The sequence below is a fragment of the Cyclospora cayetanensis genome, unplaced genomic scaffold (assembly GCF_002999335.1).
Source record: "Cyclospora cayetanensis isolate NF1_C8 unplaced genomic scaffold, CcayRef3 CcayRef3_contig_209, whole genome shotgun sequence".
NCBI lineage: Eukaryota > Apicomplexa > Conoidasida > Eucoccidiorida > Eimeriidae > Cyclospora > Cyclospora cayetanensis.
Genome location: NW_020312158.1, coordinates 1 through 60,966, shown reverse-complemented (window position 1 = coordinate 60,966; position 60,966 = coordinate 1). Strand labels below are relative to the sequence as shown.

Sequence of the window (60,966 nt, the reverse complement as noted above, 5' to 3'; positions counted from 1 at the left end):
GCAAGACAATCACATTGGACGTTGAGCCATCAGATACCATCGAAAATGTGAAGGCAAAGATCCAGGATAAGGAAGGCATTCCTCCTGATCAGCAGCGTCTCATTTTTGCCGGCAAGCAGCTGGAGGACGGCAGGACACTTTCTGATTACAACATTCAGAAGGAGTCAACCCTTCATTTGGTTCTGCGTTTGAGGGGTGGCATGCAGATATTTGTGAAGACTTTGACTGGCAAGACAATCACATTGGACGTTGAGCCATCAGATACCATCGAAAATGTGAAGGCAAAGATTCAGGATAAGGAAGGCATTCCTCCTGATCAGCAGCGTCTCATTTTTGCCGGCAAGCAGCTGGAGGATGGCAGGACACTTTCTGATTACAACATTCAGAAGGAGTCAACCCTTCATTTGGTTCTGCGTCTACGAGGCGGGCAATGATGGATTGTATATGTCCCCTTAGGGGTCCAATTTTGCCCATCGTTCACGCGTCGTGTTCGAGGTGTGAACGCGTTCAAGCAGAGTGAAATAAACTTGTGACAGAGTAGACGGTTTTTTAAGAACCTGTCGACAGATGGGACCATTGCGTCTTCTGTTGACCGCTAGCAGGTGTGAAATCTTTTGCGAGTCAACCTGTTTGTTAGGTTTATCGTTTGTAGGTCCGAGATTTTGCATCATCTACAGAATCATTCGACGTGTACATCTCTTAGAATACGTGTTCCTAGATAGTAGCGAAACGGAACCGTAAATCTTTTCGCCACGTCCACATGCTGCAGAACAATTCATGAGCCACCTTAACCCTTTCTAGTGCGAGTGGCTGTGGCCAGGAGCGCAGGTGTGGGAAACTGTAACCCTCGGAGTAACACCATCCTAGCGGTTGTTGGTGCGTTAGCCGTTTGTCCTTCAATGCCGTTGCAGCTGTTAATGTTAGAGTAAAGCGTTCCAACTACCCTCCCTCCTGCCGCCGTTCACTGTGAATGCAACGTGCTGTCAACCGTTAAGCTATTCAATAGAGGCTGGGTTCGATAGGCAAGTGAGGTATCCGAAGTAACAGAAGTCCATATACGGGGAGCTTGGCCGCTGAAACAAGGTTCAAAAGGTAGCCGCACCCGAGAAGCCCTAGTATCTACCTCGAAATTACTGCCTCCCGACGTTTTCGCGGCAGTTGGTTCTCCGTGCATTGTGCGGTTTCGGGGTGGCTCTATGTGCACTACGGGCTGTATCTGCGTGGAGGAGCAAGATACATGCAGTTCTGAAACGAATTTCATCAAGGAATAATACAGTAAAAGCATCACAGTCCATGCGAAAGCGAGCTGCAGATCTTGCTTTCTCGCGGTCTGTTGGCACCTCGCAACGGAGGAACAAATAGCGATTGCCCAAGCCTTGACTCTGATAGATTGCTGCGGGCTGGTCCCTTCCTGCCAGCACAGGAGAGGTGAGGCAGTGGCAGCCAGGGGCAGGCCAGCATTAGCGGGAGTAGCAAAGACAATGTGAGGCTCCTCCTTTGCAGCTACTTAACAGCTACACAGCCACAACCCCGGTACGGTGCCACAGTTTTTCGGCAGTTCCCGACGAACGTCACATGAAATGAATAACGTGAGCGTCTGGGTAGAGCCCATGCGGGAGAGGTGACTTCCCAAGTTCGCGCGACAGCTCACACCGCCTCTCTCGTTCTGGTCCGTCGCTAACACAGAACGCAGAAAGCCTCTGCTCGGAGAGGCATGAGGCGCACGGCCTCATGCCTCCTCCCTTTGCCCCCCTTCCCTGTTGTTTGCGAGACGTGCATGCCAGAAGTTATTGCAGTTGGTTACACCCGCTGCATCCAGGAGCAACTGATCCCACCGGATGCTCCGCCCCTCTGAGGGACCCCTAGCCAGTAAAGCGACCACAAAATAACTGTTCGAGACTTTTAAAACAAAGCAACCATTTGTCCAGAGTAGTGCTCAGGGGGCCCAACAATTTTTAAAAGCCCATGCACGCTTGTGGCGATCCTCAACAACGAGGATTCGATGAGGAGTGCGCAGAGCCGCTCCTCATTTGATTGCTGCTATATATATGTATATATACAGCTGCTGCTGATGAGGAAGGCATGCCCCCTGCTGCCTGCTACGCTAAGACAGCTATGCAGCTCGCTTCGGCAAGATCTCCGCTACTCACGGCTGCGTTTTTGTCCGATTTCGTAGCGGGGTTGCTCTCTGGGGTAGAGGATGACTGTCTGCTGTTGTTGCTGACCTCATCTGAGCTCTCAGGCACATCAGTCGCCGCATTTGCAGTGTCTGGGCTCTCAGTCTCCGTCTGACCAACCTCGGCGTGTTGTGGAGTCTTTTCCGTTCCCGATTGGTTAATCTCGGCTTCCTCGCTGCCTGCATCTGCCGAGGAAGATGCCGCAGCGGAACGCACGCGTGTATTCGCATTCCTTCTGGCCTTCCTTCTGCGCTTAGGCGCATGCTTAGCCCTCCACTCGAGGACCTTTTGCCGGTACTTGGTGAAGTCGGCGGCGGCTTCATCTTGGAAAGCTTTCCTCTTCTTCGGACAGAGGGCTTTCCACTCCTGAGAAATTCTCTGCGCGATTTCCTTGAAGCACTTGGGATGCCGCAACTCTGGCTCCGCCGCAATAAGCTCCCGTCTACGGCTTACGGAAAAACGCATGTACCCGGACAGTGGACGCTTCACGTTTGGCTTCCGAGGAGCTTTCTTTTCCTTTTGCTTTTCTAGCTTGTCTCGTTTCAGCTTCTCCAAAAGCGCCTAGAAGAACGACACGTTTTCACGCGCGCACGCGTTTCCGCAAACAGGAGAGGCGACGGACAAGCCGCGAGTCAGACCGCCGCCACAGCAGAACACAGACAACAGGCGATTTTTTCGCCAGCAGCCATAACACGCAGAGGACGCACAGCACAAGGCCGCTAGTGCAAGCTGCAAGCAAAGCTCACCTGTCTAGCCTTGAGATCTTCCATGGACGTGATGGTGTAGTCTTTGTACTTTCGCTGCAGCTGCTCGATTTTGCGCTTCCTAAACGCGTCGGGGCAGTTATCCTCCTAAAGCAGCCACACGTCAGAGCGATAGAGGCCGACAAGCCACAGTGCTACACTGAAAGGGGCTCAGAATGCCGCCGCTCTCTGCTCCTCACCAAAAGAAGCCAGAGCGCAGCGAGACACAGAAAGACGGCACCCCCAGGAGTCTACTGCGGTGGCTCAGACCCAAGCCAAACGGAACATACACGCGTTTCCCTGCATTATCCATGCATGCACAGAACGATGGACTGTAGATCGAAACAAAATCACGCGTTCAAGTCGAATTTGAGAGGTGCAGGCGGTGCCCAGTGCAAAACGCATGACTCCCATGGGCGTGCTGGGGAACCACGCTACGCCGTGGCTGCGCTAATTTTGTTTTTCTTCCAACCTGTTCCTCGAAGTTGTCCAACCAGTAGTTCTTGTCATAGGGAACAAAAATCTCTTCTCCCTGAGCAATGTCTCGCGTCGCGCGGAGAAAGACGCGAGTTCTCCCGAGCTCCTCATCGTACCTGCACAAGAACTCAGCGTGAACAGCGGCTTGAACTCCAGCATCGCGAAAAGCGAGGGGGGGAAAGTGCCTCGAAACGCCTAGCCCTCTAAGGCGTCACTTGACGGGCTGGCCACTCTGCACGCGTAAAACTCTCCCGTTCTTCTCCCCCCTGTAACCCCTTAACCGCCAAACTCCCCTTCAACCTCCCTAACCCCTCCAGCTCCCCTTTAACCCCCGCGGCTGAGCCCGTGAAGCGCCGACGCGCGTCTTATTGTTATTGCCGCAGCAACTGCAGCACTAAGAATAAGGCCTACCAGTGATAGAAATAGGAGTTGTTTCCTGGCCCTCCCAAGAACTCGCTGCCATCGTTCGCGAAGCTCGCCCCTCCGGTGCCATAATACGGATCCTTGACGCCATCAATGTACAAAAAGCCTTTCTGCACAGCACACGGGCATCGAAGGATCCCACAAAGGCCTCAGCCTGAACCCCATGCCACCACGAGAGCAGCTAGCCGCGATTTTCCCTGCAGCAAGCCAACGTCCCCTGCGTGTTGCAGCCGTGTCAGCGGCTGTAGGTGCCACGAAGAAAGGCAGCATCAGGAGCAGCAGACGCAGGAAACATCAGACGCAGCAAACATCAGAAGTCGCCAGAAAAATACCTGAACTGCCACTATGTGGGAAGCCCTGCGCCTCTTCCTGAGCTGCTCCGCTTGCTCGCGATCGACTAGCCAGCCAACAAATTCGGTGATGACAGTTCCCTTCGCGAAGCCTTTCGCGCGTTCGCAGAACAGACCCAAACCTGGACCCCACAGAACGCAGTACAGAAGAGGACAGGAAAAAATAGGATTGTTGTTGTTGCTGCAGCTGCTGCTGCAATAAAAGCGCTCCGCGCAGGAAGCGGAAGGCAGATAGTTCCGACGTCGCACTGCAAGCGACTGCACAAGTGGCCTTATGTCCACTCTACACACCACGCGTTCAACGGATACGAGAAGGCTGAAGAAGGGGCTGCACGTGGCAACGGCGGAGTCACGCGAAAGGTGGAGGAGAGTCCGTATCACAGACAACATGCGACGTGTTAGCCGCTTCCGATAAGGCATAGCGAAAAGCAGCAGCAGCAACAGCAGCAGGCCATGCATCGCGGCAGTGGATTGCAGTAACAACTGACCAGCCCTTCTCCCCAGAGTGCTCTTCTTGGTGATAACGCCCTCGAACAAATAACACAAAGAATTGAGAAACAACCTGTAGACAGCCCACACACACAAAAAGACACACAAGAACGCACAGACATAGGGGTACGCAACGCATGTATTTATAGGTGAAATTTATATATATATACATGTATATAAATTCACATAGATCTATACATAGACAACGACATTTCAACGCCGTCGTAATTTATTGCGTTTTAAAGAGAGGCGGCAAAAACGGCGCCTTCGCATCCTCCCTGCAAGCGCCCTAAGAAAACAGGGGCCATGGAAGTTTCGCCTTATACGAGCGACCGATGGAGAAAAAGAAACGGGCACGCATGCGTTGTAGAAAGCGTTTGAACGGCGATAAGACTGGCTATACAAGAAGATGCTCAGCGAGAGGCGATGCAGGAAGCAGAGACGAAGCGAATGCACACACACGCGCAAATACAAGGCGTTTCATGGTGCAGTTGCTGCTAGATGGCGACATACAGGCAGGCATCTACATATATATATATGTATATATACATATATATATTATCTGTATACATACCTGCTCTTTTTTGTTTCAGGCGCTTGTGGCTTGAAGTCAACGCTCTGCCAGTCTGTATCGAGGTACTGAACAGTGTGCGCAGAGAACCACACTCCGACACACAGATGCCAAATCGAACATGCATGCAGCTACACATTCCCAACTGTAATCGACAGACGCCAGCACGGCAGGGGCGCTGTGGGAAGCGCAGGGCAAGAAGTGACTGCTTGAGACAGAAGACTGAGATCCTCTGGAGCTACCGCTAGCAAACAGCCGCGCAGCCTCCGCTAGAGTCGCACAGCCGATGCGCTGATGCATCGGCGAGATGTCAGCGCCTTGAAAAGAAGCCCTTGCTGGCAGTCCCAGACAAGAAGGCATAGAGGAGCATGCAGTGTCTACAGAAGCAGGCGCCAGGCGCGAGGGGGATCGGAAGGAGGCGAAGGAGCGCATGACATGGCGAAAAAAAGAAGCGGATGAGGCAGGCGTCTCCCTACTGGGAATGCAGGGACGCTTAAGAGAGGGTAGATGCAGGATGACATAGAGGGAGTCGATTAGGAGGCATCGTGCTCAGCGATTCAAGAATTCACTCCACGGGAGGAAGACACGACGCAGGAGTGGCGAGAAAAAGGGCGAATAAGGGAGGTAAGTGAGCACCAAAGGCAGAGCCTTAGGAACTGTCATACTCTATTTTTCTTGATAGGAGGCCAAGACGGTGCCTTGTTTATGTCCAGCCACTGGTTGCGCACAAACTGCCGCTTTAGGCGAGCACGTTGCTTGGCTTCTGCCGAGGGGGCGAGTCGAGGCTCCCTGCTGCTGCTGCTCTCATGAGCGACTTCAGCTGGCAGAGGGCGAGGATTTTCTTCCTGTGTGTCGCTGCTGCTACCTTCGTCTGCTTTCGCCTGCGGGCAGGCGGAAGCAGAGCCAGTCGTGACGGCTGGTACTGCTGCTGACGGCGCTGTTGGCGCTTCTCCTGAAGCGAAATTCGCATCCACTGTCGCCGTGCCTCCTCCCTCAGCTTCTGGCAAGGGGGCTGCTCCCTGGGGGGCCCCTTGCTGGAGCGGCAGCGCGCTGTCTCCCCCTACCGGCGCCGCAAATTCCTCCATTGCCCTCTAAAACGCTAAAAAAGGACAGTAAACTCGGAGAAAAGCCAAGACAGAGGGCCCCTGAAGGGCCCGTCTGCCGCGTTAGACGCGCAGCGCTGGACGGTGTGCTGCAGCAGCCCACGAGGGGAGGCTGTAACTGGCGATTTGGAGGGGGCGAAGCGTGCGAACACGCTGTGTCGTGCAGAAAATGACCGCTTAAAGACTTTCGGAGAGGCGGAAGGCGCAGCTATATAGGCCGGCTGAACCCACAGTGGAGGGGTCGTGTTTTTGTGGTCAGCGTTGCAACCACCAACTACCACCCTCCCACCAAAAGCTGCCGATCTTCGGGGCCGGATGCTCTTACGTGGCAGTTCTCCCTGCTGAATGCTTTTGATTCGTATTTCGGGGCAATCTTTGGACCAGATGCGCTGAAAAGGAGCCAGAAATGAGCTACTGCAGCAGCTGGCTGCACACGCCTTGGGGAGGCGTTCGTGTCTCTGCTGCAGTCCAAGACACATGCCGCACCGGCTGCATGCACGCATATGCGGAACACGTAATCCCGAGGATGTTATTCTGGCACAACGCCCACGTAGATTGCAGTTAAAATCGGCGGGGAAGGGAGGGGAGTCAGCGGCAGCCCCCCACCCGTACCACGGTTTCCTGCGCCACGTGGAGCTCAAATACAGTGGCGCCTCCCCTCAAACTCTCCCTTAGCCACGCACTCCCATCGTGCACACAGAGCATATTCTAGCTTTTGCGTGTGAGCTGGACCCCAAAGGCCCTGGGCAGAGGGCACGCAGGGGGCGAAGTGTGACATCCAGGTGCAAGGAGAGGTGTATGCAGGAGACGACAGCGAACGCCACAGACACATATTTCCATGTATATATTTACATACACACAGGCGCAAAACTGCACATACAAAGCGGTGGTGGGTGGGCAGAGTGAAGAAGCAGCAATCCTAGCGGGGCGCAGATGTGCAAAACGCGAAGCACGAGAGAAGAGGTGGCTAGCCACAATATTACCTCGCATCTAAGGTTCCCGCTTAGAGAAACATAATCCCACGAAATAATAACTCAGTTGAACCTCTATTCTGTGCTTCTCAAAAGAATGCTACCGTCTTCCCTTGCCCAAGTCACTCCCTGTTTCCCACATGAAGGACAGCTCAAGCGCATATGCTGAACCGTCTGAGCAGTCCGGCCGTTCACGACCAGCTCTACGTGGCGTCTAGCAGCTTTTTGCGCCCTGTTGCATCGAGCTAGCAGTAGTCTACAATGAATAAGATACACGAAGACGTGTGCCGATTAGCCTGTCTTCCACTAACAGTTAGAAAACTGTACTGAAAGTCGTAGGAGATGAGCAGGTGTCGCCTTACCGGCTACGCACGCCAACCCCATACATCTTTCTCTAGCCATGCATGTACGAGCCGGCGCAAAGCTACTTGGGGGCAACCCCTCGACAGGATCCTAGCCAAAAATGCCTTTAAAAGGCTTGAGAGCCTCAGCAGCTAGTGCTGACGGTGCATAACGCGGCAAGCGCTTCAGCTACACTGGCAGCGTGAATCTCACAAGTCTTATGGCGTTATGACCACTGCTTTCTCTTCGAGACGAGAACGCTACCTTCAGTGCACAGCGGCGCATCCAGCGCCTATTGTCGCTGCGACACAAAGATGCTCTTCACAGGCAGCTGCGGCAGCTCCTCCCTGCTTGCCTGCTTGTCAGAAGACACGCGTGCCTGGAAAAGTTCGCAAGAGCAACGCCTGCGGCTTAGCTGTGCGATGTGGCGGCACGCTTCGCTCGGACGGCTGCCCGGTGTTTTGACAAGTAATCTTCCTTCAAAGCGCTTCGCTGTGACCGCAACAAGGAGGCAGCCTGCAGCAGTACCCCACCCACAGCGCATGAGCAGAATCGCACGCTCCAAAGCACCGACAGAGCTACAGCGGATGCGGAGAAAATACACCTGCCGTCGCAGCATCCTAGAAGAGGAAGCGCAGGATGCAGCAGAGTGTGTCCGCCACTCGAAGGAGGCGAACGACGGGGGAAAAGGGGGAAGAAGGCGGTACGGGAAGACCGACACACACAAACACACGCACACAGCTAGCTACAGCTAGCTATAACTACACAGTGCATAAGTACACGCACACACAAACACGCCCACAAATCTACGACAGTGAGCAGCCAGAGAGGGCAGCGTAGTGCAGCGCTCGCACCAACGGCGAGTGCGTTGCAGCATGGCGAGGCCAGTGCTGCCTCCCTCACCTGAGTGCAACTTTGTTGCGACACGAATCTAGGTATCTGTAGTCTTAGAGAAACAGCACACGACGGGATCGCTGAGCTATGGCCGCTGCCTTGCTGTTTGCTGCTCCCCTTCCTGGCGACGGTATGGGGTGTATAGACAGCGTCCTTGTCCGTCTTCGAGAGATCGGCGTTTCCCGACGTCGCAGATGCGCCTCGCCGATCGCCAGCAGCATGCGGCTCCTCAGTCTCTCCAAAGAGACTTCTTGCCCATGTCAAAGGGTCGATGGAGGCAGCACCTCCTAACCTTTGTTGCTGTCTGAGCTCTACCTCGTCGTGCACTTCCGCTGCAGCTGCTGCTGCCGGCTCTGCAGACTGCTCGCCCGTGTCATCTGCGCTGATGCGCCGCTTCCTCCTTGCCCTTCCGCCTCCTGAGGAAACGGCTTCGGGGTTGTACCTAGCATGCGGAGGCAGCAAACATGCACATACACATACACATACATACACATATACATACACATATACATATACATACACATACACACATACACATACACATACATACACATACACATACACATATACATATACATACACATACATACACATACACGTACACATACATACACATACACATACATACACACATACACTCAGACAGCACAGTGTTTGGCCTCCCCCGCAACAGCAGGGGAAGCAGCAGCAGCTACTGTCTTGCGCAACAGCAAACTCGGTGACAACAGCAAGCAGCAGACAGCAAAGTTGGCTGCCCTTTACCCAGTTCAGAATATTACAGCCTCACCTCGGAACAATGAGGTCTGCATATATCGAATCCTCCATGCTCGAGTGTCACAACGGCTTCTAATGCTGCAGCAGTAGGAGCTGACTCGGCCGCTGCTGGCCTCTTAAAAGATATACTTGCTTGCTACCACTGCTAATGCCGTTGGTACTGCAGTTGCAGTTGCTGCTCTTGCTTGCCGTTTGTGCTCCTAATGTTTGTGCTCCTGATGTTTGTGCTATTGCCGTTGGTGCGAAACTCTTGAGATACCCTGAAATGGTGGTAGCTGCTGAACACCCCGCGAAGGGCATACAAAGTTGATGTGCTGATTGCTGTTTTTTTGTCCAGCGCGCGTCTCAGAGAAGTAAGAACAGACACTAGGAGCACGTAAAAATAGCGTCAGAAGAGGCTGTTGCCTCCTCCCGCCCCCCCAAAGGTTTGTTGACGGAGCATCCGATGGGGCCAAGAAGAAAGTTCTTTCGTGCGTGCTGCTGCTGCTGAGGAGGAAGCAGCACGAGAAGGACGCACGGTGCAATAAACCTCTTAACAACCACGGTTTGTGGCGGCAATTAGCTTGGGAAACTAGAATTTAGCCAAGAAAGTGACCTCGCTTTCGCAGCGTCTTCGTTGACACAGGGGACACATCTTCACCTGTCGATGCTGCGGCTGCTGCTTGGCTGGGGCATGCCTGTGCTGCTGCTGCCGTCGCGCTGCCACTATAGCGCCTTCTCACCGGCAAATCGCTGAGCTTCATTGAAATTGTGAGTGTTTACTGCTTATTCGGCAAGATTTGCATTGGAAGAAGCCTCTAACGCGCAGCAACGCAGTACGCCTTCCCGTTGAGTGAGGCGACAGCGAGTCGAGGCATCCGTCGTGCTTGTCGACAGCAGCAGCAACAGCCACAGCAGTGTTATTACCGGACGCAGCGACAATGCCGCATATTCAGCTGCACCGAAGCAGCTGGGATGCGCCTGCCGATATTGAAAAGCAAGGGGCAGACAAGCGGCGCGCAAGAATAGCGCAAAGTCGAGGAGGTTTCCTCGCCGCAGAGCATCATGCTACCCAGGTGGATCGGCAGCGGCAAGTCAACGAAAGGCAGCAGCAGCAGCCACAGACGCAGTATGGGGGCTTAGAGGAGACTCTGGAGCAGCGAGCGGGCGAGCTAGAGGCCCTGCGCAGTCAATCCCGTTTGATGTGGTCGCACAGTCTGAACACCGCACGGCCGAAACAGCAGCAGCGGCTGCCTCAGCAGCAGCCGCAGTACCCCCCCGAGGTGTCTGGCAAGGAGACGCCCCTTTCCTACGACATCCTGAAGCAACAAGTGGGGTCAAGGGAACGCGCGCTAGACGCATCGCACCAGCGTCCTCTGGAGAAACGGGAAAGGCAGCAGATGCCGCTGCAGCCGCGGCACCAGGAGCAGAGAATGCGACAGCAGCAGCAGCAGCATGAGGAGGAGGAGGAGCAGTCACGCGGACACTATGAAGACGCCCTTGAGGCGCGGTCGTCGTCGTCGTCAGCGGAGCAACTCTCGTTGGGAAGGGAAGAAGATCCTCTGCTCTATCGCACACTCGAGCAGAGTCCCCTCTCGCTCAGCCTCATGAGACGCCGGTCACGCCTAATGTGGTCATGCAGCCTGGAAGATGCTTCTTCTCAGCAGCAACAACAACACCAACATCCGCAAAGACGCAGCACCATAGGTCACCTACGGCATGCAAGCTACTTTGGAGCTGCCCACTCGGCGAACGCTCTGCAGAAAGCGAGCAGCCTACAGCTGCAGCCGCAGCAGCAGTACTTCGATCGCGAGCAGCGACAGCAGCACAGGCTGCCCCCCCTTATCCAGCCGCAGCAGGTTCTGCAGAGGCACTACAGCGACCAGCAAGAAGCCGCAAGGGCAGCAGCTGCAGCGGCAGCAGCGGCAGACACAGCTGCTGTCAACGCTGCCCACGCCGCTGCGGATGCCGCAGCCGCAGCTGCAGCCGCAACACAAGCTCTAGCAGCAGCAACAGCAGCAGCAGCACCGCACCAAGAGACACCAGACTCATTTCAGGGGCCTCATACGCCCAGAGGCTTCGAGTGGTTGGCACCAGAATCGCAAGCTCCCCGGCTACGTGACGTAGGACCCCCCGTAGAGCTCCCTCAAAGAGCTCCTTCTCTAAAGGCTGGCGTCCGCTGGTTTCCTTCCATTAGGCCCCTTCATTGAAGACTTTTTGCCTTTAAACGGCCGGTGAGTTTGCCCTGCCGAGGCTCCAGGAAGCCGCCAGAAGCCTCATAAGCTCCCTGCGAGGTCTATGCCTTCGAGCCACGGATTCTAGGCGTTCTCTAGGACAGAGAAGTTGACTGCATGGGGTGCGAGGGAGAAGTTGACTGCATGCGGTGGTCGCACTTGCGACCACCACTCCTTGCAATCAGGGGGGCAGACTCAACTGCCCACACTTCGAGGCCTATGAACCGAAGAAGGCCTGAAGGGAGGGGAGCAGTTCAGGCAAGTCAAGAGGCAACTAGGAAGTAAACTTTTTTTCTAGGCCTTAAGGTTGTCACTGAGAGTCATTCCGGTAGTAGCCTCGATTTCCCTAATCAATCTTAGGAGCAGCGCCTCCGTATCCTCCTCGGCTGTTTCTAACAGTTCAGATAGTCCTTGCATGCAGTGAGGCACCGCGGCAACGAAGGCGACACCGTGAGAAGTCCATAGCCGCATAAGCAACAGCACCAAAGCCCTGCAGACACTTGGATGTGCTCCCTCAGCACAACGCACAAGAGCCTCGCAGAGCTCGCTCAACTGCGCAAAACACACAAACACAGATACACATGCATATACGCAGATACTGCACACAGTAGAATACACAACATGTATGCAGACACACACATATATATGCAGATACAGACACACAGATACACAATATGTATGCAGACGAACACATATATATGTGCAGATACAGACACACAGATACACAAACATGTATGCAGACACACACATATATATGCAGATACAGACACACAGATACACAATATGTATGCAGACACACACATACATATGTGCAGATACAGACACACACGTGCAGATACACATAGACATATGCACAGCGCCATCAAAATCATGTCGTAAAATCCTACAGCAGGAAGGACATGCTGCTGGCCCTAGCGGGGGGAGCAATGCGCAGACTCCCATTGAGCACAGACTAGCGCTGCCACCCTTAAAAGGTGCAGCAGCAGTTTGTACAAAAGCGCTTGGCAGCCACCAAGCACATCTTCAAGGCAGCAGAAGCAGCAGAAGCAGCAGCAGCAATAGCAGAAGTAGCAGCAGCAACAGCAGAAGCAGCAGCAGCAGAAGCAGAAGCAGCAGCAATAACTGCAGTTCCCCGGCAAGTTCCCTCGCGGATGTGAGCGTACACGTTGCGGATTGTCGAAAGACTGCTCAAAGAGGGGCACGGCAATGCGAACAAGAAGGTCAAACCATAGCAGCGGAGTCAGCATGCATCCTTTGCCGCTGCTACCGCCTGCTGCTGCTGCTCTAATTGTAGCACCCATGACTGCAGCGCTTTGCGCATCAGCAAGAGTATCTGGAAGGCAGCGCCAGCGTGCGAGGCAGCGCAGGCCGTCTGTCAGCGCAGCCGCTGCTGCCGTCACTACTTGCTCAGGCAGCTCTCCTGCAGAGCACACACAGCAACAGCAAGACACGTTGCCACCATATGCCTTGCAGCACCAAAACGACCCTGCGCGCAGAAAAGCTTCCCTTCCCCCTCTCCCCCTTCCACGCAGCAGCAGCGGCTGCAGCAGCAAGCACACACTGCAGCAGCTACACGCGCATACCACTCTCTTTCGTATTCCAGTGGCGAAGGCCTTCTCCTAGAGCAGCGAGAGCTGGGCAGCTTGCTTCAAAAACCCACCAGTGTAATGCTGCACTGCTGCTGGTACGACTGCTGCTGCTGCTGCCGCCAGCTGCAGCGCCTTCCTTCCGCTGCGCAACGACGCACATACATATATACACACGCAAATATACATATATATACATATATATACATATATATATACATATGTATATACTTACACATAAACACATATATAAACACAAACATAAACACACATGTGTAGATACATATATATATATACATGCATACGCACACATAAACACATAGATATACACTTTGGAACCCTCTAAAAGGCCCTTCTACGGGAAAGAACATCTGCTCTCCCTCCTCCAGCAGCAGTAGCTGCAGCAACAAGAAAGCAACCCTTCCCAGTCTTGTCACCAGCCCCTTGCTTGCTACCGCAGCAGCCAGCAGTGCCCAGCCATGGCGCTTACGGCATGCTTGGAACGGCGACTTTCTGCCGCTCCTGGCCTGCTTCGATGCTGCTGGCTTGCCTCTGCTGCAGCTTCTACAACGGCGGCAAGGTCTGCTGCGGCATCCTGAAGAAGCCCCTCAGCTGCGCCTGTCTCTCCAAAGGCCTTGAGGAGCTGCAGAACTAGCAGCCCATACATTCTCGCGGCAGCCGCTTCTTGCGCCTTGACTGCCACTGCCTGCTGCTGCTGACGCTGTGCATGCTGCAGCAGCAGCGGGCGCGTGCCCCGCAGAGACTGCAGAAGCTGCTGCAGCAGCTCTCGCACCTGCTGCATGTCGTGTTTGAGCGACCAGCTGCAAATGAGAGACGCGGCAGCTGCCTCCACTCTCCACACATATGACCGCTGCAAGGGCAGTTGCAGAGCTTCCGCCACTGCTGCTGCTGCTGCGTCCTCCTGCTTGCGCCTCCGCAGAGCTGCTGCAGTAGTCGCACCCCATACGGCAGCGACGTGTGTTTCGTAGATGCGGCCTCCATAAAACTCGATGGCGGTTCTTTCTGCCTGATGCCCCTGCGCCTGCTCTTGCTGCTCCTCCTCCTGCAGCTGCTGCTGGTCAAACTGCGCTGCTGCGGCTCCGGTGACGAGCCGAACAGACAAAAGGGCGAGTTGCTGCAACGCGTTGATCCGCTTCTGCGCTTCGGTGAGCGGAAGACAGCTGACAGCCATGGCCAGCAGCTCCAGCTGTCTCGACAGCTCAAACGAAGCGGCACCCACGCTGCCTCCAGAGTTGCTGTCGCTGCTGCTGCTGCTGAGGGCTGTAGCGAGCCGCGCACCCGTTGTACGCAGTTGCGGCAGAACTGCTCGCAGCAATGCCGCGGGTTTTGCTGTAGAGAGTAACGTCAGGGCAAGCGCATGCAGCTGATCTGCTGGCTGCTGCTGCGGCTCCCTGTGCTGCTCTGGCTGCTGCTGCAGCATTCCTAAGAATTGCAGTTGAAGCCGCTCTCTTGCCCGCCCGTCAAACGCAGTTGCTGCGTCGCAAGCATCCCCCAAACAGAGCCCCCTAAGGGCAGCCGGACGCTGCTGTTCAAACAGCAGACACAGTTGAGGCTGCATGAGTATGTGCTGGAGCAGCTGCTCCTGCAGCGACTCCTGCTGTTGCTGCTGCTGTCCAGACAGCAGAAGAGCTCCATACCTCCCGCAAAGGCACATGAGGGCTGCGACTGCCGCATGAAGAGCCTGCTGCATGCGCTCGAGGAGCAGGCTGTCTCCAGCAGCAGCAGCGGCTGCTGCAGTGGTGATGGACCTTGTTGCCGCAATCACGGCTGCACACAGCTCATTAAGGCGGCAAGTGAGGCCGCGCTTCACTCGCGAACCCACGGCTACCAGCAACCGACACCCTTCCATCACCCCTTCAAGCAGCATATGCTGCTGCTGATGAACCCCCGTCTCCTGCCGTTGCTCCTTTGGCAATGCGAGAGCAGCAGCTGCTGCAGAGAGAGACTGCAGCACCAGCGGCATCGCGTGCGACACAAAAGGTGTAGGCACATGACCAGCAGAGAGCACCGCTAAGGAAGACAACAACCGCCACGCCTGCTGACGCACCAAGGGGACTGCTGCATCCGACATGGTGCTACTACTACTGCTGCTGCTGCTGCTTCTACAGCAGGCCACCAGCAGACGGAGGAACCCGTCATACGCATTTGTGATTTCTTCGCGGCTAACAGCTGGATTCAGTAGTACATCCTGCAGCGCAGACGCGAACAGAAGCTCCACCAGCAGCAGCCTCGCACAGGCTTTACGACGCGGCGCATACACCGAGAAAAAAACCACCCACTGATCAACCAGCAACAGCAGTAGGAATAGCAGTAAAAACAGCAGCATCAACCAGCAACAGCAGTAGGAATAGCAGTAAAAACAGCAGCATCAACCAGCAACAGCAGTAGGAATAGCAGTAAAAACAGCAACAGCAGTAGGAATAGCAGTAAAAACAGCAACAGCAGTAGGAATAGCAGCATCAAACAGCAACAGCAGTAGTAACACTGGCAAGACTCACTCCCCAACCACGTCCCCCGACGGCAACGACACTACCCACAGCAGCGCGCTGCCGCTTAGTCTTCTGGTGCTGCCGCCGTCCTTCTAATGCAACAACTTCCGCTTCGACTGCCGTCTTCGCTGCATGCGCCACCTTAAGCTGCAGCAGCAGCAGCAGCCGCTGCAGCCCTGCAGCTTCTGCGCTCTGTAGAGACAGGAGAAGCGTATCTTCCGCTGGTGACTTCAGAGAAGGCGCTGCACGCCTTTCGTCTAGCTCCATCTCTTCGCAACTCCCCAAGTGAGGCTCCAACACATCCATCGCGAGACGTAAACATCCCAGTTCGGCAGAGCAGCGCCTAGAGCCACAGCACCAGCAGAAGCACACGAGGAGCATCCAGAGTCTGTGTATTCACTGCCACCACTGCCCCGCTAGCCGTGACTCTGCGCAGCAGTGGCTGCAACGAATGCGGCTAGACAAGCTCGAATGCACTAGCAGCGGCTGCTAATTCAATTTAAATGCACACCTCAATATGAGCTCCAGGCCTGCATCTGCACAGCCCACAAGTAACTGCTGCCTCCGCAGCAGCAAGCGCATTGCGGCATCCCTCAAAGACACTGCGGGCTTCTTTAATGCCAGAGCCTGCACCGACATACATATACATAAATACATAAATACGTATGCACACATACAGATACATACATATACATACATATACATTTACATACATACACATACATATACATATACATACATATACATACATATACATATACATACATATACATACATGTACATGCATATACATATACATACATATGCATATACATACATATACATATATATACATATACATACATATACATATACATACATATACATATACATACATTTACATATACATACATACATGAATACATGTACATACACATCCGGTGTCACTGCTACGTAGAAGCCTGAGCAGCAGCTGCTGCATGGAGAGATGATCTGTCTGCAGGTTCCCCGAGGGACGCTTTGCCCAGTGTACTAAGCGAGAGCTGGCGAGTGCGAATCTCGCCAGCGCAGTCAGCAGCACTAGCACGTGCAGCAAAGCTTCAGTCGCTCTTACCCGTACGGCGAGAAGCATGTGAACTGCAGCAGCGACTGCAGCACGCAACTCGGGACTAAGGGCGAAAGCTTCCTTTCTGCCGCTGCAGCACTGTCTCAACACCTCGACAGCAACTGCTACACAGCTGATGGCAGCTCTCGTTGCAGTGGCAGCGGCTGCCCCTGCAAGCGCAGCGGTTGTTTGCGGATGGGTCGGCGATGCATGCAGCTCAGACACCCACAGAGTGTAACATGGGGTGTAGGTACAGCGCAGCATCGGCGCGCTGTGCTGCGAAACGCGGCTCGCCGCAGCAACTGCAGCAGCAGCGCCTCTAAAGCGCTCTGCCTCTCCTAGCGCAGCTTCAATGCCTTGAGGCAGACCCTTGGCGGTTGCATCAGCAAGCGCTTTGGATTGGCATTGCAGCAGCAGCGCGAAGCCGCACAAATTCGCTGCTCGTCGCAGTTGCTGGTGCTGCTGCAGCTGCTCCCCCAAGTGCTGCAGCAGCAGCTCTTGCAGACGAGCAAATGCATGCGCCCGCGTTTCCCACACGGCAGTGTCACTCCCCTGCTTGCTGCAACTGTCAACATCTTCCGCCTCCTCCTCCGTCGCCTCCCTATCGGCTGTCTGCTGCAAGCGAGCTGCACGTGCATGCGCTGCGCGAGCACATTCCCACTGCAGCAGCAATGCGGAGATGCAGCCATCGACGGCAGCAGGACCTCCTGCTGCTGCGAGCGCGCGCGCAAGAGGCAGCAGCTGCTGCCGCGCAGCCGCAGCTCGGTGCTTCTGCTGCAGCGTCTGCTGTGCTGCAGTGGCAAAGGCAACTGCGGCAAGCGGCCCAATGCAGCACGCAGCTGCCTCGGCTGCAAACGCGGCATGCCCTCCAAAACTCTCCTCTGGTTGTGCCATCTGCTGCTGCTCCCCTCCCACACTACGCAGCACCGCGCAGACGGCGCTCAAAGCCGAGCGCTGCAGCAGCAGCAGGGGATCCTTGCTGCAGTAGCTGCAGAGCAGCTGCAGCACCAACCGCCGCAGCTGTACCAGCAAGCGCTGCTGCTGCTGATGCTGCTGATGCACAAGGAGCAGCGCTGCCGCTGCACTGCAGCATCGAAGAGCTGCAGCACAGGTTCCGGCATCCAGCAAGATCTCCGCTTGCTCTGCCAGTGCGATACATCTCGACTCGAGCTGCCCGAGGACTGGCTGCAGCTGCTTCTCCTGCAGCTGCTTCTCCTTCGCGCCGTCGTCGCTAGTCATCCGAAGCCAGATCCTGAGGGCAGCGAATTGGTGGCTGCAGCATGCGAAAAGCTGCGCACAGACGCGCCGTGCCCTTGCCTGTGCAGAAGCGACAGCGACGGCAGCAAGCGGCTCCGGAACTGCTGCTGCTGCTGCCTGCGTGCGTTCTACTGCCGCGAGGATGTGCTGCTGCAGCTGCAGCATGGCCGAAGGAGTTTGCTGCTGCAGCAGCAAGAGGACGCGCTGGTGCTGCTGCTGCTGCTGAAGCAGAAGGTCCTCCAGGATTTCCGCCAAGACGACGTCTCTTCCGCTGCAGCAGCTCCTGCTGTCTGCGGCTTCTTCGCCTGCCTCGATTCCAGCTAGCCGCTTGCTGCAGCGACGCAAAGGCGTTGCAGGGCCGGGAGCTGCTGCCTCAAATCCCCTGCCAGAGCGCACGATTTCATCTGCCAGCTCCCGAAGCTGCGGCGTGGGAAGCGGCGTGCTAAGCTCTGCTGCAGCTGCAACAGCACTGCTCCGCAAGACTGCCGCAAGCGCTGGACAGTGCGCTGCTGGCGTAGAAAGCCGCAGCAGCAGCAGCAGACGCTGCTTGGGAAGCACTTGAAAGGCTTCTTGCTGCACATGCAACAGCACTGCACTGATGGCATTCAGCACGGCGGAGGGAAGATGTGGCCTCACATGCTCCTCGTCTTCTTCTGCTCCCGCCAAGCGCTGCTGCTGCTGCTGCTGCTGCTGCTCTACAGCAGCGGCGACGCATGCGACGAGCGACTCAGCGAAGCTGCTGCTCAAAAACATCCCCACACGCTGCTGCGCAGCCCCTGCTTCGCTCACGGCTAACACCTGTAGCTGCTGCCACGTAAGCTGCAGCAGGCTCGAGTCCAGTGTGGCTGCTGCTCCAGCTGCTCCAGCCGCTGCTGCTCCAGCAGCTGCTGCTCTAGCTGGAGGCGCCTTTGCTTTCTGACGACCACGTCTTTCTGAGGCACGTCCATTATCGACACTAGGACTGCCGCTGACGAGGCGCAACAGCACACCGCGCGCGAGCGGCAGCAGGAATTTCAGAAGCGCCTCAGGACCCCACAGCTGATGCAGTGGTGCGACAGCCCGCTGCTGGTGCTCCGGCAGCAGCAGCAGCAGCAGCGCGAAGTAGGCTGCCGCTCTCTCAGAAGGCGACTCTCCCAACTGCTGTAGAGGCAGCTGCTGCAGCGGCCTCGTGGGCAGCACTGGTGAGAGGAGCACCTCTGTCGCAAAGGCGACAAAATCTTCGCGCGCGTCGCGCACGCGCTGCAGCGCCAGCACAGCACACAGCACATGCATGCATGCAGACACACAAAGAGAGCTTAACCCTCCCTCTTCACCAGCATCAGGCACGCATATACCCCCGCCCTTCGCCAGCGGCAGCAACCCCACCTGGGAACCTCGCTGGTGTCTGCTGCTTACCGCATTCACGGCTTCGCAGCTACTGTCTTGTGCCCAGTCTGCGGAAAGCAGTCCAAGCAGCTCCAGCAGCTCCAGCACCTCGGAGGATACTGCGACCCCCTCCTTCTCGCTGCCGCTTCTGCTGCTCCTTCCCCCACTGCTCTCGGAGGAAGCTGCAGCAGGAGCGGCGGGAGCAGGAGCGCCAGCCACCAGCAGCAGCGTCCTCAGCTGCTGCAGCAGCGCTGCAGCTGCAGCGCGCACTCCTGCATGCGGCGAAGTTAGGAGCACGATCCACTGCGCCGCAAGCAGAGGTCCTGCCTCTAGCACCGCAGCGGATGCGGAAGCTGCGAAATTCGCAAGCACCTCCAGCTGCAGCTGCAGAGCTGCAACGCAAACATCAGCCAGCACCTCCCGCTGCTGCAGAGGCACAGCCAGCCGCAGCAGCACGGGCAAAGAGCCCTTCGGCTGCTCCTGCTCACACTGCAGCTCGCCTGCTGGAAGCGGCTTGCGCTCACAGCCAGCCAACGACTGCTGCTGCTCTCGCCTGTTGCTTTTTCCCAAGGCGTCGTGAGCCACCACAGCTGCGGAGGCAAGGAGAGCGAGCAGCAACAGGGGTTGCTGCCCGAGACAAGAGGAAACGATCAGAGACAGCGGAGCGGAAAAGTCTTCAGCATCCGCCAGTCCTAAAAGCAACACTCCGTGCAGCGCCGCAAGCTGCTGCTGCTCCTGCGGCTGCTGTTGTTGAGTTCTCAGTTTTGCTGTCACTTCTGCTGCCTCACGTGGCAACAGAGCTGACGCCATAAGCTCGCAGAAAGAAGACACAGCCGCACGCGCAACAGCAGTGAGGAAAAGTGGCTGCCCTTGCCGCGCGCACTGCTGCTGCTGCTGCTGCTGCTGCTGCTGCTGCTGCTGAGTCTCCTGCTCTGCAACTAAGATGGCCTCGTAAACGCGTCCAGCCTCCTGCACAAGCAGCTGAGGGGGAATTCCTGGGGGCAGCAGCACGCTGTTTGCTGATGCTGCTGCTGCTGCATCCGCTGCAACCACCCCTGTATCCTTGCCTGCCTCTGCTGCTGCCGCAACAGCAGGCGAGACAGCGCGAAACGCGAGCACCTCAAGCAGGGCAGCTGACACAATCCAAGGACGCACAGAAGCATCTGTCGGTGCTGCTTCTGGTGCTGCTTCTGTTGCTGCTTCTGTTGCTGCTTCTGCTGCTGTCGCTGCCTGAGACGTTGCTAAGGCATCTGCGGTTGACGCTGCACGGAAAGCTCCGCGACTCCAAGGCGCGCAGAGGGCTTCCCACGCCAACCGCGTAAAAGGCGCGGTGCTGCAGAAAAGCCAAAGAAAGTCAAAACATCCAGGATGACTCACAATGGCAAAACGCGGAGAGAAGCACGAGTAGCGAGAGCAACAGGAGCAGCAAAGAGGCAGAAAGCAGGCAGGAGCAGCGACAAGAGCAGCGGGGGCAAGGAAGTGCGCTTACTTGGGGGGATCTTGATTGGATGCCACCCTTTCCTCCCCCAGCAAAAACGCCGCTGCTTCCCCCAGAAACATTTCCGCAGCAGCACCCACCTCTGCAATTGCAGCGGAGGTGTTGGCAGCAGTGCAGCCCGCTGATTCGACTTCTGATGCGTCGTCGTCGTGTTGCTGCTGAAGCTGGCAGCCAGCAGCTGCGTGGAGACAGACGGCCAGGGGAAGCGCCTCGCGAATGTACTGCTGCAAATGCCACACGTTATCCTTAGGCATGTAAAGCTGCTGCTGCTGCTGCTGCTGCTGCTGCATGTCTGCATCGCATTGCGACTCCGCAGGAGCGATTGACATTGCTAAGGCCTCACGCCCCTCTTTCAAGAGAGCAGCAAACCGCTGCAGCAGCAGGCTGCACAGCTGCTGCTGCTGCTGCTGCTGCTCGTGTAGCAGCAGAGCCACGTGCTGTACGAGGGTGCAAGGCTCTCCTCTTCGCGGAGCAGCTGAGACCAACTGCAGGTGCTGCAGCGGCTCTTGCAACTGTTTTAGCTTCGCTGCAAGAGCAGCAACTTGCTGCTCGAGAGGAACTGCCAGACGCAGCAGCGGCAGCGCCTTCACAGCCTGCGCACAGCACCGTCACCACCACCAACCCATGCAGGAAGCACAAGTGTCTTCTCCCCACCGCAGTCCTTGCCGTCGCGGCAATTATCGCATGCAACCACGCACGCATGCGCGCGAACACACCAGAGCAGCGCGAGAACGAGCAGAACAAAAAAGCCCAAGTTGCCATCTCCCTTCCCCTCCCTTTGCATGCATGCATGCATGTATCCAACGCGAATCACGACGCTGCATGTCGCTACAGCACCTCACCTCGAGAGCGACCTCTACATCGGCATCTGCTATCCGTTGCAACAGCAAGAATGCCAAAAGCCGTCTTCGCTTATCCACGGTTGCAAGGAGATTCTGCTGCTGCTGCTGCTGCTGCAGGGAAGACGCAGCAGCACGAACCGCCTGCGCACGCAGCGACGCTTCCTCCGAGGTCAGTGCAAACAAGAGAGTGACACTGCTACCGCTGTTGGCGCCAGTGGCAGTGTCACTCTCTTGTTTTGCCGCCAGCAGCTGTACAGGCATAGACGCGGAAGTAAGCCCCTCAAAGGCAGCAGACAGAAACAGAAGAAGATCCTCTTGACGCCGCTGCTGCTGCGCTGCCAATGTCATCGCTGCAGGAAGCGCTAAAGGGTTGCTGCAATCCAGATTGTGCAGCAGCTGCCGAAGCAATGATACGTACAAGGGTGGCAGCTTTGACACTTGGCTGCTGCTTTCTTCGCCGTTGGTGCTGCCGCTTTCTTCGCTGTTGGTGCTGCCAGCAAGTGCAGCATCACTCGTGTTCTTCCGGTGCCTTCCGCTGCAACTCGCAGCAACCGCAGCGTTGAAAGCGTCCATTATGGCTAGAGCAATGCAGACTGCATGCGAGGACGCTCGTGCCCCCTGCTGCTGCTGCTGTTGCTGCCGTTGCTGCTGAACTTCGCAGAGCGACAGCAGCAGCCGCAGCAATTCCGTGCCGAAGGAGCTCAGCTCCTGCTGCTGCTGCTGCTGTCGCGATTCCACCAGCAGCTGCTGCAGCGCCGAGCGAAACAACAGACTTAGGAAGGCGCTAAGGTCTGTATAGCCACTTGAGAGCACCTGCAGCAGGAGGAAATAGACACACAAACAGTCCCAGAGTTGTCGCGAAGCGGGTTTAGCATTCGAGTTGCATGCGCCATGCGTCGCAAGAGACGTTTCGCACCAAATGAACGCAGGAGAGCAGAGCAGCAGCAGCAGGAGAGCAGAGCATCATCAACAAAGCCACTCTCACCTGCTGCACAGCCTCCCGCAGCCTTTTGCATTTGCACAGAAGCAGCAGCTGCTCGCGCTGGAGGACGTCTAGCTGCTGACGTTGGTGAAGCGCGATGAGCTGAAGAGTCTCGACAGCCTGCATTGTCTGTTGCAGCTGAAGATGAGGCTGCCGCTGATGCAACACAGGCTGCAGAAGACAGCTGACAGTACGAAGCAGCGCTTGCTGCTGAAGAGGAGCCTTGACGACTAAGCGACAAAGCAGCAGCTGCATCTGCTGCTGCACCTCCGGATACACTGCGGCAGCGGAGCCGCTGCCTCGCGAAGCAGCGAAGACTGTCTGCAGAAGGGGAGGAGCAATGCGGCGCAGCTGCTGCAGTGTCGACGCAGCAGTCACTAAAGCTGAGCCTAAGAATGTGAAGAGCCTCAGCAGCGGTCCATGCAGGAGGCGTCCATCTAAAGCAGCGGAGGATGCAGCGAGATCTGCAGAAACTTCTACGCCGCAATGCAGAAGCTGCTGCTGCAGAGGCTGCAGGGATGCAGAGGTAGCTGCAGCCACGCTCTCCCACAGTCCCCTCTGTTGAAGCAGCAGCCGCTGCAGCTGCTGCCGAGTGACAACTCGGCCCCACTGCTGCTGCTGCTGCTGCTGCAGCGGCAGCCACGGCGAGTTTGGCTTCAACTGCAGCAGGAGCAGCAGACGGCTAAAGAGCAAAGTATCGTGAAAAGGCAGCGCCAGCAGCACGAGAGCCTCGGGATCCGATGCATGCAGCCGGTGCTGTCGGAGGAGGTGCTCGATGCATGCATGCGCCTCCTGTCGAAGAAAGAAGGGAGACAGCAGAGCGCAGCACAGACGCAGCTGCTGCTGCTGCTCCTTCCGACGCTCCAGCTGCAGCGCAGACTGCTGCTGCTGCTGCTGAGAAGGAGGGGCGAACAAGAAGCTGAAGAGTTGCAGCAGCGGCTGCTGCCGCTGAAGCGCCTCCAGAGCGACCTCTGCGTTCTGCTGCACTGCATGCGCGTCTACGAGGGCAGCATCCCTTGGATCGTACATAAAGGACACGCCTCTGCACTTGCTGCGGCTTGTGCTGGAGGGGATAGTCGTGGTGTTGCTGCAGCCGCGCTGCAGCTGCACCTGCCGTTCCAACTCGGATACCATTCTCGCCTGCTGTCACGACTTTTCTGCCCGTTCCGCTGCAGCGCTTCCTTCTGCTGCCTCTTGTTCCCAGTGGCGGCAACGCCACCCGAAGGTGCAGGCAGTCTGGAGGCTTCCTTCCCGCCGCAGTGCATGCATGAGGCAAAGGATCGCCTCTCAAGCCTCGCGCAGTGAGCCTCTGCTCGAGCCGCCGCGTATGTTCCAGAGGAGAGGCGCAGCAGCAACTCGCTAAAAGCAGCAAGAAGAGTAAGAAGCAGCAAGAAGAGCAAGAAGAGCAAGAAGAGCAAGAAGAGCAAGGAGCAGCAGCGGGCTGCTGGTGAGGGAGGGGCCCCTGCCGCCTTCTACTGAGGGAGCAGCGACAGCAGATTGGCTGCCGTGGTGGCTCCTTCGGCGCATTCGCTGCTCCGGCAAAATAAGAAATGGAAATTGCCAGAGTTTTCAATCAAAATACAATGCCTTTCCTTGAAGATGCCTTTGCTTTTTGCCCTGGCTACGGGGCTGCAGCAGGAGGCGTGGGGAAGGCGGGCGAACTGTGAGCCTCAAGCGCGATCTCCCTGCCTCTCTGCAACGTTCCCCCGACAGTCTCGCGACTTCTAACCCCAAAGCGTCTCAAAACAGAAGTACACATTCACCGGTATACTTTTTTCTTCTTTAGAGCGCCACTTAAAACTCCCTTCTTGGGGGTGCTGGTCCGCCTCCGCCACGTCTGCTCCGACTTCGCTGCTGCCTCGTCTTCTGCTTATGCAGCGTCACGCCGCTGCCGCACAAATCTCTTGCGGCAAAACCTGCCTTCTGCTTCAGGCAGACGACTTCCAGAGGTGCATGCATGCAGTGGCAGACAGAAATTTCCTGCTCTACTCGTCCCCAGAGGCCATTCGCGCCTCCACCAGGGCGGCGTGAAGACTGCAGTTCTCTCTGGTATTTCCGGAGGGAGAAGCAGACGGTACCACTGCAGCAGTGCCTGCTCGCTCCTTGCCTCTTCTTCTTGCATGCACAGCCCCCAAAGGCCAGCCCACCCTGCATGCGCATTCTTGCGCCTTGAGGCGCTACCGTTTCGCACTTCCTGGCGTCTTTCGTGACGGACAGGAAAGCGCAAAGAGCAAATGCCAACAGTATCAAGTAGGAATGGCATACCCTTCTGCTCCTCAATCCTTCTCTGGGTTGTGCGCCTCTTCGAGGCTGCGTCAAGACACTGAGTGGCCAAATAGCTTCCCCGCTGACTTCTTCTACCCACTTATGCCCAGCAGGAGCTGCAGATGCAACTCGTCACGACTGCTGCTGCTACAGACAGATGCAACTGCCTACCATAACCACCACTACTGCTGCTGCTACAGACAGATGCAACTGCCTACCATAACCACCATTACTGCTGCTGCTGCAGATGCAACTCCCTTCCAGAGCTGCTGACTATCTCCTTGGGGGAAGTGGTCAAGCCAGTTGCCGCCCCCTGTAAGAAGTGCTACTGCCGCTGCCTAAGGCAGTGCGGTGTCTTCCTCTCTCTGCAAACCCTGCAGCAGCGGAGGCAGCTGCGACAGCGGCCCCTTTACTGAGCATCTTATTTATGACAGTACTCAGATGCTGTTGTCACCACCACTACGCTGCGCTCACACTGACACTAAGCCCAACCATGCCTCTACCTCTGGTGCCTGGCTGCCTCAGTAGGGGGAGCAAACCCTGCGAAGTCTGCTCGTGCGCTTGCTTCTTTCAGTAGGAAGCTGCGCATGCACCACGCTGCGCTTGGCGCACGCAGTATGCGCAACCCTAAGCCCTGCGCATGCGTTCCAACAGCACTGCACCTGCACTGGCAGCAGCTGCTTCCCTCGTCACAATAAAAGAACCGCAAAGGCTCACGCTCCCTCTGTAGGGCTTCTGATAAACGTTCGGATAAAATGCCAAAAGGGTAAAAATCGCAAGAAATGAATTCTACTGCTACTCAAACGATTGCTGCCGCTGCTGCTTATGAACCTATGCCCCTGGAGAGTGCCTGCTGCAGCAGCTAACTATTCCGCATGGCTGCAGCCGTCTGTCTGCCTAAATCGCCGCATCACCTGTCACCGCTGCTGTTGCAACAAACCACTCGCCGTGGCGGAAAATGATTCAAGAGACACACCCGATCCCCTCGCGATTCTGCCGCCTTCGTTGCGCTGTCCTCCCCCTCCTTCCCCCCCTCCCCTCCAGAGCAGCTGGTAACGCTGGCTAGCAGGGGATGCCGCAAAACTAAAGCGCACCTTGCTGCCTCACCATCCGCAAACCGCTGCAGCAGACGCGTGCCGCTGTACACGAAACACAGCCAGCGTCAGTCGTGTCGAGACTTCTTAGGAGGCCGAGCCCCCTCGAATAGCACCTGCAACATCAGCAGGCCTAAAACATTCCGAAAGTGTTGCAGCATGCGACGTGCCGATGGTACAAACAGCGCATGCAGGCAGCAGCAACCAGCAGAGTGAGCCAAAGCCATTTACCTCCTCATCGCTGTCGAGGCTACGGCGAGAGGGACTACGATTGCTGCAGCAGAAAAGAGGCAGCACCTGCACAACTGCAGCCATGAGAAAGCAGCTACGCCGCAACTCAGCAGTAGAAATAGAGCCAACAGCAGCAACCATGGCAGCCGTAACAACTGCAGCGGGATCAGCAACAGCGTGAAGCATGGATTTTGTACCGCCACAGATGACAGAAGCGCCTCTGCACTCCAAGACAGCGAATAGACACCCATAAATAATATATATGCATATACATGCATAGGCATTTATTTGCACGCAGACTACGTGGGGGCCCTACTTATCCGAGTCTGAATCACTGCTACTGCTGCTACTGCTGCTATCACTACTACTGCTGCTGCTGCTGTGCCGCTTCCTCTTCTTGGAAGACTTCTTCTTTTTCATTTTCTTTTGTTTCTTCTTCTTCTTGTCCTTCGACTTCTTGCTCGTTCTGCACATACACGCTCAGACACCGCACCTGCAAGTTGCTGTCGGTGTGAGGCCTTCCCGAATCACCGTAACAGGTTCACGAGGCACATAGTTTCGCGGAAACACGCAATCCATACGACACGAAGGAGGCGTCCTCTCTGCCCTTTACTCCTAGACACCACCCCAGCAGCGGCACGAAAGATACTTGTGCTTCTTCTTGTCTTCCCTTGGAGGCGACGGTCCTGTAGAAGTCATATCCGCAACAGGAGGGGTCTGCTCCGCGGCAGACAATCCAGAAACTCCCCCCACAGCGTCTGCTGGATCATCTCCCCAAAGACCCTTGCTGGTGGAAGGTGCCTCTAGTCTGTGCCGCATGCGATTGAGGCGCTCTCCTGCAGCACGCAGCAGCAAGAAGGCGTCGAGGCATGCATACACACACAACACATATATATATACACATACACACATACATACACAATATATATACATATATATATACACTCGGCAAGAGAAAGCAAACACCGCGTCCTTCCCTGCCCCCGCTCCTTCGCACAGCCACGTCCATCAAGCAGCGCCGAAAAAATTACCGGAGAGCCCTCCTCACGCTGCTCACCAATAAACGTATCGTAAATCTTGGCAAGAGTCTTCCCTTCCCCCCCTTGCTGCTGCTGCTGCATTTGCTGCTGCATCTGCATGGCTCTCCGCTTGTGGACGTCCACATGCACCTTGCAGAACATCTTCAGCTGTTGCGACACCATAAAAAGGAGGCACCAAACACAAACACGCGCGACAACAAAGTCAATCAGCTCCCCAGCAGAGTTCCTGCTCCCCCGCATCGACCGCTGCACAGCGAGCAGCGCAGGCTGGCTGCCGTTCGTGCAGCGTCCTCCTCAGCAAAAACAGCCTCAGGCTTACCGTGCAATACGGGCAAGACGCCGTGCTGTTGTGATCACGACGTCTCATTTCGTCCTCGGCTCAAGTTCGCGTGGCTGGCAAAGCGTATGCGTCCTCCGACAGTCTGTAAATCCCTTTCGATAAAGCGACACCAGCGCAATACCCAGACGCGTTATTGCAGCTGCTCCTCCTCCTCCTCCCAAGGCTGCTGCCGCTGAAACAGCCGCAGTGTTGCTCTTGAACGCCAGAGCGCGATGTTTTGCTGTGGCTGCTGCACACGCAGCTGCCGCCGGAAGCGCTTTCGCAGTCACCCCGCTCAACAAACACTTCCACCGAACAGAACGGGCTGCTGTTTCTCACCTGTTGCTGCGTCCCTGCCCCTCTCCAGAGGCAGCGCGCAGGTCTACGATCAGGCAGCCATATCAAATGTGCAGAAGTGAGGGAACTAGCGGGCAGGCGTGCTCGTCAGCTGCCACTCGCGCTGCTGCTCGAGTGACGCAGCTTCCGCGAAGGATCTGCAGCAGGAAGAGATCTTTCTGCAGCAAAAAAGATTAAGGGGAACCAAAACGCCATCCTTTTTGACGGTTCAGCCGAGATCGTGCCGCTCCTGCTGCTGCTCGTGTCAGAATCCCCCAGACTGCGCGGGCTGCATGCAGCTTGTGCAACGGCAGACAGGGGTGGCAGCTGCTACGGCAAACATTGCAGCCCGCTCCTTTATTTCTGTCCAACTTGCAGAAAAAAACACTAAGGACTCAACTGGAGGTGCATCGCGCAGCACTGCGTCGCCGCCGCGGTATCCTCAATGGTAGCGGCTGTTGCCGCAGCAGCTCAGCAAGTCAACCTGAAGGATCATGAGGATGGATGCCAGCAGGAGCAACAGTGGGTAGGCTTTTCTTTCCTGCTTTCAAGTGGCAGTTGAGCCATGTTTCCCATGGTATGAAGGGTGTGAGGCCCCTGGATCAGTGCCGCGCCGGTTGTTAAGAGGGCTTCAGCGTGCGCTAGGGTAGAACCAACGCGCTTCCGCAGCGCCATCAGCGGCAGGGGAAGGAGCATCGCAGTGGAGTGGCAGCCAGCAGCCTTGCCCTTGCACAGCAGCACTTGCAGCAGCACTTGCAGCCCTGACAAGCCGAAGGAAAGAGTGCAGCAGCAGCTCCAACAGCCTTGTGCAGGCACAGCACAAGCAGTCGCAGCAGTGGCAGTCCTTATGGTTAGCCCTAGGGAGGATTCTCAAGGCGCCACGATGCAACGAGGCGCTGCAGCAGGCGAAGAAAACGCAGCAACCGCATCGGGGGAAGCTGAGGATGCCAGCGCATGCGCTGCTCGCAGCGGCACCAACAGCCTATTGGGGGGACGCTTGAGTCTCGCTGCTGCAGCCGCAGCTGCAGCAGCGAGAAATGCAGCAGCAGCAGCCGCAATCAGCGCGCAGAACCGTGCGGCTGCATCCGACAGTGAGTGAAAAAGCGGAGTGGCAGCCGCTGCCGTCGCTGCTGCAGTGTGCCTTTTGTATATTGCTGTGGAATCCCCAAGAGGCTGCTGCTTAGCCCTCAGCTTTGACTGCTGCTTCGACTGCTGTTTTGCGTGCTGTTGTTGTGGCATCCCCTGTGGTGCAGAGGTGATGTGGGGTGTGGGTATGCTCAAGACGACGTTGAACGCGCTGCAGCAGGAACTGTTCGAAGAGGACGCAGAGGAGGATCTGCAGCTGCAGAAACAGCACGCCGTCCACCAAGAGACTCCGCGTGAAAACGCCAATAACGCATTTACCCGCGACGACAGCAACCCTGCCCAGCAGCCGCAGCAGCAGAAGCAGTGGGAAGGGGAACCGAGGCTCAAGTTCAGTTCTTTGGAGGCAGATGCTGCTGCTGCTGCTGCTGCTGCTGCTGCTGCTGCAGTAGAAGGGACAGTGGCAGCGGCTGCAGCGGATGCTCTTGCTGCGCTGCCAGTGCAGCGGACTACGGAGAGTAGCGACTCAGTGGGGGGCGTAAGCAATACACGCAGTCAAAATAGCAGCAACAACAGCAGCAGCAGCAACAACAACAGCATCAACAACAGCAACAACAACAGCAGCAGCAGCAGCAGCGTCCCCATCGAAGAGTCCTCCGCAGCACCGGCCGGAGAAGCCGCAAGATTTCGCGTCAGCGAGCATCAGCAGCAAGAGCATCATCAGCAAGAGCATCAGCAGCAAGAGCATCATCAGCAAGAGCATCAGCAGCAAGAGCATCAGCAGCAAGAGCATCAGCAGCAAGAGCATCTGCAGCAAGAGCATCTGCAGCAAGAGCATCTGCAGCAAGAGCAGCAGTTGGAGGCGCTTAAGAATGCGAGTTTGACGGAGACGTTCGCCGCCTCCCTGGCTCGCTTCGATGTCACCATGGCTTCCCAATGTTCACCAGCAGCAGCAGCAGCAGCAGGGAATGCGTTAGGTTCGACAGCGGCAGCACCGACTGCAGTAGCGTCATCAGCATCAGCAGCTAGCTCAGAAAGAGAAGCGTCTGGAAGCGCAGGGGGTATGCTGTGGGGGCTTACGAGCGCGACGAGCAGCAGCCAGACACAAGGCAGTGACTGCCTCGAGCAGCAGCTGCTGCTACTGGATTGCATGAAGAAGCCAAAAAGCCGCGGTTCTGCATGCGCGGCAGAGGGAGGAGGATCTGCTGCAGCAGCTGCCCTTGAGGCGCGGCTGCTGCTGCAGCAGCTCCAGCAGCAGCAAGAGGCGTTTGCGGCTGCGCAGCAGCAGCAACAGCAGCAGCACGAGCAGCAGCTGCTTCTGCTGCAGCGTCGCGAGGAGACGCTGAGTCAGCAGGCTGCAGCGGCGTTGCAGCAACAGCGAGAGCTCCACATGCAGGAAATGCAGAAGCAGCAGCAGCAGCACTCCCTCGCAGTGGCGCGGTTGCAGCAGGTGTGCAATGCTGCAGCTGCTGCTGCAACTGCTGACCTCACGTCTCCGCATTCTTCTGTGTGTCTGTTCAGAAATAAGCTTCGGCTGTGTAAGAAGGTGGCAACGTGCTAGATAGTGTGGCTGCTCTGCGCTTTTAGCGCCGAAAGCGGCGGTACAGACGCATGCCTTCGTGTGCTCTCGCGCATGCTGCTGCCGCAGGAAGTCTGCGCTCTCCAGCAGCAGCTGCAGCTGCAGCAAGCGCAAGTGCAGCAGCAGCAAGAGGCAAGCGGCAACACAGAGGGAGCTCCTGCAGATGTATACCCTTTGTTTCAGACAGCAGTTTGATACTGCTGCTCGTGAAATCCGTTGGTCGTTGGAGCAGTGGAGGGAAGCGCAGGCAGCCCTTCCACAGCCGTTCTAGCTGCTGCTGCTGCTGCTGCTGCAGGTGGCCAAGGCTTCGCTCGAGGCGGCTCAGAGGCAACTGCAGGAGCTGCAGCACGACCATCAAGATTTGCAGGATCAGTTTGCTGCCACAACGTAGGCTTGCTCCCCAGGATGCATTTTGGGGGTGGCACTTCTGCTGCCACTACGCCACATTCCCGTCTTTTTCTCCCTTTCAAGGGCATCAGACCAGCCGAGCTGCTGCATGCGTTCAGGGGGGCTTTAGAAGAGGCTACTGCCAAGTCTACCAGACTCATGGAGGAGCAGCGGCAGCAGCAGCTGCTGCTGCAGCAGTGGGAAGCCCATGTAGCCGAGCTACAGCAGCAGCTGCTGGCAACTCAGGAAGCCTTACAACGTGTATGTCTCTCACGTCCGCACCTATTACGGAGCAGAGCGTCTTTGTTTAGCTGCTGCCACTGAAGCGCTGCTGCTGGCGATCCTGCAAATCCAGCAGATGCTACTGTGGTGCTTCTGCAGGAGACAGAGCAGCGTGAGGCTTGTGCTGCAGCAGCTGCTGCGGCACAGGCAGAGGGGCGAGCGCTGCAGCAGCGGGCAGTAGCAGACGCAGAGAGGAAGCAGCGCGACGACCAACAGCAGCAGCAGCAGCAAGCTGAAGTGGATGCTTTAAAGCAGCAGCTGGGAGAGGCAAGTTGCGCTGTTGCCTCCCCATCCTCTTCTAGTTGCTCGCCTTGCTGAAACATGTGCTTCTTCTGCTGCCTCCCACTCTCCCCCTTCTGCTGAGTGTTTCGCGGCTGCCTTTAGCTGTCTCGGGAGCTGATACTGCGGCAAGAAGAACTGCGCAAAAGCAGCGGCAATGCTGCAGCCGCGGCTGCGGCACAAAAGCAACTGGCAGCTCTTGAGGAAGCTCTGGGGTAAGATAAGCTGGTCTGCTGGTGCCGTAGCTGAGGCTGGCTGGAGCTGAAGCAGTAGCAAGGAGCATCCCTGCATTCTGCTCCGCGCCTTCGTTCTTTGTGGCACTTGCAGCGAGGCTCGTGAGAGTGCTGCTGCCTCAGCTGCTGCGGTGCAGCAGCTGCACCAGCAGCTCGAGGGCGCTCTTAGGGACCAACAAGAGGTGGAAGAGGCAAACAAGCAGATGGTAAGGAGATCCGCTAAACGAGCGGCTGAAGTGTGAGCAGCAGCAGCAGGGAGCGCTGCAGGGTTTGCGCGGATTTCGACTGCCTGTGCGCATGCAGACACACCAGGTGCAGCAGCTACAACAAGAATTGGAAGGGCAGCAACAGCAGCAGCCAGTCGCGCTTGGGGAAGCCCGTCGAGCAGAGGCCTACTGGCGGCGTCAGGCAGCGGCACACGAGCAGCACATTGCTGCAGTCACCAGCGAACGCAATGTGCTCCGCATGCAGCTGCAACAGCTGCAGCAAAAGCAGCAACTGGAAGGCGGGGCTGATATTGAGATGGCAGTGGCGGCTGTAGAGGCTCCCTCGGGTAGGCTTGTAGCGCTGCCGTCGTTGACACCCAGGAAGCCGATGCGGCAGACGAACTCACCCTTCGTGTCTGGTAGTGGCTGTTGTGGGGTTGCTGGGGTTTTGGCTGCTGCAGGTGAGTGCGTGCCTCGGAAGAAAGCGCAGAGGCAAGACGCCGCAACGCGAGGCACCGCAGCAAGCAGCAGCAGGAAGTTGGCAACGCGCGTGGATGCGCCTGTCAGGTGGGCGTTGCGTCTTCTGCAGCTACCACGACTGCAGCGTGGCTCTGGAAGTCTGCGCAGTTGCTTGGGGAAACACCTTGGTAGTATAGCTCCACGGGTGTGTTCCCAAGAGGCGTCTTCATCGAGGCTGCTGCTCTTACCCCCCGCCTGCCTGTGGCTCTGCTGCAGGTCGTTGCTTCGTCTGCTTCTCGCGAGCGGCTTTGCACGCGTGATGGCCTTGCTGTACTTTTTATCGATGAATGCAATGGTGCTCTTGCTGCTAAGCCGGGCATCCTGCTAGCAAGCTCGTGGACGACCCCACGAGCAGTGCATGCAGTAGCTGGCTCCGAGGATTCGCAGCTACAATTGCAGACACACACACCAGTCTGTCGCTTGGCTGCTTTTAGTGTGCACTTGAGTAGCCGGGTATGTCGGCGTCGAACCGCAGAGCGGTTTTAGTGCCAGCTGCTGCCACTGACAGTGTTGCTGCTGCGTTTTAAAGCTGCAGCAGTGCGAGCAGCAGCCAGCAGCACGTGCAGAGGCAGCTCCATGCCAGTCTGTATTTATGTCCTTTTGGCTGCGCATAGCCTGCTGGCTTGGCTCTAAGCGCTTATCTCAAAGCTCCCCAAGAAATCAAGAGGGCCTGCCACAGGGGGAGATAGGGAACCAGCCCAATCGAAATTCTTAGGGTTCTGCCTTTGTCTCTGGTTTATCTGCATAGCGGCCACCCCGATACGAGGAATCTCACTGTGATGCCGATGTCACGATGGGCACGGCGTCTCCTGAGGGGTTCAAGAAGTCCCTCCTATTCTCAACTCCCACCCACGGCAACGCATCTACGGAGTACAATATCGACGCACAGAATTAATGCACGTAAAACCCCTCGGGCGCAGGTTGTTCACTTCTGAAGCGCCTCCACCGCGTCGAATGCAAGTGGCATTCCGGAGATTCGGTAGACGAAGGATAGGGAGAGCCAGCAAAGCCACCAATGGGAATCGAACCCACGACCTTCGGTTTACAAGACCGATGCTCTACCACTAAGCTATGATGGCGCAGCGCCACCCTCCCTTTACTTACGCGAAACAAAGAGTCTAAACCCCGAATCTCAGGCTATTGCGCATCTGCAAAGCGGATCAGCGGGACTGCATGAAATCGACTGTGCATTTATCTGCGTGGATGTCTGCTTGTGCAACTGCGGGCTGGTCCAAGCGGGGAGCTATGCAGCCAATGCTCTATCTTGTGGACTGACAAAACAGCGCGAACAAATCACAGAACGCGACTGAAAGCAAAAAAAAGGTTTGAGCCTATCCCACATCCAATGTGTCAGGTCCTTCGCTTTTCTTCTCTCACACTTATGGATCTCCACTGGTGCGCCCGCAACAGTTTCATTGCAGCACCCTGTGCCTATGGCCCATAACTTATTGCTGACACAACACTTCAAACACTAATTCGGGATCATTTCAAGATGTGCTGCAGCAGCTTGCTAGAAAGAATACTCGAGCCATGGCCTTACTGTCGGCAGTCAGGCTGAGCAATTTTTACACCAGGTGGCTGGAGCATCTCGCGGTTTTGGTCATTAGGCATCACGTAAACACATCAGAGCCTTCTCATGAGCTAGGACAAATCGTAAATCGCTTGAGAAAATTCTGGCGACTGGTAATTTGAGCTAAACATGTACCCTTTCAGGGGACACGGAAAGTACGGTAACGCAAGGGAAGCCTGTGTCAAAGAAAGCAAGAGAGTTGATCCGTAGTAACTGCCGTTTAGGGATGCTCCAGAATTTCTGTTGTCTGCGAAACACGATGGTGTATATGCGTCGTGGCCTAAAGGCGCTCGTTATCATTGTGCAGGAACCTCTCGCGGACTGTGTCAACAAATATCGGCCTAGCTGTATAGACGCTGGCCAAGACACTGCACAAGATGCTACGAATCTCAGCCCTTCAATATTTTTCCATTAACAGAAGGCAACGATAGCGAAGAGGGGCAATGCCAGAAGGCTGCACCGTGCAGAATTCGAGGCAGCACAAAGCGTTGATACCCCAGGGGTCCTCTATCGAAACTTGTTTTCGTGTAACAGCTACAGTTCTGCTGACGCTGAAGCTACAGCTCTTCTGTGTGGCTGATGATATTGAGACAGGTGTTGCTGCTGCCGTCGACAGTGGTCGTTACTCTTCGGTACATCACGCAGCTTTTCTCTGCAACAAGGAGCCGGAGGCCTTAAAACGGAACATGCCAGTTCAACTACCGAGGCAAGAGAGGCAACAGCAGCAAAATTTGATGTCACTGCGGCTCTGCGTTCACCAATTCTACTCTAGCTCTTGCTTCCGCAGACTGCAAAGAGCCAACAACCATTTGATCTGCTGCCCGTGCCTACCATACTTTAGTACCTTTGAGTCTTTAGGCCATCCTCCCTGAATAGCGCTGGACCTGTGATTCTCCCGTCGCCTGTTTTTCACCAAGGTCTATCTCGCTCGCAGAAATCAGAAAGTCAACTTCTCGGGAAAAGGCTTTACCTTGGGGCCCTCGCAATGTCCACTCGAGTGATGCCGAGTTCGCCTAACGGAGACTGATCGTCTACAGCATTATCGCCGCATTAAGAAGCTGCCTGCTTAAGATTTCAGCCGCTTCTTTGTACTACGGTTGCCTTTCGACTATTTTTGTCACCTATTCTCCTTCCCCCCCCATCTGCTTCCCTCTCGCTAACTCTGTCTCCAGCGCTATATCCCTTCTTTCAGGGCCTTGCCGTTTCCTGTTTGTGTGAGCACCACTACTAGATAGGAAAGCACCCGTTCTGCGTGTGACCGCTCTGTCCTGCAATCCGCACATTTTAGCACTTCCGCACACTTCTAGAGCTTATGGCTTTAGGTCTAGAACCTTAAGGCAGTTTTTTACACTTTTGGTGTTTAGGGCTTTTTGGACCTCTATGGCTTGTAACAGGGCCTGATGCCTCCAAGTTTACAGCCGGCACAACACCCGTGAGAAGTGGGTAGCCTGTCTGTCAGCTTTGCAGGCAGGGCCTTTTTTTCAGCTCCTCCTCTAGTTGCTGCGTGTAGTTGAAGGCGTGCAGTGGTAGGCATCTAATGCCAGTAGCCAGTACATCTGTCGCAACCGGTGCAACACTGCAGCACTTCTTGAACGTATCGAGTACCCAGAAGTCGTTTCTCCCAGTAGACGAATCCGTCGTATTTGCATGAAGTTGCCGCAATGGGTACGGCGCAAAGTGCTCATTTTGACAAACGGCGCCAAGCGTAGGGTGCCCCACAGGATGGCGCCGTCAGTCGTTGGGGAAGCCCAGACGATGCCTCAAGGCTTCATTTGAGCACGTTCCGTGTTAGCGTATAGTCTTCAGAGCAAGCAGGAGCACAACACACTGGTAGTGAAGAGCTCTAGAATCATCTACCAATGGGCTCTTCCTGGCCCTGGAAGTGTTGCAGTCAGGCGCTGCCATGAGTGAACGGAGGTCGCAAGGTATTGCCGGGACCAGGTATTGCCAAAGTCAGCAACGCACTGCAGCGGATGATCTGGTAGCAAAGGCAAGAGACAAAAACGGTAGCGGAGCAAACCCTGGACCGACAGGACGACAGGTGCAAGAAATCACCGCGCGTGAGCTCTGTAGCCAGAGGACACAGGAAAGGTCTCAAGATTCCTACCGACAGAGGCAAAGGGCGGGTTCGCTACCTGACAAAAGATACAAGACGGCAAACAGGCGACGAGTCAGGAAGACGGACCAGAAACTCAGCATGGGGGCTAGCAGGTGGTCAGGTGTCGATCCCGCCAAGCAAGATTCCGCTTGAAATCAGGACAGCACCAGCACAGAATGCACAGCAGCCTAAAGACGGTGTAAATGACAAAATACAGTCTATCTCGTCAGGAAACTGGTTTTGACTGGCGGGTTTCTTCCATTCTGCAGCCCCTTTCAGTGTGCCCCTAAGGCGCCAGAGGGGGCCCTTCGATTCGCGTGCATCGGCCGGCCTCGTAAGGAAATTTTTTGCGGTTGCTGCTGCAAAAAAAATTTATTCCTCTCAACGAGCAATTATTCGGAGTATTTTAAACCTCTCCCGGCAGAAAAGCTTGCTCTGTCCACACTCCCCTCCCCCCCGCGCTCCCTGAGAACTAGCCACAAGTCGAGATAGCACTACTTCCTGGCTCTCCCGCGGCCTCTCCGGTCTCATTTTAGACTTCAGTGTGCTCATATCTCAGAATCACGTGGTGGAGGAGCTGGGGAGAGAGCCCTCTTTCCCTCAGCCCCCCTGTACCTCTGGCCTCAACAACTTTTGCTGCTGGTACCCTTGAGAAACAGTGGCGGCTTGCATGCAGTGGTGTCCTGCCTCCGTTCGCTGGAAGGGGAACGTCTGCTGGTGTCTGTAAGGGCACACCGGCTTCGCCATGCGTCCTCTGCCCGCAAGCGACCACAGCGGAGGGCCCCTCGCCATGCTGGGATTTGCGCTGTTTGCAGCCGTACCCACAGGGGCGTTCTCTTCCCCCATGTATTTGTCCCCCGAAAGCCAGCCCAGTGCTCCCGAGGTGACTCTGCCCGCCGCTCCCTCACCCGCCAGCGCACTGCTGCAGAAAAGCGTCCAGGACAGCATTTTTGACATTGAGAATACCCACCCGAATATGAGGCCTTGCTACCTAAGTACACCGGGAGGACTATGTGGGGAGACTCCGGATGATCTCTTGCATCCAGACGGACTCTTCTGTCCGGAGGACTACCCCCGCTGTGCCCTGAAGTTCGGCGTCCCCGTGCGCTACGAATGCAGCAAGCAGAGCATGGACGATGACAAAACTGCCTTCGGAGGGGGCAAGTGCAACTGCAAGTTCTACGGCAACAACTGCCCAGTGAACTCGACCTGCTTGGACTCCGTGCAAGGCCCCTACTGCGAGTGCGACGACGGGTATGTCAAAAGCTCTGCGGGGGAATGCAAGGCGGATCCCACGTATTCCGCAGTTGCGGCAGCAGAGACCGCTGTGGCCTTCGAGGATTTGCCGCACTCCCTTAAGCCCTGTATTCTTCACGGCTTGAATGAGAGCTGCGGGTGGGCGCTCCTGGCAGACGACGTGCAGCGCAACGTTTACTGTTCCAGCGACTTATGCTGTGTGCCGAGCGACGCGGACGGACGGGTTTGCTCCGACAACTGCAGTGGCATTTCGAACGCGTACTCCTTTGGGGCATGCACCTGCAGTGACAAGCAAGGGAGCTGCCCCTCCAACATGAAGTGCGTGGACAGCCCCAAAGGGTCTTACTGCAAATGCATCGAGGGCACTTACAGCCTAGAAAAGAAGGCGTGCGTGGTCGTCGTACTTCCAGACACTGCAGCTCCCAGCAACTCAGCGCAGCCAGTCTGTGGACCCCAGGACTGCCGCCCCGGCTTCTGCTCAGAGCGCAACGGGAAGATTCTGTGCGATTGTGTAGAAGGTTACGTCGCGAGGAACGTTGATGACCAACGGCAACAGTGCATGTTCGCCTATGGCTGACACACGTTGCCGGGGAGCTCCTACCCATTGCAGCACCGACATAGGCCAACGAGCGCATAAGAATGCACTGGCAGAAGAGGCGAGCCGATATAGCCTCTTGCAGACGCCAGTGGCTCGCGGCACCAATCCTCCCCCACATTGCTGGAGAAACCTCCACCATAGAGCTGATGGGAGGCTCCAGAGCTTTGTAGCGCGCTATTTCTTCTCTATGTAGCAAACCCCATTAAGGCTTTATTCCCTTTTTTGGCTTAGTGCACCAGCGAAACACCACTACCACCAGCACAACATGCGGTTACTTGGTTTGGCATTTGCCACCTTTAGCTAAAGGGATAAAACGAAAGAGCACTGGCCGCGCTAGGGCCAGATGGTGCACTCAAAGAACTGCAGTTCTAAGGTGTCGCAGTTACGCTAGGAGGCGACAGCCGGAAACAGCCTAGCAGTTGCCTACGCAGCCGTCAGCAGAGGGGAGGGCGGTGTAGCAGTAGCAACAGCTGTACGCGCTTGTACTGCAGCAGCAGCTGCTGCTGCTGCACCTAAGGTCCAGACACCAGCAACCGTCGCCGCTTCGCTTCCAGATCATCCGCTGAGGGCAGAGAGTGAAACTGCCCAGGGTCGCTTAGGGAGTCCTCCAGAGCTGCTGGTGCGGTTCCAACAGCGGCAGCTGAAGCGACAACTGTTGGACACGCGGGTGTGGCTAAGCCGTTGAGAGCGCTGCCCCCGCTACACGAGCCGTCTGCTGCCGAAGGCGAAGTCGTCGCTGGAGCTGCAGGGGACGGCTGTTTTGTTGCTGGCATGTCCAAGCGGCGACGGCCTCTGGAGAAGCGTTCACCCTGCACAAGAGCAAGCAAGACTCGTAAACCCGCAGCCCTTGACACACCGCAGACAAGTGGAAAGTCTGCAGTCTGCGCTGCATGTGACAACACAAGCTGCAGTGGCTTCAGCATGTCCTTCCTGCAGTAACTCCGCTGACTTCAACTGGAAGCCACGGAGGAAAAGCAGCTCCCGCCGTGCGAGAACGCAAAAATCAGCACCCGACACAGAGCAGCGGCAGCCGATCTGCGAGGAGCATTTAGCAGTGTTGGTCGGTAGCAGTGGCAGCAGGAGACAGAGTACTGGGAAGCCGCCCGCCAGCAGCAGCGACAACAACAGTGCGGGCCAGTAGCAGGATAGGAAAGACGAGGAGTATGTAGGTGAACGAGCGAGAGCAGCACCTCTTCTTTCTTGAGCTGCCTGATGATGGACTCAGCCCTTCTCCCCAAGTCTGCCGCGGCTCTCGAACGAAAGAACCAGTCAAATCGCCAGGTGCCGTCTCGTAGAATCTGCAGCGCACCAAACAGCGGGCAGCTGGGCCTCATGGGGGAAGCACATTAACAAACAAGAGAAGCCTTGGACGGCTCGTTCTTCCTTGCCCTCCAGGATGCCAAACTGCGAATATGCACCCACCTGGCTGCGCAGTTTCTCCCAATTTCCGTATCCTTACGTTACACGACGCGGAAAGCACAGCAAACAGCACAAGCACAGCAAACAGCACAAGGCCATCAAAAGCACAGGAGTGGCAGTAGGCTCCACAGGATAGAGCCGTGCAGCAGTAGATGCAGCAGCAGCAGCAGCAGCAGCAGTAGTAGACGCAGAAGCAGCAGCAGTAGTAGTGGATGCAGCAGCAGCAGTAGTAGATACAGCAGCAGCACCGCGAAACTCTCGGATAAACGCGCACGCGGTGAGCAGCCACAGCGGAAAGGGCATGCGCAGCAGCATGCAGCCCATAAGGCAAGCAGCTGCAGGAGTCGGGTGGAGCCTACCAAGGAGCGTGGTGAGGTTGAGGATGAAGGTGTCCTCCTCTTCGGTGAAGAAGGACTTGCCCTTTGTCGCTGCAGAGAAATTTATTGGCAGACGGCGCCAAGGGAAGTCGCTCTGCTGCTGCCGCCTTACTATGACCTGCGCATGCACAGCACGCGCACTCCTGGGCAGCCGCCGAAGCATCAGCAGCAACAGAAACGTTCACGCAGGCAACGACGCAGCAAAACAAACGAAGGTGCACATGCTTTTGGGGAGGCGACAGGAAGAAGGAGCACAGAGATGTCACCAAGAAAGGAAGAAAAGAAACGTTCAGCAGAAGAAAGCGGAAAAAGCGGCGGTTTTTTCTCGCGATTGCGTGTTCACCATAAGGGCGGCCCCTCCGCGAAGGCGAGGAGAAAAGGAGCTAGACAACGTTCCAGACATCGAAATAAGCGTTTTTTTCGAAGGAAACGCAGACTAGAGGACGCGCAAATAGAGGAAGTCTATATGAAGAAAGAACTTGGTGCGAGCTGCCTCCTGCCTCCTTAAATACCTGTTCAAGCTCCCTCCTCCTCTGGATAACGGCTTCTCCGTCTTCTATCCGCTTGAGAAGCTTCTGCCAATCGCTGAGCTCTCCCAGACGTTCCCAAAAGACGCTTGCGTAGCGACGGACTTCCTCCTCCGTTTTGCCTTCCACTTCTGTCGCTATGCGTGCCAGATCGTAGCGACCATACATCTCGTTCCCCCTGCAACACCCCAGAGGGTGCAAGTGGTGACGCAGGTTGTACGCTCACGTCCAGAGAGCGAAAGATCAAGTGCAAACAAAGGAACTGCGCGTCGAAGAATGGAGGCGAGAGAACTACTCCGTGGCAAGGGCAAGAAGGAGTCAAGAAAAAAACGCTCAGCGAGCCGACTACTTGGACAGAGAGCACGAACGGCAGACGGCGTTGGGGTAGGGAAGCCTACAGGCGGCAAGGTGACCCCCCTTATGCTTGCGCACCGAACAAAGGCAATGAGGTCTCTTCTCCCCCAATCTCTGAACCCCTCAGCTAGAAGCCTTCGCTTCTCCTCGCGTTCTGCCTCGGTAGGTTCTCTGCTCTGCCCCTGAGAACGCCTCCACTGCCAGTCTAGCGCATGCAGCTCCTCGAGACGCTCTCTGCGGTAAAACTGCCACTCCTGAAGACGGCATGCAGCACAGGCAGTGTTGCTTTGGGTTCTCCGTTGGCGCTCTCGAGCACCACACAAGGCGAGGCAGCTTCCTCCGACGCTCAGCGTGCATCATCATCATAACACATACGCAGCACGGTAGCACACACGCAGGGAGATGCAGCGGCTCCGCCGAATACGCGACGGGCGGCACAGAGGTGAAGGGCATGGCAAAGAGAGACAGCGACAGAGAGAGACAGACGGAGAGCTTGCATGCACGCGAGTAGCATAGTCTTCAGAAGAAGCGCAGAGCAGAGGGTGAGGGAGCCGAGGCAGACGAGGCCACGCAGAGCGACAGAGGAAGAAACCAATGAGAGGAGAGCGTTGCGGGCAGTCGTCACAAGGAGACGCCACAACTCAACACAAGGTAGATGCGGAGGGGAGTCTCGCGAGAGGTCCTCCTGAGCAAGGTATACTGTTTACCTGCATATTCGGAAGCTTAGGAACTCTGGGAATGTGTGCAGGTCGACGCCAGTCTTTGCACTGCTGCTGCTGCTGCTGCTGCTGCTGCTGCTGCTGCGGTGCAGTCATCAAGTCTCCCCCATCCTTGTATGTCGTCCTCAGACGGCGTCGGCTGTCTTTCTCAGTGGATGCAGCGAGTTGCTCTTTTGCAAGAGACGCCCATGCATCCCTATCTGCTGCCTTTCTGTCCTCCGGGTAGCACAAGTCGTCTGCCTCGTACAAGTTGCTGCTGCTGCTGCTGCTGCTGCTGCTGGTGCTGCTAAAGTCCAACAGTGACCGGCGCACCTGCTGCTGCAGCATGGCCTGCATCTGCTCGGTCCTCTCCTGTCCCCTACAAACCATATATATATATATATATGTATATATGTATGTGTATATGTATATATATATGCATACATATATACATATACATGTAAACATACACCCGAGAAACATCTTTTGTGTTTAAGTCTGGGTGCTCTCTCCCACCTCCCCGCTGCTGTCTGATGAAAAAGAAAATAAGCTTTAGACCACAAACCGAGAAGCCTAGAAGCAAGAGTGGTAAAAAGCACCTCCCAGAGGGACACAAATAGAGACCTTTGCCCCCCCAAAAACACCGTAACACCTGGACCGCTAGGTGTCTCTCGCCTTCTGCACATACCACTAGTCGCCAGCTGCGAAGCTCCATGCATCTCCTACATACCCCTGCCGCTGCTACAGGTGCGCTGCATCTACCAGCCCCTCTGCATGCACACCAGGTTACCTGGCGAGGATAGCATCCAGTTCCTCTTCAGTGAGGTCAGTCTTCCCCGACGGCTTGAAGATGTGCTCAGCTCCGAACTGCACCATCGAAAGAAGTGCTTTCTGAGAGAGCTGCTGCTGCCGCTGATTAGCCTCGTGCAAGCGGCCCTGCTGAATAACGGCGGTATCTGTGTGGGGAGGCCATTATTCAGAGAAACACACACAGGCGTGGAGCATCAGCCGAGAAACGTGGACGCACAAAGCTACTGCCTACGCGTTTCTTGACTTGCAGTCTCTCCGAGCCCGTGCAAATTAGCAGTCCTCTGCATATGGCCCTTTGTTTATGACAGTCTGCCTGTCGAACCGTCGGGAGATCTCTGTCAGAGCATCTTCCTTCTGCACCGGCTCCATCCAGACGCTGTCTCTGCAAACCCTTTCTGCCTGCCCTCCTTGCATGCATGTGATTCCGAGCCGTTCATCTCTAACGGCTAGGAGTTCGTGTGTGTGGACATCGCCATTCCTCACCTAGCTGAAGCTTTAGAGAGGCCCTTTCTAGAACCTTCTCTTCCACAGTGTGCTCATGCACCAGCCGGTAGACGTTCACTGCACGTTGCTGCCCTGAGAATTCATATATATATATATATATACGTATGCACATACATACACCTACACACATATGTGTATATATGTGTCCAATTATACACACATGCCTATGCCTACATGCACATATATACACATACATGTACACCAATACATAGACACATGTACACCAATACATAGACACATGTACACGAATACATAGATACACATACACACCAATACATAGACACATGTACACCAATACATAGATACACATATACACCAATACATAGATACACATACACCTGTACATAGGCACATATACACCAATACATAGATACATGTACACCTATACATAGACACATACACACACATATATGCATAGATATATACATGGAACCACGTACACGCACATAGACATACACATACACACTTGGACAGAAGCAGTGCCAGCAGCGAGAAGTTCGCCTGGTGCAGCCCTCGCTGGAAGTACTGGCCAAGGGCATGTGGATGCGCAGCAGGCAAACAGAAAAGGGGAGTCAGGGTAGCGACGAAAGGCGGGTGGGGCAGGCAGAGGAGAAAAGCTGCGAGCAGCGCGAGAGTCAGTCGAGCCTGGGAGAAGGAGGCTGTGGGGGCGAAAAGCTGCAGAGCGGAGGCAGGCAGATTTAAGGCCTCACCAATGCGATGTGCCCTGTCCATCGCTTGGAGATCTGCCTGTGGATTCCAGTCCGAGTCGTACAGAATGACTGTATCAGCAGCTGTGAGGTTGGTACCCAGTCCGCCTGCCCTGGTGGAGAGTAGGAAGAGGGGAATGTTGGATCCGGGCCTGTTGAAAGCGTCGATTTGCTTCTCGCGATCCTCTGTAGACGTCGTTCCGTCCAAGCGGCAATACGCGAATCCCCGGATGCGGCAGTAGTCCTCGAGAATGTCGAGCATGCGCGTCATTTGGGAGAAGAGCAAGCACCGGCTACCTCCCGCAATGAGCCGACGCAGCAGACGGTCGCAGAAGCGGAGCTTCCCCGAGTTCAGAATCACGTGCTCTCCGAAGGGGTCTTCTCCCGGAGACTCATACCCTAGTAGGGCAGACAGCAGCGCATGCAGGCGAAACTCTGAAGGTGCCTGGCTGAGCCTAGCTCCGAGGAGGCTCGGGAGGGAAAGTGCACAGCGACGACGCAGGGGAGGGGGGAGGAGCAGAACGCAGATCCAAAACCACAGGCAGAGAATCCGCCGAAAAAGAAAGGCACACACCGTCGAAAAGGTAGGGGTGGTTGCAGGCCTTTCTCAGCTGCACAGCGAGGTTCCTCAGCTGCGCTCTGCCAGCGCCTTCCCCTCCCTGGAGAGCACCGACATTCTTCGTCAGTAAATCACGGTACAGGCTGCGCTGCATGTCTGCAGGAGGGGGCAGCGACATCGCAGGAGGCAACAGCGTGGTGCGGAGCAGTTCCGCAGAAGAACGCGGCAGGAGCTCCCCCTGCAAACACTACGAGATCGTCCTCAATAATACCCCTCTCCATAGATCTAAAGAGCATATGCACACACCCTCCCCTCCTGTCCTCCGAGGCGGCGTTCTCGACGCAACACGCTTCGCTCAGGGGGGAGAGGGGGGGAAGAGGCGCCACTCCCTGCAACAGTGACGACCATCTCAACCTCCCTTTCGCCATCTTCGTCGTGACACCTCCCGCGCACCAAACCTGAGGCCGTCTGATGCTCCCCCCTGCCCCCTAGCAACTGCTAGCGGCCACATGCGCCGCATCCTCCTAACCTGAAAGAGGAACGAAGCAAATCAGTTCTTTCTTGGGAGGCATCTCGTGCAGAACGTCCTTCTTGACCCTCCTGCAGCACAATCACCGCGACACTCCCGAGGCTTTTAGCCTCTCTCCCTTCCCCCTCCCCCTACCTTGCCAAAAGCCTTTTCCTGCCGCCATTTCTGGCAGCCACACAAGCGCCGAGAGCATAAAGGACAGCAGCAGCAACTGCGGGGGAAGAAGCAGCAGCGCAGCGAGAGAGAGAGAGAGACAGCCTCTGACCGCAACATAAAAGGCCTCAGGATCCTGTGCAATCGAGCTACAATCTTCAGATTTCGCTCCTCCAGCTGCTCCTGACTCAGAGCTGTTCCCTCTGCGTCTGTTGCCGCGCTCAAGTCAAACAGCGAGAGAAAGTCGTCCCCGCTGTCGAAGAGCTGGGGCAGCAGAAAGTGCAGCAGAGCCCATAACTCCTTCAAGTTGTTCTGCGCAGCATTCAAACGCAGACACACCGCCAGCCTCTACGCGCAGATCCGCCGCTGACGCAGCGCATGCCCTCCTTGTTGCGGCACACCAGCCTTCTGCCGCCTCTCCTAAGGATTCTCTGCAAGCTCGATTGCCTGCCGAGTACCTGCAGAGGCGTTCCTGTGAGCAGGAGCCTGTAGTTCGATTCAAACTGACGAACCGTAGTGGCCAACTTTCCTGAGGAGGCAGCAGAAGCAGCGCTGCTTGTCTTGGCAATTGCAGGGCGCAGCACCAACTGTACAGACACCAGCAACACCCTGTGTGTATGCAGCAGCAACATGCACGTTCAGTACAGCTACAGCCACGGATCTTGCCTGCTTCGTTTTTTATTCTGTGTGCCTCATCAATTATAATATACTCCCAGTGTACTCGGCTGAATTGGTGCTTCTCTGCAATGAGCATCTCATAAGAAGCGACCACCACTTCCACTTTCTCTGGCAGCGGCTCCTCCTCCTCGGTTCGCTGTTGTTGCTGTTGTTGCTGCTGCTGCTGCAGATCTGCGTCCAAATACTCCAGCTGCTGACTCTCTTCGTCCGCAGCTTCCTCTTCATCCTGCGGCTGCTTGCTGACGCTGCTGCTGCTCTCCCTCTCCAGCAGGGGGCTTTGAGTCCGGCTACGCGCCGCTGCCGCTGCTGAGCGCCAAGGCTGCTTTTTTTTCTGCTGCTGCTGCTGCTTGGAGAGTCTGCACACGGCCAGAATGTGCTGGAGAAGCCGTCTCCTCATCTCCTTCTCCCCTAGCACCTTCACTGCCCCCAAAGAAGGACAGAAGCGGCGCAGCTCTGCCATCCAGTTTCCTGCGCACGTACAGCAGCAGCGCAAGAAAGCGCATTGAAAAAGAATCCCCCCGAACAAAGATGCACAGCAGCCAGGAAAGGCTTATCAGCACACGGGGGAAGACAGAAAACCTCCTACTGCAGCTGCAAGAAGGGAGGGGCGGCAACGCAAGAGGCAGGGAGACGGCCAGCGAGAGAAGTGCAAAGTGCCTCTCTTCGGTGATCACGACGACGACTATGATGCATGATTCACAAAAAACACCTCATCCTCCTGACCTCCTGCCCTCCCTCCCGCCCTCCCTCCCGCCCTTCCCCCCCCTTCCGCCTTTCCACAGACCAATGGTGCTTTTAGGAGCAAGAATAAGATGTGGTCCTTCGCAGCCGCGAGCTTCCTTGAGGAAGGCGAGAAGTGCAATAGTCTGGTAAGTCTTGCCCAAGCCCATTTCATCGGCTAGGAGGCCGTTCAGCTTCCTATTGTGGAGTTGCACCAGCCAATTTAGCCCCTCCATCTGGTAAGGCTTGGGGGGGTATAGGAGAATGGAGGGAACTGCTGTGAGCCGCACGGAGACGGGAGGTCCCAAGCCATCCGAAGCGCCAGCCTCTTCGTCGCCGTAAGACTCCTTCTCTACTCCCACGCCGCTGCTGTCTTGCCCCTGCTGGTGCTGACGACGACGGCATTCGTTTTGGTGCTGCTGTTGCTGCTGATGCTGCTGCAGCTCCCGCAGTTGCTCTTCTGCATCCCGCGAAGGGTCATATGTTCCGCTGCAGATTAAATCTAGGAAGCGCTCTCCTAGATCCAGCAGCATCTGCAACTTCCCCACGGGTTCCTTCTCCTCTCCGCCTTCTTCTCCCTCATTGCCCTTCTCTGAGTCGACCGCCATCCTCGCTGCTGCCACTGCCTCCATCGGCCGCTTCAAGTAGGGTGCGGGTGCTGCTGCTGCTTACGGCGAGCGCTTCGATCAGTTGCTGCAGCAGCTCAGCAGCACTTTAAATGGCGACGCCGAGCTGCTGCGCGGTTCTACGGGTTGCAGAGACAGGCCTCTATGGAGCAGTTCACGCATACAACGCACTGGCTTTCTCAGGCTGCTGTCAAACGAAAACTGATGCCCTGCCTGGCGAGCCTCAAGTCATCCCTAACGCCGCATGCCGCTGTGAGTCCGCTACCTCTGCTGCTCGAAGTATGGCCGTTAGTGGAGCAAAAGAGCTCAAGGCAGTGCCTGGTTGGCGGTGTCCACTCCGCAGAGGCGTATGCACGAAGAAACACCCGTAGCTGGCAGGGGGCCTCTTATCCCCCCCTTAGTCCCCCCTCCCCTGTGGGAGGGAGCTTCTCTAGAGCTGCTGAGTCGCCGTGGGCATCTGTCGCTGTTGCATCAGGCTCATGCAATTGGTCGTTCGTCTTAGGATGCATCCGGTGCACCCACCAGCAAAGACTTCCTCATTGTTTGCGGTAATCATTAGATCTTAAACCCCCAAATCCACACTCCAAACTCAGAAGCATATGGACCATGAACTGCGCAAACGTAACAACAGGAGAAATCTACGAACCATGAGGGCCGCTGGCGACTGGCTATTAGGGCTGCAGCCCTAATAGCCATTGTCTGGCTCCTGTCGCGAATTTGACTTTCCTTGCGAGAAAAAGGAAAACTCACGTTAAAAAAACCTATGACATCAACTAGGAGCAAGTAAACTCATGTGCAAGGATATTTCTATTGCAGACAGCGGCAGACATCTGCCCGGCGCTGCCACGCACGACTGGACACCGATTCTGCTTCTACTCCTGCTCCTTTCCGCTACTGCTAGTCTTCTGGTCGCCACTAGTGCTGCAGCTTCAGAGCACCGATAACGAGGCTTGTAGGCCGTGCATAGAGGTATATTTTCGATTAAAGGACACTGGCAATAGAGTTCGCCGTTTGCGCTGCTGTGTGCACACAAAAATCGGAATGCGTAGAAGTAGCAGATTCTCTGGTGGATGCCCATTGCTCGCGCTGCTGCAGTATTAAGGCAGCTTCAAACCAGCCGTTGGCGGTTGTCTCATGCCTATTGCGCGCAACAGTCCAGTCGTGTGCGAGAGAAAATCCGAGGAGCTACAGTGGCGGGTGGGAAGCACCTTTCGAGCTTACCTCGGCTGCCTGCTGCCCTAAGCAGCTGCCAAGAGCGTAATGCGCTCTCCCGGTGATTAGCGCTTTTGAGTAACACAGGCAGGGAAAGCCCTGTTCTGCTGCTATTGCAGGAAATCAAGCACCCGTTTTACGCATTGCCCACTGGGACACCCCATAGAGGAATTGCCTCTTGCGGATGTGACTGAATCGCGCCAACATATGCTGTGGCGGTAAATCGGAGCGATTTGGCACCTGTTCCTGGCTTGCAACATGTCCTCTTCGCTCCCAGCCCTCTCTCAGTTCCAGTCAGCGGCACATGAAAGCGTCGGTGCCTCTGAGAGCAGCGACGGGACTGATGATATCCGGCGGCATTCGCTGCCTCTCCTGAGCCCTCCTCGCTTGCCTTCTGACGGTGGCTCTCTTTGTTCTTGGCAGCCCCGAAGGACAGCAACGGGCTCGGGAAGGGCTCTTGAAAAGGCAGTAGAAGGGCCAGCAGGAGACGGAATAGAAGCAAGCAGACAGCTAAAACTGTCCGCAAGTGGAGGCCCTTGTCTTTCAAACCTTCCGAGGTCGTGTGCCACGGGTACAGCTCGTGCTGCTGCACACTGCACCGAGGGTGAGCAGGGTTTGTCATTACTGCTGAATGTGCAGAAATCAGCCTTACCTATCTCTATTGACGCCAGTCACGACAAGCTCTATGTATGGCTCAAGACAATGAAAATAGGCCCTCTTGAAGGGCCGGTGAATCCGACAGCCCCCCATGGCTCATGAGGGCACGCACGCATTATGGGCCATGTGAGGCGCATTTTGCTTCCTCAGAGACCCCCCTTAAGGATGCCTGGGAGGCGTTTCTTCAGTCTGAATCAATTGGAGAAGCGCAGAAGGGGCTTGCTGCCTTGCAAGCAGCGCGGGAAGCAGCAGCAGCTGCTGCTGCTGCTGCTGTTGCTGTCGGTGCTACGTCGCCTTCTTCTGCGAACGCCCTAAGCCTGGAACTTGCAGCTTCGACGAGCCTCGCCCTCAGATTGGAGGTATTGGCACATGGTCAAGTGCAAAGTCTTGTTTGACTAACGCCCCTAAATATCCTCAGGTGGCAGCCTACACAAAAAAATATGCGTTTTTCAGACGCATCTAAAATGCACATCTAAGGAGTGCATGTCCAACTAGCCTATGGACAGACAGGTAGAGATGCAGGCTTCTGTCAAACATAGCGTTGCTTCAAGGTGCAAACAGACAGGGAAACAAAATCCCGAACACACCCCTTCGAAACTTCGGTTCCAATACGTTCTCCTCTTTGGTCGCAGTGCAACGACTAGTGAGGAGAATGTGTTGATTCCACCAATGTTATGCATGTCTGCTTTGTGGCTGACCCCCCGGCTCTTTCTGCAGAGTGCAACCTCGCTGTCGTTTGTGCTGCTCTCTGTTGTTTAGGAGGTGGGCAAACACGAAGAAGCGCTCGCCCTGTACAGCCGTCTCGCAGCGGACATGCGGCTGCCGGAGTCCCGCAAAATGTACACAAAATTGTGTCGAGTTTCCTATAACCATGCTAGTGATTAATATGCATCATCCCTTGTTCGATATTTCTACAGTTTTGTGTAGCCGTAATAAATAGATACCAGCACTACGCATACATTGGTGCACAGTTAAGGAATAACTCAGGGAGGTTCGGCATTCAAGTTTGCGTGGCACGTTTCTTGATCTGCCAATAGTTCGTTGAGATCTTCATGTAACATGCATCTCACATGAGTATGACATTCGCTTTTTCTTTCTGCACCCTCATACGAAGGTCATAGAGGTCAGGGTATAGGATATAGCGTTGGGTGCTCCGGTTTAGCGTTTGGGGCACGAACTTGAAAGTCAACAGAGTCTTGCAGCACACAGTAGCAAGTATTTCTGGGGACCTAAGGGGTAGGACTTCCGCCCACCTCGTCAAATAGAGTTAAAACTGACGCTGCAGGCTGAAGGCGAACATCGGAAGGGTTCTGCTGCAGCAGCAAAAACCTAGGGCTGCCCTTAAGGCATTTAAAGCTGCTCTAGACAACATCCCCCTCCCTACCGTTGGACAGGTGAGTCTCAGAGTCTCGCCGCAGTGCAGATCGCTGGTGCATGAATACCCCATCAAACACCTCTACGGCGCATAACTTTCAGCATGCCAATGTGTAAGCCTGTAGTACCGCTTGCGTAAACTACTTTTGCCTGAAGAAAAAAGGTACAGCTGATTGCCCTATCTTCATTATTTAGGAGGCAGGTATGAATTGTATAAAATGCAGTGCTGATAAGTCGGGCATGCTTTGTCCTGCCCACCACAAGCAAAGCTTTTAATTCTATTCTTGTTCCATTTACTGCGCCTCCTAGCGTTGAGTAATATTTAACTAGGTGTATGCCTTTGGCCTACCTTCGTAAAGGCAGTGACATGCCGACATCGCTGTACGTGTAGATACAGGCATGCTGATGCACGGAGCGTTCATGAATATATGTACAGCTGCTAAGCGCATCTATAAGCTTCGAATCTACACACATCACAGTGTGGAACAAACTTTTGTGCATCAATATTCACACATGCTGTCTAGGCTTTGAAACGCCTGGCCGTGTATTGCAACTGCTTCACCCTTCCGTCTGTATAGTGCTGGTTCAGGGGTACAAGCTGTTGCGGGCTCAACTGCTTCGCAGTGCGGGCACTTGCCACTTTTGTATGGGGCGCTACATCGAGGCTGCTACGGAATATGAGCAGGCTATACAGGTAGGGAGCTCAAAAGCTGCGGTGTCCCTCTCGTTGATAGATATCACCTATTCAGGGATCGTATTGCGCATACCCCAGGGTCTGAAGCCGCAGTGCATCACTTCGCATCTTACGCTCCACTCTTGTGGTGCTCTTTGGTGAAGCACATGCATCCCTGCGCTATCGATCCAGGGTTTCTAGTCGGTTCCGGCCCCCCTTCATTCGCGAATAATCAAAGTGTCCATGAGCCACCTAACTTAGGCCCTTACTCCCTGATATGTTTGGGTTATGAAAGTGTGGGCGAGCCTTCAGTTTACTTCCAGCTGGTTGTAACTGCAAAGAGCACCATGCTAAGGTTTACAGTACACCTGGACTTTGAATCCTAAGCGCTAGGTCTTCTAGAGCTAAATTCCTTTCTCCGAAAATGTCCCTAGAATTCCGTCCCTTTCTCACCGCAGCACTGTGCCCTGCCTTTTCTTTAAATGGGCAACCTCTTACTTACGCTTTGTGGCCTATGTAGCTTGCCCCACAAGATAGTGGCTCTGTGGCGTCATGCCTGAACCTACTGCTTTGCTATCTTGCCACTGGAGAAACTGCACGCATGCAAGACGCCTTTATCACGATGCTCACGCTAAGGAAGGAACAGATGCATTTCTACGGTACCTTACACTTCCCCGAAAGGCCACGAAGGCGCGGGCTCTCTAGACTCCAAAGAGCGCTTGTGCATTTACACGGTTGCATGCGATCATGCGCATTCCATGTACAAGAAAGTGGCACCAACAGCAGATATGCCTCTCTTTAATTTTTACGTCCTCACGGTATCATGCTATTTACATGCTCCTGCCCTGTGCGCCTCCCTGGCTCTGCACATATTGATAAACATGTTCGGCGCAGCCCGCAATGTGCCTCGGCTGTCTGAAGCCTTTGAGGAAACCAACGCCAATGCCATGCACGCTGATGAAGCCCTGGAACATCCCAGCGAAGCACATGCTAACTCTACAATTCTCAAGGCAGCGCGCCTCCTAGCCACATGCGGGGAAGCACAGCCGGATACTGCATACGAGCGCATTGCTTCTGCCCTTCAGCAGCACGGTACGCTCTGCTTATATACACACAATGCAAAAACGACAGGTTGCTAGTCCGATAGGCTGTGAGTGCACCTAATGTAGACGATCATTACTTGTAGGACCGTACATACAGCACGCAACGGCATATTGTAAAAGACCAACGTAATTCGCAGCAGTCCAGCTGCATCAATAACAGCAAAGTGAGCATGTCAACTTACAGCGGTAGTCCATGCAGGCCCACTTCTAACCAGCATTTTTAGCCCATAGTACCAATCAATGGCATTTTGTGGCGGGGAAGCCACAGAAACAGCAGCGCGCAGCAGCCGGTACAACGACACCACCTGCATCAAGTATATCAACGCCGCAAGCATAAGGTCTTTCTTTATTTCCTTTGCTAGCATACTAGGACGTTTCTTGACCTCTCCAATCTCATGTTGCACCGCTCTGGATTTATAGCTACTGGATGAATGTTTCGAAACTTTACAGCGCAACTCGCGAATGCATACTCCTGCATCACCAGGCTATCTCTTGCCGTTGTATCGGGCGCTGTTGGGAGTATCCGGTGATAGCAATCAGAATGGGGGATTGGAAATTCAGAATTTCATAGCGGAGCCACGCTGCTGGGTTAGAGTTCAAAACGGCAGTTTGGGTGCATTTCTAACACAGTAGGCCGTTTTGGCAGCGACGTTTCTGCTTTTCAGGAGCCGGTGGGCAGCGGCTGCTGCTATGGCAGCAATAAACACACTTGTGGAGGCCAAGCTTGCTCTATAGCTTCTAGCAATGAACGAGTCGAACTGATGTCCTATGCTGTTGCTGCTACATTGTGCATCAGGCTTTGACGACCTGGCTGAGGAGGTACAGCTGGAGCGGGCAATGCGGTGGCTACGAGGGGGCCAGGTGGACCCAGCAATTGCTGCCTACAAAGCATTCAAGTCAAGGAGGTCCAGTCTAGCACTGCGCTCAGCAACCAACCTTTCTTTCATTTTTCTTCTTGAAGGAGACATCGAGCAAGCTGCTACGTATGCGGGGATGGCGGTTGAAGCTGACAGGTAGTGCAGCTGGGCAGCGCCCTTGTATGAACTCCCAGACACTCTGACTACTCGTAAAGAGAATCCTGAATAAGCTGGAGACAAATCCATGAAGATGAGTACTGTGTTTTTCCAGCCACTTTAAATGCCAGGATGACCTTTTGTCGTGAGGCAATACCATACTTACAAGTGATGTTCTGCAAAACATTCCACTGGTCTATTAGGTGAGTGCTTCAGAGGCGCGCCTTTCTCCTGCTTATCTGCATCCCCTCAGGGGGAGCGCTAGGGCACTGGTGAACAAGGCGTGCACTCTCTCTCAGAGAAAAGAGCTTGACGACGCTGCGAAACTGTTTGAAGATGCGGCAGCGCTAGATTCCCGTTGCCCAGAGGCATTCTACAATCTGGCTGTCACACTCCACAAGCTCGGGAGGTACAGTGGGGCTACCAACGGCCCAGGGTTCCAAACGTCCCGCATTAGAGCCTTTTTACAGTGCGCTGTATTCTCCCTACAGTGCGTTCTTTTTGAAAAGGGACCCGCTGCTTCGTTCTAACGTATTTATGTGCCTCTGATTCAATCATTATTGGGGTGTGTGTACAAGCTGAGTGATGCAGGAACACTGAGGCCCTTGATGCTCTAAGGCGACTGCGCGAACTGGCCCCTGACCACGCAGAAGCTCTGTTTCATGCAGCTACAATATACGAAGAGGCAAGCTCAAAAAAGTGACGTTTGTCTGTTATAGTGAAGAAGATTCTTAATCATTACATTCAATAGTGCGATCTGGACGTGTGTGGATCTAGTGTGCATCGTATTAAGGGTCTCGTAGCAAACTGCGGCCTGTGCTATTGGGCTTCCCTTCAGAAGAACGAGCTGCCCCTAGCGCTGGAAGCTCTAGCCCTTTTGGCCTCGCCACGAATAAGACCCCAAGACCCGGTAGTATGGAGGCGTATGGGCCGGCTGTGTGCAATGCTTGGGAGGACCCAGGAAGCCCACAGTCACTATAGAGAAGCCCATGGGTGAATATGTGAACATGCGATCGAACTGTTTGTGCCCACAACCGGCATCCTGAATTGCTGGGTGTACACAACCTTTTGCACTTGTAATAAGACTAGCATACTGCTTCACTGCATACAGGAAGCAGTGCAGAGGGAGTGCCATATCTCTGGCCATGTCTCTGATACAGCCTGCCGCAGTCCCTTGGAAAAGGACATTTCACAAGCCCCTCAGGCAGAGGCACCTTACCCCAAGAGGAAGCAGCAACAAGGACCCGCTGTAGATACAGACTTAGTTTTTGATTCTCAGGGCCTTGTATGTGCATCTTCGCGCCAAAGGTTATGCATGAGTTCGCGACACATCTACACCTGTGCTGGGGTGAGTGATTTGTACTTAGGTTGAGGCCATGGGATCTGGACTCCACAAGCTGGATAGGTGTGAACTTGGTGAAAAGTTCATCATACAGAGAAGCCTTTGACTACTTTTCCTTGGCGTCTCAGCTGCAGCCATCCGCGGGAAAGTGGCGCCTAATGGCTGCTTTTTGCTTGCGCAAGTCTGGACAGCTACATGCAGCACTTACTCTGTATGAATCCCTTTATAAGGAGTTTCCGGGGGACGAAAATGTGCAAAGTGGCCTAAAACGCATTAGAACAGCTCTGGGGCTCCAGGCGGACTGACGCAGAGACCTCATACCGATACGATGCACAGGTATTTTTGTGATTTCTTTGCTATGCTGCCTCTACCGAATTCTTTTTTCCCCTTTAGATATTTGAAGCATGCACTTGCGGTAAGCAAATCAGTCCAAGGAGGCAGACAGCCCTGTAACGGCGATGTCACATTTTGTTTCAATCTACGTGATCCGGAGATGCATCTGTAGAATCATAGAATGTCTAGAAGATCATAGATCTTAGAGGCTTTTGCAGACTTTTTGGTTTGTACAATTTTAGGCCACGCTAACTTCGGTTTCGACCTTACCACAGCACAATCACGCAAAATGCAAGCTCACTTGGCAGGCCTCCATCCCTCAGCAATGCATAGACCAAAAAATTCTTTGGGAGCCCAAAATGAGCCTTTGATTTCCTTGACTTTCCACCTGATGCACTCGCAGTAAACTCTAGAGCTGACTGTATTGGCCCATGCTTTCGCTGTTTTTAGTGCCCTGGGAAGCGCCTCGAGTCACCAAAGCAACTAACGAGTGACACGATGCTTTTCTAGAGAAAGGTGCCTTTGTATAGAGTTACATTCCCAGCTCTAGGAAATAAATCGACGTGTACCCTTTGAAATTAAAGCAATCTTTTTTTGTATACCTCTTCTTGCCTCCCTTAGCAACGCACATCTCTTATTTCTCACAGCGAGAAAAACGTCTCAGCAACTTATTTATGTCTGTCTTGCACTCTCTTTGGAATGAATCAATAGATACATGCAAAAAAATCGTTACTGTACTCCACTGCGTTCAATGTGAATTTGCGCTACATGATTTGTATTCAGCTAAAACTCGCAGGTAAAGTGCTCTCCCAGCTTCTACATAAAAACCCTAAATGGGCTGCTCAGCTCATAGTCCTGATATTGGTAGTACATTTCCAAGCTGCTTCGGCGGTACTCACTTCATATGCTATCATATTTCAATTACTATGCTTGATAGGCAAGTATAAAAGGCATATCCACTAAGGAAACGCTATAATATTCAGCTAAACAACTTCTTAACATCGCCGAGAGCATCGACGTTATGCTTTCGACGCAAAAATCGTGAATTGAACTCTTGTCATAACTCAGTGTAGTGGTATAGACAAATAGGATGTACAATATTGGTACATGACAATGATTTCCCTACAGGAAATATCATTAGTACATGCGCCCGCTTGTGCGCAAAGCAGAGCCTCCATGCTTCTCGTGGCCTTGTAAACTTGGCCTGCTCAAAAGCCACAGCTATGGGAATACTGGCAGGATACTTAAGCTTTGAATTTATGCTAAGGTTGTTCTCATGATGGCCCTAGAGCCACCGGTCGACCACCTCCGATAGTGGTGACAAAACTACTACACCGAATACACGTGAATAGCTTGATGCAACGATAGACGCTATTCCTCATTAGTAATTTAATGTGCTCTAGGGCATGCGCATCCTGGTCAAATCCTGTTCTCTCACAGCCAGGACTTGTGACTTTTCCATTTATACGACCCGATGTACCAGCAGCCCTTGCTGTGGCAGCCTGCCATGCTCTTCCACGTCTATTTTTCTCTTCCAACATTTTGACCCTTATTTTCTAGCACGGCCTCCATTTTTCCTAGTGAAAAATAGATAGGCAGCACCGTGTTCTAATCCTAATGTGGCCATCCTATCATCCATGTGCAGTGCCTGAATTGTATTTTCGCAGCTCTGCAAAACAACGCATCCAACTACACACCTACCTTTTTATCGTGTGCCTATTTTGTGCTGGTAGTATGCTAAAAGCCAAAATGGCTGAAGAACAGGCTGTGACAGTGCATGCTAAGTAAATTCTAAATATACCATACTCCTCAGTCCTGCCTAATAACCCACCGCAAAATCCTTGTAGAAGGGAAAACCTTTAAAAGCTACTGCACCGCTGAATAGGTATATCTAGTAGTGTGAAGGAAATTTCGCATCTAAAGCAATGCGCAGTCAACAGAGAAATAAATTGCTTGATTCTCCATCTTTTTGCTTGCCAAGAAGGTTGTGCTCACCCGAAAATCGGTGGAGCATCCAACACAGACTAGTGCAGTCCGATGGTTACTCATTGTGGTATACTAGCAGCCAACCCTTTAGAGTACTAGGATGGAACCTGCGCAGGTATTTGGCTGGTTGTGGTGACTTTGCCGCGGGCGTTGTGAGTGCTGATGAAGATCATTTCAAGCGTGGCCATCTGCTGCCTCATCAGCTCGATCTTTGGAAGCACAAATGAGAAATGGTACTGACAAACTACTAGAAATGCCTGCAAGTTGCAGATGACTGCTGCTCATTTACCTTCAGGGTCAACGGACATACCTCATTTGCGTGCTGTTTCTTAATAGCGTTGATTTCGTCCGTCATCTGCCTTTGCCGAAGGAAAGCAAGCAAACGCACAGATCAGGAGCACTCAGATCATGCATCCGGAATCCACATATATTAAATTTCGTGGCGGTCTAAAGAACTTTCCCCTTATGCTGGTTAGATTCCTACTGAAGTCGTTGGTGATCATTGACCATCAGGGAAATAGGGCACGAGTAACTTTTACGTTCTATTTAGCTGGGTCTCCTGGTGTATAGCACTCTCGCAGGGGCGCTAATTTTGCAATTATTTTCCCCCCAAAGCAAGTATACGTCCAGTTTATCAGAAAGACTATGAGCGATTGCCACAGAACCGGTAGAGCTGACCATGTGGTGACTCGAACTTACACCTTGGATGCCTCCATTTTATTTTTAAGAAGTGCTAAAGTGGTTTTCAGTTCTTCATTCTTTTCTTGCAGAGCAACTAGCTGCGGCAGAACATATCACTACCAGGCCGGATAGGTTTGCTGCACCTAGGCATATTCCACGTACTGTCTCCTGGCCCTATCCGCAGAGCAAGCCCATGCTAGAGGTGCACTTCATGTACGTTGCCTTGCCTGCTCTCTTTTAGTTGTTGATCTAACACTATGGCTTTGAAGTTGCTTGAGGACAGAGAAGCCTATGGAGCTTTTGCAAAGAACCTCCAGGGCCGATATTGTCATTCTAATTTCATCCTTGACTCTACGTCAGAAGAACAACATAAAGGGAATAACATCAAGCCCTTGCTATATCGTACTCTCTAAGGTAGACTATGCCCCTCTGACCGTAGTCAGTTCCTTACCTAATCAGAAGAAAGGCCCGCTCAGGACAAAGAATCGCCACCTGGCGAATGAGCTCATCTGCACCACATGACTCAGGCTACTTGTGTAGAAACAGCTAAATACTTATATTCCTTTGCTTGCCTAGTTGTAACCGCATTCTGCTTCATTACACGGCAGCACCCTGTCTAAGCCAATCACTCAGGCCTACAGTTACCCGGGTTTGGCATATAATTAATTCTCCCAATTAAAACCTAACTAGGCAGTAGAAGCTGCATGTCTCACCAAAGCACTGAAGTATTGCATCATAGCGACAAGCGCAGACGCCTGTTTCGGATGCTCGTCTCTCGAGAAGTTGAACGTCAAGCTCCTCACGTGTCTTTAGCACATCCACGCGATCTGCTGCTGCAGCGCTTACGTGCTGGTAGTTAAGAGATTCGCAGCGTACACGTCAAAGAGTGGGACAGGCAAACAGGCAAATGAGGAAAAAGGGAGTTATGGCTGTTCCGTTGCTTGTTACAAGCGGCATTGTGCGAGCTATCTTTTGACAGGAGATTAGAAACAAATAGACTGCTTCACAGATAAAACTCAGGATGTGCACTTGCTTGCATGAAGACCTTATTCTCGTCGCGCCAGACCCGAGGAGGAAAGAGAGTGTCAAGGATCGCCTGTAACGGCACTCGTGACCCCTGTGCCTCTCTGCGGATCCGCTCAATAAATCCCACTGTGTCTCTGTTGTCTTCGTGGCTTCCATTTGCCAATGCAGCGGTCACTTCGGTGGAATCAGATGGTACTTCCACAGGAGGACCGTAGCGTACCTGAGTGCAGCCACCCCAAGGGATAGTCATGGCCAGTGTCATTGTGGGCAGGGGTAGTGTGCTATTTTGCTGCTTAAGTCGTGAATCGGCTAAGTTCGCGCTAGATGCAGCCAATACATTGCCAGAAAAGCGATATCCATATTTACAACCGTATCGCGGTGTCTCCTATAAAACCCCGCATCGGGCCAGTGCAAGCATATAATCCTTTTCTCACAAGCGTGAGCTTTGGAGGGCCTTGTGGAATCATTTGAGCTGGCAAGGCGTAGCTGGTTGCCTACACTGCGGCTTTGACTAGTGCCCTGCGTGAACCAATTGCCCGACTGTTTGTTTGCAGACGCAAGTATTACGCCTCAAAGACATCCTGTCTGAAACAAATTGAACCGACTGTACAGATTTATGATTTAAATAGGCACTAGAATGGAGCTCTGTTGACTCTGAGGATCGAACTATGCACAGTGACCATCCCCCTCCAGGAATGGCCCAGCCCCCATGTTCACGTTTATTGTTGCTTTTAAATTTGATAAACTCACAAACCTTCGAAATTTATACTTGCTGGTTTGTATTGCACTGGAAAATCCAACAATAAAGAATAAAATTCCCAGATTTCTGTGTAGACTGAACTAGGGTACGCGGGGCATTTTGATTCATGCAGATGGCCGACAGCTGGCAAGGTGCTGTTTCGTGTCTTTCAACTTAAACACGCTCATTTTGGATAGCCTAGAGCAATTTTTGAGTAAGCCAGATGTCTTTTCGCAAATAATGTGAGCCTAAATTGCGCAACTTGACCCGTGGGCTAAGTTCTAGAGCTCGGGTGGCTTGGTCACCCTAAATCTCCAGCTACGACTAGTTGGCCTAATCCCGAGCATCAGCATCACGTTGATTCATGACTAAATCAATTGAATAAGTACTCTCTTTTTTTCTTACAGTTTTTTTTGGGGACCTAAGCCATCCATGCGCCTGCACAAACATGGCCGTATGTAAGACACTGTCTGCATCAGCAAACGCGCATGCAGGCGGATACCGAATTGTGCCTTTTCGCTGCAAGCTACTAGCATCTTATTTTACATCCAGCGTTTACTATGCATAGCAGATGCACTTTAGCGCTGATGCAAAGATGGCCTCGAATTGCTCGCTGCAAAGACAAAGCATGGATGTCCCGAAGTTTTCATCTACAGAATAGAAACCGCGGCTGCTGACAGTGAAAATTCTCTCATATATAGGTTTACCTCACTGCTTTTCCTTTCCGAATGTGCTAATCTAAGCGAGAAGCGTTTACCAGGTTAAATAAGGAAGTGGAACGAGTATGAAAGCGTGCAAAACGGCCATTCTAGAGCTAATTGCAGCCAAGCCCTCTGCAGGGCTCGCTACCTATGTGGCAGAACCCACAACATGGAGCCCGACATGCGGAATAAGACATATTTTCACACAAGTGTGCAAAAAGAAATCTTCTACCTTGTGAAAGCAGAACCGTTATTGGCGCGCTTCTTCAATAGAGCTTACTTTCGCCAGCCTACAACAGTCGTGTGGGTTGCAGTAGCTATCACCAATTAGCCCCGACCCAAGCGCTCACCACGGTATAGCACGCAAGTATCGCTCTAGGGTGATGCGATTTCCGTAATAGGCTGAGCTACAGATGCATCTTTCACTGCACTAGCTTCATCAAACTAAGAACTAGTAGACAGTTGACGAGGTAACTTGTCTGGTCGTATATCTTATATATTGCCGAGCGCTGTTTGCTTGATCCAACAAATCTAAATTGTGGGCGTGTCCGCTAGATAATGTGTGCAAGTAGCTATGAATTATTGGAATGCTTTGCCGGTGCAGCTACGCGCACCTAGCTGTCCCTCTCCTCACATGCCGGGATTCTGAGAATGGCGGGCTGCTAATGGCGAAATTTCGTTAAAAAGACAATAAATTTGTACCTAATTTGCATACGGAGGAAGCGAAGTGCGTCAACAAAGGGACCTTAGATGGAGTGTCACAAGTGGTGCCACCGCATGATTTGGTGTAGGCGGTCCCCGACCATTCACTGGCTGTGGAAACAGTGAAATATCACCTTTCTCTACAAGCATGCTATGCCTCCCAGAAAAGCCGCGAGGATGGGCACGTACTTAAAGAATTCCTCCCTCCGTTGCAAACGAAAAAGAAGAGATAAATTCTCCGGAATTCAATGGCCAGGAATGTAATAGTTTTGTCAGCTGGACTTAGCCTACAATTTTACGACTGAACAGAAAACGGGACTACAGGAAACTCACGCTCCAATGCACCTCCTGACAGCCTCCAACGAAGTACCTAGCTCTATTTCAAGGAACTGAGTTATACAATCCGGAAAGCCAAGCTCAAACAAATTGAAAGAGTGAAACCACCGGTACTAGACCCAATGGAAACAGACTACCCGGAAAGTCAGGAAGGTTTATCAGGGAAGCGGCAAGCCCCCACGCTGGCTCCGGCGCAGTGAAGGGAGCCACCGAAGGTCAAGCCGCATTTAAAGACTGATCAAAGGTCACTTTCGGGCGGATAGAATTTGACGCTCTGGTCCTAAACTGCTAGCGCTTCTCCACACTATTTGTAGGCGGCTCTGTGATCACAAGAGGCGAAGACCGAAGTGCGATTTGCCTGTTCACAGTTAGTGCAGTCTCCAGGCCCCAGATTTGTTGA

The 60,966-nt window shown here is 54.5% G+C and overlaps 10 protein-coding genes and 1 non-coding gene across 11 annotated transcripts; 4 read left to right on the top strand and 7 right to left on the bottom strand.

The window, feature by feature from the left end:
• Window positions 1-2,099: 2,099 nt before the first annotated feature.
• Window positions 2,100-7,038, bottom strand: LOC34618724. Its single transcript, XM_026337872.1, has 10 exons — window positions 6,999-7,038; window positions 6,623-6,822; window positions 5,896-6,321; window positions 5,234-5,298; window positions 4,659-4,732; window positions 4,153-4,292; window positions 3,809-3,930; window positions 3,393-3,513; window positions 2,924-3,028; window positions 2,100-2,738 (listed from the first exon to the last, which is right to left on the bottom strand). The coding sequence occupies exons 1-10, from the start codon at window positions 7,036-7,038 to the stop codon at window positions 2,100-2,102; spliced, it is 1,932 nt and encodes a 643-aa protein (XP_026193657.1).
• Window positions 7,039-8,057: 1,019 nt separating this feature from the next.
• Window positions 8,058-9,614, bottom strand: LOC113147404. Its single transcript, XM_026337871.1, has 3 exons — window positions 9,428-9,614; window positions 8,550-8,884; window positions 8,058-8,162 (listed from the first exon to the last, which is right to left on the bottom strand). Exons 1-3 carry the CDS (start codon window positions 9,612-9,614, stop codon window positions 8,058-8,060), a joined length of 627 nt encoding a protein of 208 aa, XP_026193656.1.
• Window positions 9,615-10,234: 620 nt separating this feature from the next.
• Window positions 10,235-12,623, top strand: LOC113147403 (trichohyalin-like; the record flags this gene model as incomplete). Its single annotated transcript, XM_026337870.1, has 3 exons — window positions 10,235-11,059; window positions 11,213-11,461; window positions 12,363-12,623. Coding segments are annotated over exons 1-3 (1,335 nt in total), but the record flags the coding sequence as incomplete, so codon positions are not given.
• Window positions 12,624-16,843: 4,220 nt separating this feature from the next.
• LOC113147402 (transcriptional regulatory protein AlgP-like) lies at window positions 16,844-26,422 on the top strand. The gene is made up of 5 exons (XM_026337868.1): window positions 16,844-16,941; window positions 19,508-19,577; window positions 19,683-20,117; window positions 20,363-20,431; window positions 26,105-26,422. Exons 1-5 carry the CDS (start codon window positions 16,844-16,846, stop codon window positions 26,420-26,422), a joined length of 990 nt encoding a protein of 329 aa, XP_026193653.1.
• A 131-nt stretch (window positions 26,423-26,553) lies between these two features.
• On the bottom strand, window positions 26,554-27,648 carry LOC34624099 (NF-kappa-B-activating protein). The gene is made up of 4 exons (XM_026337864.1): window positions 27,601-27,648; window positions 27,299-27,428; window positions 26,891-27,077; window positions 26,554-26,707 (listed from the first exon to the last, which is right to left on the bottom strand). Exons 1-4 carry the CDS (start codon window positions 27,646-27,648, stop codon window positions 26,554-26,556), a joined length of 519 nt encoding a protein of 172 aa, XP_026193649.1.
• Window positions 27,649-33,511: 5,863 nt separating this feature from the next.
• Trnat-ugu lies at window positions 33,512-33,583 on the bottom strand. Its single transcript has one exon. It is a non-coding gene; the product is annotated as a tRNA-Thr (tRNA).
• Window positions 33,584-36,917: 3,334 nt separating this feature from the next.
• Window positions 36,918-38,443, top strand: LOC34624296. Its single transcript, XM_022737383.2, has 2 exons — window positions 36,918-37,947; window positions 38,259-38,443. The coding sequence occupies exons 1-2, from the start codon at window positions 36,918-36,920 to the stop codon at window positions 38,441-38,443; spliced, it is 1,215 nt and encodes a 404-aa protein (XP_022592035.2).
• Window positions 38,444-38,450: 7 nt separating this feature from the next.
• LOC34624297 lies at window positions 38,451-40,518 on the bottom strand. The gene is given in 5 exon segments (XM_026337867.1): window positions 38,451-38,569; window positions 38,623-38,932; window positions 39,399-39,486; window positions 39,601-39,941; window positions 40,336-40,518. Coding segments are annotated over 5 exon segments (1,041 nt in total).
• Window positions 40,519-41,407: 889 nt separating this feature from the next.
• Window positions 41,408-46,595, bottom strand: LOC113147400 (chromodomain-helicase-DNA-binding protein 1-like). Its single transcript, XM_026337866.1, has 7 exons — window positions 46,491-46,595; window positions 46,127-46,316; window positions 45,264-45,810; window positions 45,112-45,219; window positions 44,810-44,867; window positions 41,671-41,714; window positions 41,408-41,501 (listed from the first exon to the last, which is right to left on the bottom strand). Exons 1-7 carry the CDS (start codon window positions 46,593-46,595, stop codon window positions 41,408-41,410), a joined length of 1,146 nt encoding a protein of 381 aa, XP_026193651.1.
• Window positions 46,596-48,655: 2,060 nt separating this feature from the next.
• LOC34619316 lies at window positions 48,656-54,367 on the top strand. Its single transcript, XM_026337865.1, has 9 exons — window positions 48,656-48,916; window positions 49,317-49,396; window positions 49,843-49,951; window positions 50,521-50,625; window positions 51,125-51,263; window positions 51,295-51,696; window positions 52,504-52,720; window positions 52,974-53,129; window positions 54,088-54,367. The coding sequence occupies exons 1-9, from the start codon at window positions 48,656-48,658 to the stop codon at window positions 54,365-54,367; spliced, it is 1,749 nt and encodes a 582-aa protein (XP_026193650.1).
• A 2,904-nt stretch (window positions 54,368-57,271) lies between these two features.
• LOC34619315 (33 kDa inner dynein arm light chain, axonemal) lies at window positions 57,272-58,555 on the bottom strand. Its single transcript, XM_026337863.1, has 5 exons — window positions 58,523-58,555; window positions 58,096-58,308; window positions 57,776-57,911; window positions 57,514-57,571; window positions 57,272-57,413 (listed from the first exon to the last, which is right to left on the bottom strand). The coding sequence occupies exons 1-5, from the start codon at window positions 58,553-58,555 to the stop codon at window positions 57,272-57,274; spliced, it is 582 nt and encodes a 193-aa protein (XP_026193648.1).
• Between the last annotated feature and the right edge of the window lie 2,411 nt (window positions 58,556-60,966).

What these genes read in the sequence shown, in the direction of transcription:
- LOC34618724 (XM_026337872.1), bottom strand. Translation starts at nt 7,038, where the DNA reads ATGCTCTGTGTGCACGATGGGAGTGCGTGGCTAAGGGAGA. An exon ending in GAGTGCGTGGCTAAGGGAGA is followed by an intron (nt 6,823 to 6,998) that starts GTTTGAGGGGAG and finishes GCGTGCATGCAG; the next exon opens with CCGGTGCGGCATGTGTCTTG. An exon ending in AAGATCTCAAGGCTAGACAG is followed by an intron (nt 2,739 to 2,923) that starts GTGAGCTTTGCT and finishes TCGTTCTTCTAG; the next exon opens with GCGCTTTTGGAGAAGCTGAA.
- LOC113147404 (XM_026337871.1), bottom strand. Translation starts at nt 9,614, where the DNA reads ATGCCCTTCGCGGGGTGTTCAGCAGCTACCACCATTTCAGGGTATCTC. An exon ending in GCAAGTATATCTTTTAAGAG is followed by an intron (nt 8,885 to 9,427) that starts GCCAGCAGCGGC and finishes CAGAGCCGGCAG; the next exon opens with CAGCAGCTGCAGCGGAAGTG. An exon ending in CGCAACAAAGTTGCACTCAG is followed by an intron (nt 8,163 to 8,549) that starts GTGAGGGAGGCA and finishes GTACTGCTGCAG; the next exon opens with GCTGCCTCCTTGTTGCGGTC.
- LOC34619315 (XM_026337863.1), bottom strand. Translation starts at nt 58,555, where the DNA reads ATGATTCCACAAGGCCCTCCAAAGCTCACGCTT. An exon ending in TGCAATACTTCAGTGCTTTG is followed by an intron (nt 57,572 to 57,775) that starts GTGAGACATGCA and finishes CATGTGGTGCAG; the next exon opens with ATGAGCTCATTCGCCAGGTG. An exon ending in CGGGCCTTTCTTCTGATTAG is followed by an intron (nt 57,414 to 57,513) that starts GTAAGGAACTGA and finishes CTTCTGACGTAG; the next exon opens with AGTCAAGGATGAAATTAGAA.
- LOC113147402 (XM_026337868.1), top strand. Translation starts at nt 16,844, where the DNA reads ATGGCAGCTCTCGTTGCAGTGGCAGCGGCTGCCCCTGCAAGCGCAGCG. An exon ending in AGCTCAGACACCCACAGAGT is followed by an intron (nt 16,942 to 19,507) that starts GTAACATGGGGT and finishes CTGCTCTCGGAG; the next exon opens with GAAGCTGCAGCAGGAGCGGC. An exon ending in CCGCAACAGCAGGCGAGACA is followed by an intron (nt 20,432 to 26,104) that starts GCGCGAAACGCG and finishes ACTTCTTAGGAG; the next exon opens with GCCGAGCCCCCTCGAATAGC.
- LOC113147400 (XM_026337866.1), bottom strand. Translation starts at nt 46,595, where the DNA reads ATGCTGCTGGATCTAGGAGAGCGCTTCCTAGATTTAATCTGCAGCGGA. An exon ending in ATACACACAGGGTGTTGCTG is followed by an intron (nt 45,220 to 45,263) that starts GTGTCTGTACAG and finishes TGCCAAGACAAG; the next exon opens with CAGCGCTGCTTCTGCTGCCT. An exon ending in AATCTGAAGATTGTAGCTCG is followed by an intron (nt 41,715 to 44,809) that starts ATTGCACAGGAT and finishes TCACTGTTGGAC; the next exon opens with TTTAGCAGCACCAGCAGCAG.
- LOC34624099 (XM_026337864.1), bottom strand. Translation starts at nt 27,648, where the DNA reads ATGAGACGTCGTGATCACAACAGCACGGCGTCTTGCCCGTATTGCACG. An exon ending in GATTTACGATACGTTTATTG is followed by an intron (nt 27,078 to 27,298) that starts GTGAGCAGCGTG and finishes TGCGTGCTGCAG; the next exon opens with GAGAGCGCCTCAATCGCATG. An exon ending in GAAGACAAGAAGAAGCACAA is followed by an intron (nt 26,708 to 26,890) that starts GTATCTTTCGTG and finishes GTGTATGTGCAG; the next exon opens with AACGAGCAAGAAGTCGAAGG.
- LOC34624296 (XM_022737383.2), top strand. Translation starts at nt 36,918, where the DNA reads ATGCGTCCTCTGCCCGCAAGCGACCACAGCGGAGGGCCCCTCGCCATG. An exon ending in TCTGTGCGATTGTGTAGAAG is followed by an intron (nt 37,948 to 38,258) that starts GTTACGTCGCGA and finishes TTTTTGGCTTAG; the next exon opens with TGCACCAGCGAAACACCACT.
- LOC34619316 (XM_026337865.1), top strand. Translation starts at nt 48,656, where the DNA reads ATGAGGGCACGCACGCATTATGGGCCATGTGAGGCGCATTTTGCTTCC. An exon ending in CTGCCGGAGTCCCGCAAAAT is followed by an intron (nt 49,397 to 49,842) that starts GTACACAAAATT and finishes CTGACGCTGCAG; the next exon opens with GCTGAAGGCGAACATCGGAA. An exon ending in ATGGCGGTTGAAGCTGACAG is followed by an intron (nt 52,721 to 52,973) that starts GTAGTGCAGCTG and finishes GCATCCCCTCAG; the next exon opens with GGGGAGCGCTAGGGCACTGG.